This window comes from Anolis carolinensis, chromosome 3, assembly GCF_035594765.1.
Source record: "Anolis carolinensis isolate JA03-04 chromosome 3, rAnoCar3.1.pri, whole genome shotgun sequence".
Lineage (NCBI taxonomy): Eukaryota > Metazoa > Chordata > Lepidosauria > Squamata > Dactyloidae > Anolis > Anolis carolinensis.
In genome coordinates this window covers 130,905,882-130,977,970 of record NC_085843.1, presented here as the reverse complement: position 1 = coordinate 130,977,970, position 72,089 = coordinate 130,905,882, and the positions used below count along the sequence as shown (strand labels likewise).

The following is a 72,089-nucleotide window of genomic DNA, read 5'->3' as shown; positions in this document are numbered from 1 at the left end:
TAATGTTTGTTTGTCAAGATGATAGACTGTTCAAACAACCTGAGTCAGGTTTTGTAACCTTTGGGACTGCACCTTCCTCTCATCCATTATAAATAAATAATGCACATGTTTTCCTCATACCTGTATATGTGCCTTTTGGGGCATGGTAGAGGTTAGTATTTCCTTTCTCCCATCTAGACCACACACACATCTAGACCACACACACACACACACACACACACACACACACGCAGAGAGAGAGAGAGAGAGAGAGAGAGAGAGAGAGAGAGAGAGAGTTGCATAGCTATTCTGTACCTTGTGAGGAAGGGAAATTATTATGTTAAATCAGGAGGTTGTCAGAGGACCATAGTGTACCTCAGTGGTGATAGAATCATTTCACATCTGGAGAATCCAGAAAATATTCCAATGTTGCCTGCTCCCCACAAAACATGAAATGGTCATGTAAAGAATGGAGGTGGGTATCTTCAGAAGTTATATAGTAACTCCCAGAAGAGATATATAGTTCAGTCTAGTATAGATCCATGTTTAGACACTATACTATATTATGCACTATACTATGTTGAGCCATAAAAGATGTGTACGGAATCTAGTTGATTTTTTTTTTAGTACTGGTGACAGTAGAGCAGTATTGTACCTTTGAAGATAGGTTTCAGCATCTTGAATCCTGGGATGAATTCAACTGACATGGAAACCTGCAGCCACCACTGCAAATAGCCCATCCGTAGCCTGCTAGCATTTTCCATACACACATGCACACTGGGACAATGCATTTAAAATCCTCGTGCCTGTACATACAATCCATAAGACTAGAACAACATTCTTAATATCGTTGTAGGCTGGGTCAAAGGAGAATGTCTACCTACACAGGGATATGTTTGCATGGGAATCTGTCAGGGAAAATGCATCTGTGACTAACTGAGATTTTTATTGCATATATGTTTCAAATGAAGAGCATGCTCCTCATATCAAATCACCATACATGTATGATTTACTGCTTACCCCCAAGTTTCTAGTATTTTGATATCTATCCTTCTCTGTCCGTTTTTTAAATCATTTGTCATGTTCCTCTGAAAATATGTTCCTATTTGATTGATGTCAAAATGGATAGCTTTTTTCATAGTTAATCACAAGCTAATAACCTGACATACTATCTGACACTGAGGTAGCCATGTGCGGGTTTGGAGGTCTTTGCATCTGAAGTGGCAATTTTGATTTGATTATACGTGTCCATGTATTTGATCTTGAATTTAGGGCCTAAGGAAAATTACTGTTTGACAGTACAAAGGATAAGTTGATTTGACCAAACAAATGCCGTTTATCAAACTGTCCCAGGAGTAAACAATGTATTACTGCCTCCCACAGTCCAGAACAAAGATATCAGATTTTGCAGAAGGACAGAACTATGGTCAAATGCTTAAAAATAACTATAGAGATATAGATTTTTTTTCTGGTGATCATATACATTTTTTTTAAAGTAATTGGAGCTTCTTTTTTTGAAATAAATGTGGCTTAGGGGATGGCAACAACTTCAAATGGAGATATGCCTACTAAGTGGGTTTTTTGGATGCTTTCCAGCCACCCAGAATGCCTTCATTCCCACTGTGATTTTCAAACTGATTCCTAAGCAATGAAGAAGCATTGGATAGTTAGTTCGAGTTAACTTTAATGAGAACTGAGTGCACAAGTGCCTTAGGCAGCCTCACAAACCTCCCACTTTCTATCTACATCTGACATCCAGCGAACCTTAATCTGAGTAAAGAAAATATATTCTGTCTTGCTGCTGGTAACAATTTCTTCCATGTTTATCACTTTAGTATTCAACTTCTGCAACCTGGCATGTTCAGGTTTGCATCTTGAGAAAGAAATGTTCATCTGATAAAGTATCATAATGTCATAGCTGGTTTGTATTCAGGACTCATCATCATTTCTTCAGAAGAAAGGAGAAACCGGAGAGATTCATATATTCCTCTCAAAGAAATGATTAACACTGCTGAACACAGTTGGTCTAGGATCAGGGATTGGATTCCAAAAAAATTAACTAATTTTGTGTGAGTGAATACGCATTTGTATTGAACAGAACTAACACTGTCCTGAAGTGTTAACACTAACACTATTTACAATTTTGTAAGGAAAATACATTGATTTTGACTTATCTTTAACTATTTAGAGAGTATTTATTTAGGTATTTAGATATTTACTTCTCTTTGAACCTGTCATTTCAGCACAGATATTCTATTGACTATAAACTGAAGGGTTTTTTTTTAAAAAAAGCAAAACATCAACTAAAACATAATAGAACATCATTATAATAGCCAACATTCAAATCTCTTTTCCCAGTTGAGCAGTCAATTTTCCCAATTGAGCAGTGTCAACGGTCTTTTTAAATGACCTCATGACGTGAGAAAAAACCCAACCTAGGACACTGCAAAGACATGGCAAGAGTGGAGCTCGCTGGAGCCCACCATATGACACAGGGCTAATTCTGGTGAAGCGATGTTTGATGGTTTCCCCAGCTGCCTCACAGATTCCCCCGCTGTGCCCCAACTTATGGACCTCCATGTGATGAGGTCATTTGTATACTGGAGGAAGGACAACAGAGAGTCAGTCAAACATGTCTTCAATGGGCCAACCTACAGCCAACCACTGACAGAACCATCATTTTTCTATTATATGTATGTATGCTGATGTTTTTATGTTAAGCCACTTTAAGAGAATCAAAGTGGGATATAAACTTCTCCTTCTCCTTCTTCTCCTTCTTCTCGGTTGTATTATGTACCTATAATCTGAAATGTAGACAACTGAAATGGGGCAACTTTTGGGAAATTTATTTATTTATTTACAGTATTTATATTCTGCCCTTCACACCCCAAAGGGCACTCAGGGTGAATCACATTGCACACATATAAGGCAAACATTCAATGCCATAACAGAGACAGAGACAGACGCAGGCACGGGCTGGCCTCGAACTCATGACCTCTTGGTCAGAGTGATTTGTTGCAGCTGGCTGCTAACCAGCCTGTGCCACCGCACTGGTCCTGATCACCTACTGCACTGCCTCAGTCAGTGAACACTGGGGGCTCTTCTAGACAGCACTAAATCATGGGTTTTAAACAGGGGCAAAAAAATCCCAGGACTTCAGAAGAGATCCACATACAGACCTGTTAGTCCTGGGATTTCTGTCTCCATTGTCCAGACTTGCTGCTTTGTTCTGAGATTTAGAGGCTTCCAAGATGGCTGCCATGGGACTTCTACCATAAACCTTGGCAGTTTTTTTTTTTAAAAAAACCCTGGGAGATGCAGATATGTGGATATGCAGAAATTTGGATATGCGAATCACTGCAAAAGTTCAGTTCTTTGTCCTGGCCAGAGAAACTGTGCCCTCAGATATTTCATGAAGTATCTGCCACACAAACAGACCTAATGGAATAGGGTCACTTTTGCCCAAGTCAGCAGTACACAATGAAACAGGAACATGCACTTTCAAGCCAGGAAGAGAAATTTGTCATCTGTTCAGACAGATTTGGTTGTGTACTTGTGGCATTGAACAACAAGGTGCTGTTCCTAGGTTATACATGGCTTTTCCTATTAGCCACCTGCATGACTTTGGCTCTCAGTATTTATATTCCTCTCCAGCACGTTCATGTCCTAGGAGCCAGCAGTAAGTCTTTTCCATTTACTAAACTTTACACATGTTGTCAGCATACACCCAGTGAGGAACCAACATGTATAAGCCGGCAACATCATCCTGTTGTTTCTTGGCACAAGTACACCACGAAACCTATCTGCACAGATGGCCATACAACAAGGTCTAAGTAATTATCATAATTATGGCATTCTGTTCCTGGTTAGAAAATGTCTGTTCCTGTTTCATTGTGTACTACTTACTGTGAAGGTACTTATTGCACCCCATTTCATTTTTCTGCCACAAACTTCATTAAACAAGTGAAGGACAAAGTTCCTCTTCCCAGGACAAAGTTTTGCCTTCTACTCAAGTGTCACTTTCTTTCTAGGAACTGACCAATTGGGAACAAACATCTAAAACCCAGGAACAAGCCCAGATAAAAAATTCTGAGATTTCCATTTGCAGGGACATACAGACATGCCAAGACCTGGCTATTCAGCTAAAAACCTTAATATTCCTGCACCTAGAAATCTCAGGGTTTTTTTTGCCTTTTGTAGTGATTTCTTCCAGGTTTACAGGGAACAGTGTCTGGCCACCCTCCTGATTGCTGCAGGAGCTCCTGGAATAAAGGTACTGTCTGGACAGGCCCCTGGAAAAGACTTATTCAGTACAATGAGAGTTGTGTTGTCGAAGGCTTTCATGTCCAGGATCACAGGGTTGTTATATGTCTTTCGGGCTGTGTGGCCATGTTCCAGAAGTATTCTTTCCTGACGTTTCGCCCACATCTATGGCAGGCATCCTCAGAGGTTGTGAGGTATGAATAAACTAAGTAAGGAAAGGAAAGAATATATATCTGTGTAGAGTCCAGGGTGTGACAAATGACTCTTGCCACACTCTGGACTCTACACAGATATATATTCTTTCCTTTCCTTACTTAGTTTATCCATACCTCACAACCTCTGAGGATGCCTGCCATAGATGTGGGCGAAACGTCAGGAGAGAATACTTCTGGAACATGGCCACATAGCCCGAAAGACATACAACAACACAATGAGAGTTATTCACACTAATATTCATATAGAATGTAGAACTCTACCAGACCATCTATCCCACTCCACATAATCCAGAATAGCTTCCTGGCACAATTACAGATGTTTGAAGAAAACCTCCAGAAACATAACTATGGCAAATGTAACAGGATAAGTAACCACATGTGCCCATTCACACAAGTGGTTTCTTGGCTAACTAGTATATATGTGGGGAAGATTGCTCTAATATTATATTACTCCTAGTCTGACCAAATAATTTTACTCATTCTCTTTAACAATGAAATACAATATATGTTTATATAAAATGCATTTCATTTTATTTGAACTTACTCAATATAAATGTGTGTAAGAATGTAGCTCAGAAATAATCTTTACTCAGAAATAATCTGCATTAAATTGAATGAAATTTGCTGTTATGTAAGATTAGTCTTACAATCCTAAGAGTAAGCAGCCCTATTGAAGGTCTATGGGATCTCTTCCAAACTCTGTCACACTCTTGATGGTTGGATAGAAGTAGGACTATGCCACTGTTTGTTGACCTCCACCACTATGTCTTTTCTTCTCTTACTCATCCTGTTTTGCCCCAGAAACAGCCTTACAACAAGGGTTAAAGCAACTAAAGAAAGTTTTACTTCAGTAAAATGATATTAATGTTACAGCAGCAAGGAAGCAAAGGTAAATCCCAAAAACAATGCAAAAAGTCTTACATCAGACATGAAACAAGAATCTTCAGCAAAACGTATTTGTGAGGCACTTTGCAGACGCTGGGGCTGCAAGCAAGGAATCCGGAGCACAGAAGCATGAAGTAGGATAGTTGCTGCCAGCATTGACCATTTGTTTACTGCTGATTTATAGCCCCCAGCTCCCAGCACAGATGTTCCTAGGGTGAGGTCTGATTGCTCAGCATCCTTGCAGCAGTTCTAGCTGACTTTCTCCTTTCTTCTTTTGCCCTTTGGCATTCCTGAAATGTAGGAACCGGTAGTGTGTTTTCCTCACCCTCTTCTTCCTCCTCAACACTTGCCCCCAAATCCCCAACTCCTATATTTTCAGCCTCTTGTTCTACTTCCTCCTCTTCAGAAGAGTACACAACACTCATCTCCCTTTCCTTTCTTTCTTTATTAGAAATAAAATGTCTCCCTCAGCAAGCAGTGGATCTCATTTCATTCATTCTTGATGCTGGTTGGCATCATCTAAGGCAGCTATTCTCTTCCAGAGCAGGAGCCTGGCTGTAGGCAAGGAACATTGGGTCTCCAGGGCATTTATGCTGTCTCTCACCCTGACCATAACCTCAACCTTGCCAGACTTCACTCCAGCCAAACCGTGTTGTTCTTCCTTCCAATCCAGTAGACGTAGTTGTGTGGAAGCATTTCATAGTGGCTCAGAAAGTTGGAAGAGAACCCTAGTGTTAGTGTCTCTCTACCACAGTATTTGAGCCCCAGTGAAACATCAGAAGATTAAGTTCAATCTATGGCCCAAGACACATATCTTCAGAGTACAAGACTGCAGTTTACAGCTTGCATTTAGTTACTGTATTATTAAGGTAATTCAAAGCTTTCTGCACTAAATATTGCACAGTTTCAGAGTTAGCACAGAGAAGGTGCCATATATATATATATATATATATATATATATATATATATATATATATATATATAAAATTGCAGGAGTCCTGGTGCAAAAGAACATGCAACTGGTTGGGGAAGATGTCATGCTAGCGACAGCATAGACCTTTGAATAGTGGTTGGCAACTGCTTGATACAGAACAGCACTGGCAGAGATTTTTCGCTCTGTTAGCATGAAGCTGGATTTAGGCCAAAGTGTCTTGTTTCTAAATACCACTGCTTCAGCATGTTCGTGTTTTAAATTCTGCTCTGTTGTGTAGACTTGGGAATGGCTTATAGTCTTTTCAAAATACCTTAGCAACAGACAGTATCAATTCTAACAGGTTCTACCAGAAGTAAAGAGGCTAGAGGTTTGAGGTGGTGTTTGCACCCCATTGTGCATTCATTTAGTTTGATTTTAGCATGGATTCCCAGACTGAAGTGCTATTGCTATCTATATCCACTGTGCAAATGAAATCAAGTCCTATCATACAGATCTTGCTTTCTCGTTAAGATCTGCCATTTGCTTCTGCTTCTAAGCAGAGAAACATCATTTTATTTGTTTGTGTTCCTGCTACACCTTGTAGATATTTTTCAAAGCTAAATTAATTGGCTGGAATCCTATATGAGAGTTTGCAATTTGGACATTTACAATGACTTAGCTAAATTTCCAATATGATGCTTCCAGTAAATTACAACTGTATTTACCATGGTGTACTGCCTGAAAAACCCCAATATGCAAAGTTCCCCATGTCATTTTGATATTCATTATGTAATGGACCCATGACAATGCTGGTTCCATTTATGCAGTGGTCCCAAACCTTTAGTTAGATTACTGCTCCTCCTGGGAATACTGACATTATCAGACATCAGTGGCATAGCTACCTAGCATAAAGCTAGCCATTAGGTTTGGCTTGAATCTATGTATCTGTGAATAGTTGTCTGTCTGCCTCATTTATTTCAGAGTGCTCAGCATTTTGAAAGTAATCAATATTGTCATTATTAGCAAGTCCTTGTGAAATTCATACAAATCCAAATGGCAATTCACATCACTATCTTAATGAAATGATTGAATTCCTATCTCTGTGTTCTTGCCATGTCTCTCTACCTCTTGATTCTAGGAAGGTAGAATCTCTATTCCAGTGTTTCCCAGGAAAAGAAAAGAACTACAATTTCTAAGATCCATACAGCACAAATTATAACAAATAATGGGTCCAACAAGTTTTGGACTCTGCCCAGTAAGTCATTCCTTCAGCTATTGGTTGAGCTGTTCTATGTCCAGTGATGTTCACTGAATTTTCTAACAGCTTTAGAAAGGTCAGCCAATAGTACAGCTGTGATGGGGAAATGAATGAATGTGTAGGGACAGTACCAGCTCCCTTTTGGAGGAAGGAACTACCGGAGGCCAAAACAAGAGGCGTTTGAAAATATGTCTAAGAGTGACATTGACAGATGAGAATAAGAGTGAAATGCAAAAAAAAAAAAAAAAAGGGGGGGGGGAGTAGAAAGAAAAGGAAGAGTGGGAGATTCTTTATCTGGGAAATCAGAAGCCTGGAAATTGACAAAAAGGGGTGCTAGAAAAAAAATGGTAAGTGGAGGTGGGAAAGGAGCAGAGTGGGACACTTGATTTAAAATCTGCCATAGAGGGCATTTGGAAAAAAGAAAGGGGTGTGAGAAGAGAGGCAGTGAAAATGAGAGTGAAGTGTTAAATATGGTCACAAATGTCTTTGAGCAATTGATTTTGGCGAAGTACAGTCAGTGAAAATAAACTGAAGTGATGAGTTCGGAGGGAGAGGTGTTTCATACTTCACATTTTTCCTTTTTGTTTGTTTTGTTTTTAGTATGTGGTCACACATCTCTAGTGAAGGTATTAATAGAAGGATTTACTAAAGATATATGGATAGAGAGTAGCTTTAGAACCAAGAGAAACTAATGAGGAATGTTTTATTTCTCTCCCTCCCCAATCTTTCCCCAAAGCGAAAGTCGCTTCTGGGAAAAGGGAAGATGAAAACTGGCCAAAGGCAAGCTCTAGCTGTCAAACAGGAGCTGAGGCCAATTTCATGCATCTGTGCAATCCATGAAAATTTGAATTTTACAGTGCACTACTCTGTAGCAGAGATAACAGGGAAAGGTTTTAGACTAGGAAAAGGCAGAAAGAGAAAAGCATTAGAAACTGTGGTCATCTCTTTCTGCATTATCTTTTCCTCATGTTTGTATTGCGGCCTTTACACAGCAAGGCCCCAATCCTCTTCTAGTAATGCTTGGTTATTCATGAGATGCAATTGAGTGAGGCCCAGATGAACACACTAGAACACATCTAATCCAGAAAAAAAAACAGTGATATAAGTTGCCTAAGGAGTCCTCCCTTGTTGGATGGGTAGAGGCCAACTCAATAGGTCTAAGAAAAAAAAAAAGACTGACAAATTAGCTTACATTTTTTGCTTCAGTCCTTTATGATCAGAAGCCAATTTCTGGCCAGTTCTTGGCACACAACCCTCCCAAATGTATAGTTTTTCACAAATCAGAAAGAATTTGGCAGAAGAGGATTCTGTAAATTGTAGCCAGCAGCAGCTTGTGGATTTCACATCAGCCGGTTGGTGCATCTGTCCCAGGTATTTGCCTTGTGAAGGACCCATTTGGGATATTGAGGTGGAGGGATGATTCAGCACCTTGAGTAGCATCTTTAAAATCTGTATTCAAACCCAGAGTGGATTCACTTCTCACATGGAAGATTACCTTTTCCTCACCCCCATGTCAAATCATGCTTGGAGGATGCAGAGAGCGAATGGAAACCAAGTGTTTATATTTTCAAATTCTTTATGTCTTTGTTCTTCCTTTTCTTTGTACTTTGAAAATCTTTTCAGTGTTCTGGCACCTTCTATAGTATACCATCATCTCCAATCTTTCTATTACCTTTCAGGAGAATACATTTCTTCATAAAGCATTCAATTTTTTTCCCATTAAAACCAAAATGAAGCCAGGGACAGAAATCCACACTCACCTCATTCTAGAAAGGGAGGACAACAAAATCACAAATGTTTCTTCCTTGCACAGTGAGATGGAAAGATTTTTCGTACATCTTCAAATAAGCATTCACATCTGCATGGACATTTTGTTTACATAAGCTGTACAAGCTATTTTTACACAAACTGCTTATTTCTGCTGTCTCATTGCATAGAGGATTTTTTAAAGTAGAGATTTTGCTTTCCTGTTGTTGATCCAGCCTTCTGTGCACTTACTGTGTGCATGGACATTTTGCCCCACAACTGGTAAGAGATTAGTTGTGTGCAGACACATCTTACACAAACCGTGTAGATCTTGTTGGGGAGAAACACTTGTCATTTAGCTCTCACTATGAAAACAATTTTTATAGTTATTTGATTTTTCAAGATGATGTCTCAATACATTATCAGGGCAATTTCTTTAATATTCTTCACCTCTCTAATACTTGCTTAGTGACTGACATTACACTCTTAAAAAACCATTACACCTAAGAATTCTTCATACTTCAAGTCTCTACCACCTTTTGTTTCTTTCCATTCTTCTTCTTATTGTCTGTATATAGTGTGGGTGCAGACATCTGTCAGTTTCACTTTCTCCTACATTCACTCCTGCCCCCTCATCTCAAACTCTTTGTCTTATGAAGAAAGTTTGGGGAAAAAATTAAAGCCCAAATAAGATTCTTGCTAATCTTCACTGGCCAAATTTAATAAGCAAAATTATGCCCAGTACAGAGAGCCTGGTGCTTTATCTACATACTATGTCATTGGGTAAAGAAGAAGTCTTCCTAGGAAGTGTGGAAGTTGCACCACTACAAATATCTAATTCTAGCACTTCTAAAAGTATGGCAAGTAAATGTGTGAGAGGTATTACTGTGGTCCCTTCTACACTGCCATATAAAATCCATGTTATCTGCTTTGAACTGGATTATATGGCAGTGTAGAAAAAGATAACCCAGTTTAAATCAGATAATGTGAATTTTCTGCTTTGATAACCCGAATTATCTGGCAGTGTAGAGGGAGCCTATGTTAGTCCTCTTTGTATTTTCATCACTCTCCACAGGTATGGAACCAAACAGCGCCTGTGTTTGCATTAGTTCAACATAAAATGTTAATGTTGACTTTTTTGGTATACAATTTAAATTCAACACACAACATTTCATAGCAGACTGGAAATGTTACTGGGCAGTCATTCGAATATATCCCTATTACACATATAGAATGCTACTTTTCCCATAATCTACGTGTTTGTTAGCAGAAATACTAGCAGAAAATGGACATGCATCTTTATTAATTATGATGGCTACTTTTGGCTACATCTTTTGGTTGTGCATACCACATATCACAATATTTAGACTATGGAATACATGTCACTGACCTTTTCTACTCATAAGAAGAGGAAAAAAGAATGACAATTGGGAGTCATAACCACCACTAGAATAATCTTTAGTAGATGTTTGATTTAACTGAGGGGTGGTGAACATATCCTTAAAATATAGTTGGAATATGGTTCTCATCATGTCTGTGAGCTATCTGGGGCTGACAAAAGTTGTAGTTTAGGTGCATGTGGAGAAGCACAGGTTCCCCAAACCAAATTCATCTATCTGTCTTATTATAGACAGCTTTCAGTAAAACTTGAACTGATGGATTGTAGAATGTTATCTCTGAAGGGCTTAGGAGAAAGTTTATTGAAAAAATGAGTCATCATGGGAATGTGATGCAGAAGGCTGATATTACCTTCAATATGATGATTGAACATATTTTCTGTTCAGGATTGGTTTCATGATTATGACTACATCATATCAGAGGGATTCTATACACAAAATAAGTTTTTTGGCACAGAATATTAAGCAGGGCACATTGAGAAAAAGCTATTCAGTGTGTCATCAGTGTTATAAGCATTAGGAAGTAAGAGAAGCTGAAGTGAATTCAGCTCCCTTTTGTGTCTACCTTTATGTGAACTGTGTGGGTGTCACACAACACAGTTTTATGAAATCTGCTTAAAAATTCAATATTTGCTCCTTTAAGCTGTTTCTAATACACGGTCTATACCCACAAAAGGTGATTACTAGTCCAGGAAAATGCAGTGCTCTCATCCTTAATATGGCAATCTCATTTCTCAAGAGTAAAAGGCCATTCACCCTTTGTCTCTTCTGCTGTTTAGCTGTTCCAGACCATCTTTGTTGTTTATGTATCACAGTGAAGGGTTTCACTCTCCCTCCATTCTTCAGTTAAAAATCAGTGCAAAAGATTCTTTTCTTCTCACCTTGATCACTCTCATTCATTTAACTGCATTCATAGTCCAACTAACTTAAAAGGATTAGGGAAACTTTTTATCTCTAGTATTCCTTAAAGAAGTGTAGTGAAAGTTTTTAGTAAGACATATGTCAATGAATTTTTTTACAACATTGAAGTTGCTGCCTGGTTCAAAAGAAATAAAAGATAGGCTTTGGTGGAAGGTATGACTAGAAGGAAGCATGACATTTCTGCCAAGCAAATACAATTTTCATTCCAATTCATTAGCACTGGTTGTTTGTTTACCGATCCTATTGACACCCCTATATCAGAATATTTCTAACTCTGCAGTGTTGCATTTCTAAGGCTGGCTCTATGAGCACTGCACTGGCTAATCACAGTGTTTGCTCAGAACAGCAAAAATATACATGCACCTGCTACACCAACCATTGTGTGCTAATGCTATTGTCACCTAATGTCACCACTGCCAAAGCAAGAGCCAGCTCATAGTGTTTGCCCAGAAGCAGCAAACCTTATTTGTATGTCATTTGAAAGCCTGTTTTAGGAATGACAGAGTTAGGTGTGCTATCTCCTCTAAGCATAGAACAAATACCGTATAGTTATACTGAAATTGCGTGATCACCTAAAGTGGTTGGCATTGCTCTTGCAGCAATCTACTACTTCAGACTGCCCAATATGCCAACAGACAAAGCAAAACTTGAACACAGTATGACAGATAAAATTTAGGACAGTATGCCAAATAAAATAAGACCTTTTCTTCTATGTGCTAACTGTCCAAGAGCTGCATGTTCTTGTTTTTATTTGCCTCACTGACGAAAGGGTGAACTGTACATCCTCCTTTGTTGCAAAAGTGTGAACTATATAATGCGGTATTTAAATTTTAAACACAGTTTTCTTTCATAGTAGTTGAAAGCACATTTTAGCTCACATATTGCATTATTATTATTATTATTATGTTTATTTATATTTCTCTACACAAGGAGACTCAAAGTGGCTTATATTAAAAGCATTTCTATAAAATTTAAAATCTACAAAAATACAAACTTTAAAACAAAATTAGATATCAATGGTAAATGGTAAAAAATCAAAGTTAAAATCTATAAAAACATATCCAAAGCTAAAAACTACAGCACCCCCTGACTTGATCTTTAAAACCTTCTTCTTTAAAAGCCTGCCTGAATAAGATTTTAGCCTGCTACTGGAAGGACAGCAGGGCGGGAGTCATTCTGGCTTCCCTGTGCAGGGAGTTCCAGAGTTGAAAGACAGAAATTGAAAAGACTCTCTTTCTTGTTTCCACCAGTCAAGCTTGAGATGGAAGTGGGATGGAGAGAAGGGCCTATCCTGAAGATCTCAGGGCCCAGGCAAGCTTGTACAGATGTGGTTAGCCAAATAGGCTGGACCAGAGCCATCTAGGGCTTTAAAGGTAATAACCACCAACACTTTGAATTGTGCCTGGAAACAAACTGGCAGCGAGTGGGGCCACTGCAACAGGGATGTGGTCCATTCCCTGAAGCCAGCCTCAGTTAGCAAGCTAGCTGCAGCTCTTTGGACCAGCTGAAGTTTCCAAACACTCTTCAAAGGCAACTCCACATAGAGCACATTACAGTAATCCAGAAGGGATCTAACTATTGCTAACAGTCAATTTAATTTTCTAAGTAACTAGTAACTAACTTAGCTCACTGAGTTCTTAGCATTGAGACATCTTTCACAGAAATGGAAGGATTGTCAGGGGAAAATCCCAAATTTTTCAAAATTTTATTTTTGTGGTGTAACATGGAATAAACATCGGGGGGGGGGGTAGAATATGCATGCATTTGAATGGAATATCTTGGAACAGGACATGTCTGGAAACCTTCAGGAACATTTCAGACTCAAATATGTTGCAGTAGGACGAACTTGTCAATTTATACTATGCTGACAAAAATGCAGAGAGGCAGCTTGGTAGCTTGCATGGATAAACAGGGACTTGAACCACAAGCCTTGTCATCTTATAGAGGGCTCCATTTTGGAGACTGGGCTGTTTTGGCTGTATTTTCTCATGCCCAGCACTGTCATATTATTTTAATAGACCAGACAGGACATGAACATTACCAAGAGGGCCTTATGTGACTTCACAGCAGTGTGCACATCTACAAAAACTTGGGAAGAAATGGAAATTGAATTTCCATACCTAGCAAAAGCAAAATGAATATGCTTTGTTGGTAAAGAAAAGCACAGGAACAATAGAGACAGGCATGGTTGACAGTGAAATAAAATGCAGACCCATTTTATACATAATACATTGAGGATATTTACATAGATTCTCATCCCAGTGTAGATACAGTCAATGTGACCTTGCATGCTGCATACATTCCACACACATTAGCAAAGACTGCTGAGGTTTAATTTGTCCTCTGTGTTATCTTTGTCTTACTTTTGAGGCCTCCCTCTGCTTTGATGTGCGCACACTGAATTTTCTACGGTAGTGATGAATTACTGTATGTTGCAGTGATTTATCAGGGGGTTCAATTTCCCAGAAAGCTGCTCTTTGAATTGATTTTGAAGTCACCTCACACATTGACCGGATGACCCCAGGTGTGTGGAGAAGTGATTATACGCACACATAGAGTAGATTAAATTTTTCAGGTTTCGGTAAAGGCTGCATTTCTACACATGCTTAAGTAGGAGGAAGTCCAGTAAGGCTTGTTTCAGAGTATGTATGCATATAATCTGTAATATGTGAAATGCCTTTAGTTCAACTGACTTTGCAATTTTCTTGTTTATTAAAATCATCTTTTCCATTTCAGAAGGTTCCTGCAAAAATCTTTAAATATCCTCTACAATATCTCCTTATCTTCTGTGCTTTGGTGTAAATGGATTAAAGATTAAAGTTTCAGTTGTGTGCACACTTGAGCAGAAAAAACTCAATAGGGCTTATTTTAAAGCAAGACTAATAAAATCATGTTGCACAGTTGGAAATATGAGTGGCTAACCTCCCCCTTGATCCCCAGTGCAGCTATATTGGCCTCAAATGATCTAGCCAGGTTAAGAATGATTAAGAACTGAATTTCATTCTTATAAACTTGTTTGGCCAGGATCCTACTGGGGCAAATGATCCAGGAAATTCATTGTTTGTTAATGCTTTGACAATATATTTGTTTGTGCAAATGTGAGAGTGACAGCAATAGACACAGCTGGTGCTGAGCCTTCTATTCCATGAACACCTGATTTGAGAAAGCAATTTCAAAGCAAATGCTACTTTCTCCTCTTTCTTGCTTTAGCTTTTAGAACAGTTGTCTCTAAACTGCTACCTTTACTATAATTACGAAAGCAAAGCAATAGAATCTTAGTTATTACTTAACTTCAGGTCTTGTGATTGGGAACTTCCAGTATATGTACAATTATTATTTATTCTATTTACAGTATTTATATTTTGCCCTTCTCACCCCAAAGGGGACTCAGGGAGGATCCCAATGTACATATACATGGCAAACATTCAATGCCATTAGACATACGACATACAGGCAGAGACACAGTGGCTATTTAACATTTTCCAGCTTCTGGCTTTATGAGGGTATGCTCGATTCCAACCACAGGGGGAGCTGCTGCTTTATCATCCACTATGACACTGAGTCCTTGATGGAGTACTTCCTCACTCTTCCACATGCACGCTGCTGGACATTTTTATGGTGACGTAAATTAGTTAACTTAGCTTCCCTGCATAAGGGGTCCCTAAATTTTCCTACTTGACAGATGCAACTGCCTTTTCAGGTTGCTTAGGTAAACAATGAACTAGGTTATTTAATGGTTGGATGCTCAATCCGACCCGGGCTGGTTTCAAACTCATGACCTCTCAGTCAGTAGTGATTTATTGCAGCTGACTACTAACCAGCTGCACCACAATGTGATCTCTTGTATCCATGGAGGATACATTCCATGACAGACAAACAGACACACACACACACACACACACACACACACACATACACCATGGATATCTGAAACCATAGATAATAGCAAATTCTATATTTTGACTATACTTTGACTGGAAACATATGATAAAATCACATTGAAGGGATTATACAGATCCAGAAACATTTCCGGAGGGAGAAATACTTTTTGGAATGTTGATAAGTTAAACTGTGGATATTGAATCCATGGATAAGGGACCCATACTTTAACCAAAATTTAGATAATAATCAGAATTCCAATTCTGGTTTGGGAGGTGTGTAATATTATCTTGGTAATAAAGGCTTTCCACTACTATCTGTGGCAAACCACTTCTTCCAGAATCAGAGGACCCTTACACGGATGCATTAACAAAATTTTATTTTTACACATAGATGGTGTTTCTCTGGATGCCATCCATTACATGGAAGTAATATCTATGTAATATAGATACAGATTTATATGTAGGGAAAGAGCCTTGATGCGAATCTGGAGCAAGATGAAAAAGCCAGGTGGATTCTAATAAAAAAACTGTGAAAATGTGACTACTAAAATATCCCAAGATGGTGTAACCACACTGGGTGCTATTCCAAGCAGTTCAGCCTGTCACTATGCTCCCTGATCCTTATGATCACACTTGCTGACTTCCACCTATCATTCATGATATCATTATTTGGCAGAGATATTACTGTTCCAAGCGAGTGAGCAAACCAGCCAAGCAATCAGCCACTATGTTCTTCCCTCTCCTCCAGGGCTTGGAAAGTTATTTTATGAAGAATGAAAACTGTCCCAAACTGAACAATAGTAGCATGATCTCTGAATCCCGGAGTATCACCTTGCCACTGCTCAGTTAATGGATGATTTCTTCAAGAAAAGATGGACAATCTTCTAAGAAGTAGATCCAAGCTCTCAGTTACAAAAAGAGCTGTTGTTAGATTTGACAGCCATGTCACACAGAGATACTTCTCCCTCTACCCTTCCTGATGGAAAACAGCAAGTTGTTTTTTCAGAGGCCAACAGCTACCCCGATTGGACCTGGACCTAAATAGAAAAGGAAAAGGACCAACAAAGGAAGGTGAGAAAGGGAAGACCAATAACATTAGTGTGAGTGAAGGGAAGCTAGAAAATTTAACTGACAACTTCCATTCTTCTTTTGTTTTTGTTTTTTTTTTTGTTTTTTAAAGCCAAAGGTTTTTTGCACATCAACAGTGATATGCATATTAATTAAGTGAGGAGTTCATTTCCCCAGTAATCTGTTGGAACAAAAACAATAAACTTTTGTTTGGGTCAAGTGGACTGCATCTATAAAAGCTTATAGCAACAACAACAAAAGGATGCTCATTAAGATGCCCCAATCAACATTTAAAATTATCCTCTTTCCTTTGAAGAATATGAAGCTGATCAAATTTCAGCAGAGATCAATAACAGCATTTGTAATTCTACTGTGCATCCAGTTGTGAAAGCCTAAAGACAACTGTCATTTAATAACCCAGCTTTCCTGAGACTGTCCTGTTCAAATTAAGGATCAATATGCTTCTAAAGATGAAGTTAGTTTTCTAAAATTGCATTAAAGAATTAGGAACCAAGGAAGCTACCATATGCTATACCAGTCAAACTAGTCCACCTAGCTCAGTATTGGCTACACAAACTGGTAATGGCTGTCTGATGTTTCAGACCGGGATCTATCCTCACCTGAGCTTTCCAGGAGAAGCCAGGTATTGAGCCTGTGAACCACAATGATGTGAAACTCTCGTTTCCCATTTTTCAATCTGGGGGTGTCAGAGGGGTCGCCAGAGATCATCAGAAAACACATATTTCTGATGGTCTTAGGAACCCTTTAGCAGAGAAGGCTGAAGATCTCTCCACCTGTTCTTCTCTTCCTTTCTGGAAACAGGTGGAGAATCCTCCCACAAAAAAGCCCTCTTCCTGCTGTGATTGTCTGGCCCCTCAGCTGGCCCCTCAGCCAAGGAAAGGGCTGTTTCTGAAACTCCAAGTGGGAAGGGGAGAGCAGGCATTCTCAGTACATGACAGCATAGTGCACGCATGCGTGGGAGAGGTAGAGTGTGCAAGGCTGGAAAGTGGCTCATGCCAGCCAGTCCCTTCAAGGCAAAGGAGAAAGTGCCCCATGAGATGTGAGATTGAGAGTGGCCCAGCACATCAGGAGGAGCAGCAGCAGCAGAAGCAGTTCAGGTAATTTGTAATGCAATTTATTAGAAAAGGGTCAGCCTTTCCTTTTGTTTTTAAATTAATGCCCCCATTAGAAAATGCATTAAGATGTGGGTGAACTACAACTCCCAGAATCGTGGGTCAACCATAGCCAAATCCCACCAGTATTCACAGTCGGCCATGTTGGGTCTGGGTGCCAAGTTTGGTCCAGATTTATCATCAACTGGTTTCAGTGCTCTGTTGATGTAGGTGAACTACAACTCCCATATGCCAAGGTCAATCACCCCCAAACCCACCAGTATTCAAAGTTGGTCATATTGGGTATTTGTGCCAAGTTTGGTCCAGATCCATCAGTTGGGTGCACACTGCTCTGTTGATGTGAGTGAATTATAACTCCCAACCTCTAAGGTCAGTCCACTCGAAACTCCACCAGGATTCAAAGTTTGGCATGTTGGGTATGTGTGGCAAGTTTATTAGTTCACTCACATCTTAATGCATTTTCTAATGGGAGCATTAATTTAAAAACAAAAGGAAAGGCTGACCTGAAGCACTGAAACCAGTTGATGATAAATCTGGACCAAACTTGGCACCCAGACCCAACATGGCCAACTGTGAATACTGGTGGGATCTGGCTAGGGTTGACCCATGATTCTGGGAGTTGTTCCATCACCAGTTTGGTACAGGGTACTCTCCAACTGTTGGTGAACTACAACTCCAAGAATTCAAAAACAGCCCCCCAACCCCACCAATATTCAATGTTGGCCATGTAGGTAGTGTGCCAAGTTTGGTGCAGATCCATTGTGGACTGGGTTCAGAGTGCTCTTTGATTATAGGTTAATTATAAATCCCAGCATCTACAACTCCCAAATGACAAAATCAACCCCCCACCCCCCACCCCCAAACCCACCAATATTTAAATTTTGGCATATCAGGTATTTGTGCAAAATTTGGTCTAGCTCCATCGTTGTTTGAGTTCACAATTCTTTCCGGATGTAGGTGAACTACATCTCCCATAAATCACTTTCAGTTTCTTCCAAATCCCTTCAGTATTTTCTGTTGGTCATGGGGATTCTGTGTGGGAAGTTTGACCCAATTCTAATGTAGGTGGGGTTCAAGGGGCTCTTTGATTATAGGTGAACTATAAATCCCAGGAACTACAACTCCCAAATGTCAAGTTCTGTTTTCCCCACTCCCACCAGTGATCACATTTGGACATATTGAGTATTTGTGACAAGTTTGGTCCAGATCCATAATTGTTTGCATCCACAGTGCTCTCTGGATTTAGGTGAACTACAACCCCAAAACTCAATGCCCACCAAACCCAGAATTTTCTATTGGTCATGGGTGTTCTGTGTGCCAACTTTGGTTCAGTTCCATCATTAGTGAAGTTCAGAATGCTCTTTGACTGTAAAGGTAAAGGTTTACCCTGACATTAAGTCTAGTTGTGTCTGACTCTGGGAGTTGGTGCTCCTCTCCATTTCTAAGCCAAACATCCGGCATTGTCCAAAGACACCTCCAAGGTCATGTGGCCAGAATGATTGCATGGAGCACCATTACCTTCCCATCAGTGGTACCTGTTGATCTACTCACATTTGAATGTTTCTATACTGCTAGAGTGGCAGAAGCTGGGCCTAACAGCAGGAGCTCACACCACTTCCTGGATTTTAACTGCCAACTTTTCAGTCAGCAAGTTCAGGAGCTCATAAGTTTAACCTACTGTGCCACTAGGGGGCCCTCTTTGATTGTAGGTGAACTATATATCCCAGCAACTACAACTTCCAAATGACAAAATCATTCCCTCCCCCAACCCCACCAGTATTCAAATTTGGGCATATTCGGTATTTGCGCCAAATTTAGTCCAGTGAATGCAAATACATCCTGCATATCAGATATTTACATTACGATTCATGACAGTAACAAAATGATAGTTATGAAGTAGCAATGAACATAATTTTATGGTTGGGGATCACCACAACATGAGGAACTGTATTAAGGGGTCATAGCATTAGGAAGGTTGAGAACCACTGCTCTAGTTGCTGCAGGAAATGCCTCTGGCCTCCTTCCAGTTACTCTTTCTGGAGTGCCTAAAGCATCCCAACTTTTATCTAGATAAAGCTGACAGAAACTTAATTCTGTACTGCTCTGAGGAGCACATGAGCATTGTTTTGAAGTAAAAAAAATAAAATGACAGAAAATCCATTTCAGATTATTGTTAAGGCAAACAACCCTCCCCCCAAAAAGGAACAATAGAATATTGCTGTTATAATGAATGTTGTGATGTGTTTCTTTTCAGTCCCCTGTGACAGCACCACTATCACACTGCTCCAGAGGTTTCATAATGAGGAACAAAATGAATTACTTGTTGAAGAAATGTTTCCAGCTGTTCATTTTCATGACAAACCCATTTACTTTCAGAGCAAGAGTGTATACATGGAGGGATGGAGAAATCTGTCTAGTTTTGAGGTGTGCTAGTCTCAAATGTATTGAGGCATAAATCTTTTTCTTTCCATCCCTGGGATTTGGACCTATGTGAGGGATTGGAATATTATTAAACAATTGCATCTGAGAGGGATATGTGTTGATCCATGCAGCCACACTGGACAGTGGCTTGTCCTAGGCAAGGTGGCATCTCTGGTATGGGATTATTTAGTGGTTAGTGGGATAGGAGTGAACACCTGAGCAGTTCTGGGTTAAAGTTTTGATTAGAGGATAAACCTCCTTCCTGTTGCATCCTAGTAAATGCACACTCAGTGGAAGCCTCATAGAACAGCCCCTATCTTCTACTCTCCTCAATTCAAAACTAATTCCAGATACTGGTCAGTTACACCCTCACTTTCTGCCAGGCACTAAATGTCTCTGCAGGCATCTAATGCTATATTGCATATATTGTGTTCCTCTCAAGTTTAGGGATGCTACACTAGGAGGTATATTTATTATATCACCTGCCATTGTGGTGCTATATTTATGTATGCTAGCATAACCTCCGATTTTGTCAGCAAAACACACCATGAGTCTGATCTTTGTATGCAATTTTACCCAAAATATTCAGCTGGTAACCTGCATATTACTCCAGATAGTGGGAATTATTTCAACTTGCTCAAAAATGCAGACCAGATTTTAAAAAATCATCAATTCCAATGTGCATGTACTGTATACAATGTGTCCTAAGAAGATCAACAAGATGATCAAAGGTTTGGAAACAAAGACTGTTGAAGAATAATGTAGGGAGCTGGGTATGTTTAGCTTGGAGAAGAGATTCCTGGGAGGTGACATAACATATATTTCCAAATATCTGAAAGAATGTCATGTAAAAGTTAGAGTCGGCTTGTTTTATTTTGCTCCAGAAAGCAGAACACAAACCAATGGATTCAAATTATGAGAAAGGCAACTGAAATTAAACATCAGGCATAATTTGTTTACGATAAGAGTTGCTCAACTGTGAAACAGACTTCACATTGAGGCCAGTGGGCCCCCTGCCTTTGCAAATCTTTGAGCAGAAATTGAATTGGCATATTTTAGGACTGCTTTAATTATATATTCCTATATAGCAGGAGATTTGATGATATGGCCCTTTTAACAGTAATACTGGATGATTCTGCAACAGTGTGCAGCCCCATAGAAGTTGTTGAACTGTTTAATCCAGACACTGTCCAACGTTGCCAAAATTATGAAATGTGTTGGAGGTTTCAGTCCAAACAGACTGCTGAAAAAAAAATACCAATTAATTCCTGCTGGTTTGCAGCAGAGGTAAGTGAAAAGAACAGCTCTGGGGCTGCATAATGCCCAAAAGAATGTTTTTGAAATCCTTGTCACCCCCAAAATCCCTAGACTAACTTTTTTTCTTTGAGAGAGAGAGAGCGAGCGAGAGAGAGAGGGAGGGAAGGAGGGAAAGAGATAATTGCTACTCTTGGGTGCCTCAAAGTCCAACAATTTGCCTTTCAGATAATTTATAAGACTTCCCTATACTATTTAACATCAAAGAATATACATTTTTTAAAAGTCAGAGGTGAACTCTGAAACACTTGGGGGATTGTTTTAATTTAATTTAATTTAATTATATATACATACAAAGAGGGGGAGAGGGGGAGAGAGAGAATTGTCTGAATATTTCTTGACTTAAAAAACTCTATGAAATTGATGGGCTCATCATTAGTCAACAGGTGACTTGAAGGCGTATAAACTCATAGTTCATGTGGCATCTGGAAACTTCCATTGTCTAAAAGAGGCTCACAAACCTGTAGTCATCCATTCACATCTAAATAGTCTATCTATCCAGAGAGAGAACCTTTGCATAATATTTGAACCAATATGCTTCATGTTGTGATTTACCTGCTCCCCACAACCACCATGTTCAGATCAAATCCAAAGGATGAGATTGTTTCAGGCAGATTCTGACAAGACTGACAAAGCCTACTGATCACATGCATATGCTTTGCATTTATTAGAGTAATTAAGAACATTGTATGGGTTTTTAAAAAAAATGATTAAAGGACGTTTATTCTCCCTCTCCAACAACACCATCCATGGGTTCTAACCCACATTTCCCTAATCTGATAACAATCAGGTAATCATTCCACTCTGTATGTATCTTCCTCATCTCTTAACAAAGAGAATGTGTACAAGAATGGTTTGGAATAGGCCTGATAACAAGGAACATTTCATTGATCTCTTTATGAAGGCAAATGTTTAATCTCGGCCCTCATGGAGTGGGGCAGATGAGGGGGTGGATGGAACGTCTTTATTTGTTTATGGAATAAATTTTTGAAAACCTGACATCTACTTCGCAGCATTAAATTGTTTTATTTTATGGTGCCTAATGTCTTTTAAGAAAAGACAAGAGGGGGGAAGACAGGAAAACCAGTGCAGGGTTATTTGGGAGATTCTTCTATAGCTGAGCTGAGCAGTCACAAAACATTTCTCAGCATTCTGGCACCTGCATGAGGCCGTGACTTATGAATATGCTAATGAGACTGCAACCAGAACTGGCACCGGTTCAGCCCTTGCACACAATTAGTGTGCGAGCTACCAGCAGCGCAATGAGATCTAATGTACGGAGTCATATTTAGAGTGATTCCTTTCATTTCAAGGCTATCCTTTTTCTTATTATTTTTCTTTTTAAGGGGCGAAGGAACCACCCAAGGATATTATCCATGTATAAAAAAGCAAACCAGATGTTCACCTAAATATAAACCATGAAGTTGTTTTATATCAACATAACTGCCTCTTTAAGCTCTCTTGGCTTTAACACATGAAAACATCATCACCCCATTCAAAGGGAAAGCATTCCTCATTCTAAATATGTTTATTTGAGAGATGGTGGTTGTTCCGCACACAGAGATTTATAACTTGCCAGCTTCAACTTCATGCAACAGGTCCTGTGTATGAAATGAACTCATTCAGATGTAAGGCTCCAACTCCAATTTCTGTATTATTTTGTTTTGTGTATTAACTGTTGTAGGTGGGATTGTATTCTCTGACCCATCTGTACTATTGTTCCACCACATTGAATCAGTGCTCTGAATATATGGATCAGTGTGCAGCCTTGAATAATCTCAGGCAGGGCCGGCCCAAGGTAATTTTCAAGTGTAAGCGAACAGAATTTTGGCGCCCCCCCAAAACAATCGGATATCGAATTGTTGGCAGTTGTGAGGCTACCCTGAGTCCTCTTCAGGGTGAGAAGGGCGGGACACAAGTATGGGAAATAAATAAATAAATAAATAAAATCAGGACAGTAAAAAAGAACACTCAAAAACAGGGGAATTCCAGACATGAAACAATCAGGGCCAGCTAACACCACCCAACAAAGATTCCCTCAGGCAGGAAGCAGCCAGGTTTTGAATATGTGAGGGACATTCAATGCTAATCAAGGTGGCCAACTGCAACATTCACACTTGCCTCAAAGAGTTCTTTATCCCACCCTGGACATCATTCCACAGATATATAAACCCCACTTGCCTAATTTCCAACAGACCTCACAACCTCTGAGGATGCCTGCCATAGATGTGGGTGAAATGTCAGGAGAGAATGCTTCTGGAGCATGGCCAGACAGCCCAGAAAACGCACAGCAACTCAATAATGATAATGATAATGATAATTTTATTTCTTACCCGCTCAAGACGGTTGACAACATTGCTAGAACACATAATAATTTAAAAACCCTCCGTAAAATATACATATGGAAACATATTTCCATAAAATACACAAAACAAAAAGGAACCCCGGTAGCGAAGTGTGTTAAAGCACTGAGCTGCTGAACTTGCAGACCGAAAGGTCCCAGGTTCAAATCCCGGGAGCGAAATGAGCGCCCGCTGTTAGCTCCAGCTTTTGCCAACCTAGTAGTTCGAAAACATGCCAATGTGAGTAGATCAATAGGTACCACTTCCGGCGGGAAGGTAACGGTGCTCCATGCAGTCATGCTGGCCACATGACCTTGGAGGTGTCTACGGACAACACTGGCTCTTTGGCTTAGAAATGGAGATGAGCACCAACCCCCAGAGTCAGACATGACTGGACTTAACGTCAGGGGAAACCTTTACCTTTACCTTACACAAAACAAAAATTAGACATAGAGTGGAAGTTTAAACAATATCATGAAAAGGGCGAGAAATCTGCCCCTCTCCATATGGTATGAATCAGGGGTCCCCAAACTAAGGCCCGGGGGCCGGATGCGGCCCATCGAAGCCATTTATCCAGCCCCACGGCACAAGGGCAGAAGGGGGTTGGGCTAAGTAACCCAAGGGGTCTCTTCTTCTCTTACAACCATTATTATTATTATTATTATTATTATTATTATTATTATTATTATTATTGAGGCTGGGTGGCCATCTATCAGGGATGCTTTGCTTGTGCTTTTGGTGCACAGAGGCAGAAGGTAGTTGGACTAAATGGCCCAAGGGGTCTCTTCCAATCCTATTATTATTATTATTATTATTATTATTATTATTATTATTATTATTATTATTATTGAGGCTGGGTGGCCATCTATCAGGGATGCTTTGCTTGTGCTTTTGGTGCACACAGGCAGAAGGGGGTTGAACTAAATGGCCCAAGGGGTCTCTTCCAATCCTATTATTATTATTATTATTATTATTATTATTATTATTATTATTATTATTATTATTATTATTGAGGCTGGGTGGCCATCTATCAGGGATGCTTTGCTTGTGCTTTTGGTGCACACAGGCAGAAGGGGGTTGGACTAAATGGCCCAAGGGGTCTCTTCCAAACCTCTTTCTTCTTCTTCTTCTTCTTCTTCTTCTTCACATTGATGCTGGGTGATCATCTGTCAGGGGTGCTTTGCTTGTGCTTTCGATGCACAAAGCAGAAGGGGATTGGTGACTCTGGGGGTTGGTGCTCATCTCAATTTCTAAGCCAATGGCCCAAAGGGTGTCTTCCAACCCTCTTTTTTATTGTTATTATTATTTATTTATATATTTATTTATTATTGCTCAGTGGCCAACTATAGTCTGGCCCTCCAACGGTCCGAAGGATCGTGAACTGGCCCCCTGTTTAAAAAGTTTGGGGACCCCTGGTATGAATAAAGAAATCCACTGGACTTAACTGGCACTTGTATCTTTATTTCTCCATTGGAAGAAGTGAGGCACCGTGGAATTAACATAGTTTGGCTCCACTTTTACTGCCACGGCTCAATGCTATGGAATCCTGGGAGTTATAGTTCGGTGAGGCATCTAAACTATTTGGCAGAGAAGGTTTAAAGACCTTATAAAACTACAATTCCCAGGGTTTCATAGCATTGAGCCATGGCAATGAAATTGGAGTCACACTGCATTAATTCCAAAGTGCAGCTGCCCTTTGGTGAGATATATGCATCCCTCTGAAGTACACCACTACAATATACACTACAATATACTCTTAGGCCCTTTCTGTATTGCCATATAAAATGCAGGTTATCTGCTTTGAACTGGATTATATGGCAGTGTAGACTCAGATAACCCAGTTCAAGGCAGATAATGTGGATTATCTGCGTTGATAATCTGAATTATATGGTTATGTAGAAGAACCCATACCCTGCCATATAAGATCCAGACTATCTGCTTTGAACTGGATTATATGGCTGTGTAGATGCATATAATCCGGTTCAGTGCATATGACCTGGATTATCTGCCTTCATAATCTCAATTATATGGTTATGTAGAAGAACCCATACCCTGCCATATAAAATCCAGACTATCTGCTCTGAACTGGATTATATGGCTGTGTGGATGCATGTAATCCGGTTCAGTGCATATGACCTGGATTATCTGCCTTCATAATCTCAATTATATGGTTATGTAGAAGAACCCATACCCTGCCATATAAAATCCAGACTATCTGCTCTGAACTGGATTATATGGCTGTGTGGATGCATATAATCTGGTTCAAAGCAGAAAATGTGGATTATCTGCCTTGATAATCTGTCTTCTATGGCTGTGAAGAAGGGGCCTTAGGAAACTATAAATCCTAGGAGTAGGCCCACATGTCCCAGCTTCTGGAACATGGCCAGGCAGCTGAAAAACCTGCAGCAACCCAGCCTCAGGCCCCTCCATTTCCCCCTCAGTTGCCAAGTTGGCCCAGGCCTGCCCTGGAGACATGCCTGGCGAAATGCTGGGAAGAGGGACGGGTTCCTACCTGCCCCGTCTTCATGGCTGAGAGGGTCCCCAAGGAGGTGCATGGCAGGGGCACAGGCCTGCTCGACCTGCCAGAGCTCCTTCCAGCCACGGAGGGCTGCCGGGCGTTGCGAGAGGAATCCAGGAAGGGTGCAGGTGGAGCAGCAGGCCCAGAGGCCTGGCCTCAGGTCTTGTTCAGGGGCAAGAGGGCTGCAAGGGCGAGAGGGCCGAGTGCGAGAGAGGCGTGAGTGGGCCGAGTGCGAGAGGGGCGTGAGTGGGCCGAGTGCGAGAGAGGCGTGAGTGGGCCGAGTGCGAGAGGGGCGTGAGTGGGCCGAGTGCGAGAGAGGCGTGAGTGGGCCGAGTGCGAGAGAGGCGTGAGTGGGCCGAGTGCGAGAGGGGCGTGAGTGGGCCGAGTGCGAGAGAGGCGTGAGTGGGCCGAGTGCGAGAGGGGCATGAGTGGGCCGAGTGCAAGAGGGGTGTGAGTGGGCCGAGTTCGAGAGAGGCGCGAGTGGGCCGAGTGAGAGAGAGGTGCGAGTGGGCCGAGTGCGAGAGAGGCGTGAGTGGGCCGAGTGCGAGAGGGGCGTGAGTGGGCCGAGTGCGAGAGAGGCGTGAGTGGGCCGAGTGCGAGAGGGGCATGAGTGGGCCGAGTGCAAGAGGAGTGTGAGTGGGCCGAGTGCGAGAGAGGCGCGAGTGGGCCGAGAGAGAGAGAGGTGCGAGTGGGCCGAGTGCGAGAGAGGCGTGAGTGGGCCGAGTGCGAGAGGGGCGTGAGTGGGCCGAGTGAGAGAGATGTGTGAGTGGGCCGAGTGCGAGAGGGGCGCGAGTGGGCCGAGTGAGAGAGATGCGTGAGTGGGCCGAGTGAGAGAGAGGCGTGAGTGAGCCGAGTGAGAGAGAGGTGCGAGTGGGCCGAGTGCGAGAGAGGCGTGAGTGGGCCGAGTGCGAGAGGGGCGTGAGTGGGCCGAGTGCGAGAGAGGCGTGAGTGGGCCGAGTGCGAGAGGGGCATGAGTGGGCCGAGTACGAGAGGGGTGTGAGTGGGCCGAGTGCGAGAGAGGCGCGAGTGGGCCGAGTGAGAGAGAGGTGCGAGTGGGCCGAGTGCGAGAGAGGCGCGAGTGGGCCGAGTGCGAGAGAGGCGTGAGTGGGCCGAGTGAGAGAGATGCGTGAGTGGGCCGAGTGCGAGAGGGGCGCGAGTGGGCCGAGTGAGAGAGATGCGTGAGTGGGCCGAGTGCGAGAGAGGCGTGAGTGGGCCGAGTGCGAGAGGGCCGCGAGTGGGCCGAGTGCGAGAGATGCGCGAGTGGGCCGAGGAGTGCGAGAGGGAGCCTCAACAGCGCCCCCCTTGACGTGCGCCCGAAGCGGCCGCTTAAACGACCTCCATTGTTGGACCGGCCCTGATCTCAGGTGAGGTATCTTTCAACATAATCAGTTTGCAGGAACAGGCAAATGTTTATTGATGCCAGAGGCAGAGTGATACATGGTGCTCCCTATGCACCCAGGCCACCCACACAAAGGCAGACATTTTTACTTAGGACAAGAGGCAGAAAATCCCACAAGCACTTTTCCTCCAACTTGGGCAGTTAACATACAATTTAGTTTAGAACACTATGCTGCCCTTTCATGTCACCCCAAATAAGTTGCCTATGAAAGCTACTTCCCATGACGTAATAGCAGACTGAGTCCTGAGTTTACATAAAACATTACCAGTCATCAAGGTCTCACCCATAGATGAATATTCATCACTCAATGATAGTAACATCAGACTGTGTGACCTGAATGTATGTGTCAAACATTACTGATCCACAACTCTAAAGATAAGGGATTCAGCATTTTTTCACACAGTTGCATCATGAGGACCATGGAGCGATCCAACCAAGTATACCTTAAAGCCTTTCATAAGAACCCATTAATTTTTCTTTTTAAAATTAAAAATAGGGATATTCCTGAAGCAGTCTGATATCCACTGTTACAATTCAGAAAGACCCTAGAGAAGACTGTTCACCAAAACTCAGGTAAGAGGGCATTTTTCAGAGAAATAACTAATTTTCAATGACAGCACTGAAGCAGCTGAAGAAGATCTAAAATTTGGAAGCAAGAAAATGATTACAGGACAGTTACCACCTGGATGTTTTAACAGCTGGGCTTTACGGAAGAGTGGTAAGAAGGAAGGCATTGCTGAAACAAACCCGTATCACTGACTATCTGGAGATTACACAAGAAATGCAGGTTACACAGTAAATTTATGGGGAATTCTTCTCTTGTCTTATGAAGCAGAAGTTTAACTATTTTCGCTCTTTCCACCAAATACAGCAGTCAGCATTCTGTTAGGGATGTATGCAAACATAACCTTTTAATGTGTGCCGATGTACTTTTTCAGGTATTGTGGAGGTGCCTTGTTGCCTCTTCAGCATTCAAAGCTCCCATTTGCTGAAAAGTCTCTGAAGGCACCCCACACAACAATTCCATGCTTTGCAGTGAGCAGCAGGATCAGAGAATCTGGCTGGGTCCTATATCTAGGCCAAGCATAATTGCAGCAGTGCCAAGACCTTTGAAGAACTGCTGGATTTTAACTACTGATGTCATCATTTCACATCTGGCTTTGGGGATGGAAGCAGGTGCTTCTCCAATCCTACCTGCTAACCAGGAAACACCAATGGGAGAGTTTTCAATAAGTCACCAGTTTTGTTGTTATTATATTATTCATTTATTTAATATTCCACTTTTTTCCAGCACAGCAGTCAAAGTGTTGCATAACCATTTTAAAGTATGACTAAAAATGTTTAATGCAAAAGTTAAAAAACATTGGAACAATTTTTATATATCAACCCAGATACAAGTTAAAAGCAAATTTAAGCCACATTCACAAGATAATAGTATAGAAACAACACATCTATATATATATAAATTAGGCTTGAGCAAATTTTTTGTTAGTTCGTTAAATTCGTTTAAAATTCGTTTCATAATTACTTTTGAATTGATATTGAACCATCTGCTCACTGCCTTACAAATATTACGAATTTGAATAATAAAAGTACCTTTTTGTTTGTTTGTTTCTGATGTCTTCGGATGTAGCTGTAGCCCCTCTGAGAGGAGAAGCCATGTTGGCATGCCTCTCAGCCAATCAGAGCGGAAGAGGGAGGGAGGGAGAGGCATGGCCATCGATCTGCTAGCATTTTAAAAATGCCATTGAGACGCGCCCCCCCCCCCACCGGCTCAGTAGAAGCCTTCCGCATTGCTCTCTCTTCCCTTCTCTCTCTCCCCTCCCTGCTTCTCTCTCTCTCTCTCTGAGAAAGAGAGAGAGAGAGAGAGAGAGAGAGAGAGAGAAGCAGGGAGGGAGGGAAGAGAAGAGAGAAGAGACATGCCTGCCTGCGCTTGGCCTTCTCCTCTGGAGCCGCGTGTTTGGTTTTGCTTCTTTCCAGACTTTCCAGCCACTGGCTTAAAGGGGAATACCAGAGCCAGGCAAGCCTTCCTAAACGGAATCCTTAGAGCCAGAGGATATCCCTTTAAGAGATATCTCCACTGAGGAGATCTCCCGGAAAGGATTATGGCACCAGCTCAATTGCAACAGATTCAGTGCCATGTAATCATGTGAGCTGTAGTTTTACAAAGTCCCTAGCCTTCCCTGCAGAAGAGAGCCAGTACCATGCCAAACTACAACTCCCAGTTTTCTGTCAAATTGTTTTGGATTTCAACTCCTACAATTCCTAACTCCAGACATGGGCAAAATTTGCCCTTGCCTGGTATAGAAGCGTTCTATTCTTCTTCTCCAGACATGCCAACAGTATTAAGTGATAAAATCTTGGGCATTTTTTCCTTTAATGCTAAAAGTTCATAGGTTGTTCAGCAACAGCCTACTGGCTGGGTTGCTATGAGTTTTCCGGGCTCTATGGCCATGTGCCAGAAGCATTCTCTCCTGACGTTTCACCCACATCTGTGGCAGACATACTCAGAGGTTTTGACGTCTGTGCGAAGCTAGGCAAGTGGGGTTTATATATCTGTGGAAGGTCCAGGGTGGGAGAAAGAACTCTTGTCTGTGGGAGGCAAGTGTGAATGTTGCAATTGGTCACCTTGATTAGCATTGAATAGCCTTGCAGCTTCAAAGCCTGGCTGCTTCCTACCTGGGGGAATACTTTGTTGGGAGGTATTAGCTGGCCCTGATTGTTTCCTGTCTGGAATTCCCATTTTCTGGGTGTTGTTCTTTTACTGTCCTGATTTTAGCTTTTCTGTAGCTAAAATTGCATATAAAATTGATTCTATAGGGAGGATAAATGATTGGATTTCAACTCCTACAGCTTAGCTTTCTCTGCCAATAATGGTACCATACCAAACTAAAGCTCCCAAGATTCTGTAGCAGTGAGCCATCTTGGATATTGTAAGGGATTTATTATTATTATTATTATTATTATTATTATTATTATTATTATTATTATTATTAGACCTTGCTCCCAGGAAGGTGCCTTCGCTGTGGCTCCCAACTTATCTATCTACCTTTCCACATATTCTCCACATTGTGTGTATGTATATTATATATACATGAGCCCCGATGGCGAAGTGTGTTAAAGCACTGAGCTGCTGAACTTGCAGACCGAAAGGTCCCAGGTTCAAATCCCGGGAGCAGAGTGAGTGCCCGCTGTTAGCTCCAGCTTCTGCCAACCTAGCAGCTTGAAAACATGCCAATGTGAGTAGATCAATAGGTACCGCTCTGGCGGGAAGGTAATGGCACTCCATGTAGTCATGCCGGCCACATGACCTTGGAGGTGTCTATGGACAACACTGGCTCTTGGGCTTAGAAATGGAGATGAGCACCAACCCCCAGAGTCAGACATGACTGAACTTAACGTCAAGGGATACCTTTACCTTTACCTATACACACACACACACACACACACATGCAGGGACTATATATATATATATATATATATATATATATATATATATACACACACAGTATATATCACACACACCAATTTAACAAAGTTTCAGCCACAAAAACAAAGTTTCTGAAGTAGAACAATGACTTTCACAGTAAAGACAACCCAATTTAACAGGAAATAAGACTTTCAAACCAGGAACAGATTTCTGCAATTATTAAAAAATGGTTTATTATAAAAGCTATGAAAATTTGCCAAAAATCAGAGGATAAGGGAAACGTTCCAAATTTTGGTGAGCTATCAGTGTTAAATGTGTTCTACCACTGTACCAAGTTTGAAGAAGATCACTCAAAAAATGAGGGCGGGAGAGTCCTGTAAAATCTCCCCTCGAGCTGTTTTTTTTTGGCCACTGCGCATGCGCGTCCGCCATTAACGAATTACTTTTGAAACTAATGAATTTTTGTTAATTGCGATTTTTTGGGGGGGCAAAATTCGGAAATGACATCAGAAACGAAACGCTGGCGCCCCCTACTTTTGAAACGAGTTTAGAATCAAATTTTTCATGGATCGCTCAAGCCTAATATAAATGTAATGTGCCATTTTACTATGGAGTAAACAACAAAACCACTGAACCAAATCACACCCAATTTGGCTTCAAAAGACATAGTCATCCAGTCTATGTCTTTCAAACAAAACAAAAAAACCCTAGAAAAATAAAGCCTAAATTAGCGGGTGAGAAAGAGCTGTTTCCCCCCTTTAGAAATGGCTCAGAACTGTAGGCCCCGCCCCCTTTAGGCCCCACCCACTTCGTATCCTAGCAATTCCCTCAGCCAAAATGGCGCCCAGGGCACAGGCAGAGTACACTTTTGCCTCATCCACACTGTCTATAAAATACAGATTATCTGATTTGAACGGGATTATATGGCAATGTACACTCAAGTCCCTCCCACAAAGCTATATAACCCAGAATGCCAAGGCACATAATCCACAGTATCTGCTTTGAACTGGATTATCTTGAGTCCACACTGCCATATAACCCAGTTCAGTGTGGATTTTATACAGCTGTGTGGAAGGGGCCTCATATAATCCAGTTCTGAGCAGATAATAGAAGATTATAAATATAATATAACATAATAATTGTGGTGGTATAATAATACAGAACAATATAATCTCTAAAATCAGGACAGTAAACAAAGAGCAACACTCTGAAAACACGGAAATTCCAGACAGGAAGCAATCAAGGCCAGCTAACACCTCCCAACAAAGGATTCCCCTAGGCAGGAAGTATCCAGGCTTTGAAGCTGCAAGGCCATTAAATGCTAATCAAGGTGACTAATTGCAGCATTCATACTTACCGCACCAAGACTATTAATTATTATTCAACCTGGGCAACCAAGAATTCCACAAGATAGAAAGAGTCAGGCTTGCAAGCAGCAAGACTATTCAGAGTAATTCAAGCTGGCCAAACAATGATTCTCCTACAAAGCAAGTACCCAGGCTTCAAAGCGGTTCTCTGATTGAGGGTGCTACTCTAGCTCACCAAACAAGAATTCCCCTAGCTATAACACAGTCAGGCATTGAAGCTGCAAGGCTATTCAGTGCAATTCAACCAGACCAACAAAGGGTTAACCTTGGTAGAAGGTGGCCAGGCTTTAAAGCAGTGATACCACTCTATACTATTGAAGCTGACCAACCAAAGATTCCCCTAGCTTTGAAGTAGTGAGGCTATTCATTGCAATTCTAGCAGTCCAAAAAACCATTCCCCTGGAACGCAAGTACCCAGCCTTCCAAGCAGCAAGCCTATTCCGTTGCATTCCCGCGCACCAAACAAGGATTCCCAAAAGAAGAAAACAGCCAGGCTTTGAGGCTGCAAGACTATTCACTGCAATTACACCTGACCAACAAATGATTCCCATAAGCCACAGCAACGCATGGCCGGGCACATCTAGTACTCATTAAAAACTCAATCTCTCTATAAATCAAATGCCTCAATAAAAGGTTTTCTCATCCTGATGGAATGACAGCAAGAAGGCGATCAAATGAGATCCACAATTTGTGAGCAGCCACCAAAAAGATTTTCTCCTGTCTCCTCATTAACCATGCCTGTGATAATTGTGAGACTAAAAGACCTACCCCATAGATCTTAAAGCTCAAACAGATTCATATAGTGAGATATTCTTTCAGACAGTCTGAGAGCCCCAACCAATGTGGAGCTTTAAAGACCCTGAGCAGCCCTCTGAATATATGGGCTTGACTGCATTGACCCAAAGCTTGTATTCATTATGAATTGACTTCTAGTAGTCTTTGCTACACACAGCAACTTTCAGTGAATATCAAATTGTTTTTTGTTTTGTTTTTGTTTTTTTAAAAAAAACCCCAAATTTCTTCACACTCGGCAGTCTGGAGATACTCCATAGTTTACTGAAAACTCCAAGTGATTCTGGGATCAGAGCATGGAAAGGGGATGAATCATGTCTACGTGGCCCCACCACTCCTAGCTGGCCATGGAATGCCATCTGAGTACCATGCTGCTATGGGTGCCTCTGAGATGTCATAATCAAGAACCCACATGTGTAATAAGAAAAAGAGGGTTTGGCCATCTAGCAATGGCAGTGGTAACATGGAAATGGTGACAGCCTAGTGGGACAGATCTGGTCTTGGACTGGACAGAAAGAACTCTGCCAGATTCAGCTCCAAGGGCAGGTTTACACTGGCATAGATGTGGCCATATAATTAATTAATTAAACTTTATTTATATCCTGCCCCCTCTCCCCTTAGGGACTCAGGGAGGCTTACAAAAAGAAATATGTTGAAAATATGAACACATACATAAAGGTATTCAGTGGACACAGTCACATTATGCTGGGTGATGTTGGGTTGCAGGCTATGTATGACACAAGATCAGATTAATTGACCAATGATAATTAGGTATTTGAAAGTGCTGAAGTGTTGCTGAAATAAAAAAAAAATTGTGGGGAAAAACTTTTCTGGCAGAAAATAGAAAAGATTTTCAAAGATCCTACATATTCTTTTCAAAATTATTCTTCCATCAAAAATTTGGGACATTCAGATATGAGATGAATAGTGCAGAGAATTATTCTTCCTTGCCCAAGAGAGAAAAAGAGAGAGCATGTATGATGTGAATCTTTCCAGTAGTCTGGGTTGCACAACTTCAGTTTGATGCATGGCAACCAGCATATGCATCATAGGAAAGAATACTTTAAAACAGGGGAAATAAGGCCAATTCTTAATTAGGAGGAAAGAATGAAAGATATTAAGAGGAGGTGGTCCCTTTCTTTCTGTTTCATTTCCTAAAAAGAATAATTGTAAATGATTTTATATTTTAGACCAGGATCTAAATTCTATAACTTACTGTAGATTCATATTTACAGTCTTTTCATGCTTTGACTCCTGTTAATGTGGTGTCATTTAATTAATTTCATGTGACTTGTTTAAATTTTCTAGGTTTAATGGGGCACCATTTAATTTAAATTTAATTTGGCTTGGCTTAATAATAGAAACACTCAGCCAGTAACTGGGACATAATCGTGGACAGACATGTGGGGAGGGAAAGGGCATGAAAACAAGGTTAAGTTGAATGACAAGGTGTTCTCTCTATCAGAGGTTCACATATTCATTTCCAAATGTAACCTCAAACTGATATGGTTGCATAAGCAGAGCAACATAACACAACAGTTAACAATAATGCTGACATTTTGAGGACCATAATATAATCAGGTAATTGATGAAGCAAGAGAAACTACAGAAGTAAGAAATAACACTACATAATTCTTGTCCTCTCCCTTACATTTGGTACATACTTGCAACATGGAAGATATCTTGCCTTTTGATTTATGCTTTTTGCAGTGCCTAAGATGTGAATCAAATCATTATAACAACAAACTGCATATCCTACTTTTTGTAGAATATGGGGGAATTGTTTGGGTGGACTAGAGCTCGGCAGATTTACCAAACAGAATGCTATTTGGGGAATTCTGGAAGTTCTAGTAAAAAACATGTAGAGAGAGCATTCCAGACTTTGTCTAATATTCTTATATGTATGGGCCTCATCACATTGATGAGGTCCCACAGGGCAATTTGTCAGCCTGGGCAGCGGGGCAATCCCAGCACTACACCTTGCCCACAGCAACATCCCCATCACATGTGGGGAAGTGTCATTACACTGCTTCCCCCCATGCTGACCACATTGTTCTCTACGGAACATGGGAAGCGACCCACCACGTTGTCAAGATGCTTCCTCAATGGAACCCCACCAGAAGCTGCCATACATCATGTTATGGTGTTCGGTGGGCTCCGAGGAGGAAGCATTCTGGCAGCATGCTAGGATGCCTTTCACCTCATGTGATAAGGTTGATATGTTAGAGATTTAGAAGCTACGTTCCTGACAATCACTGTCCAAGTGATGGCCACCAATAATCCATTAATCTCCAGATAGCAGAAGTTATCTCCTCCTGTTTCTTTTCAGTGTCCTGTGTTCATATTGGGTTTGTAGAGAAAGAAACCAGTGGATAAATCTGTACAAAGATTCCAAAGCAAGGCATCCCTGATATTAGGTATAGCGAAGCAATAGTCTCAACCTGCCAGTGAAGAACATCATGAAAGTCTATTAATTCTTTAGTTTTTTCCATTCTGTACATATTGTCTATGAGGGAGCAATGTGTGGTTGTGTGATTATCCACTTAACATGTTAGAGTAACCTGACATTTAGTTTTGTGCACCTTGACATGAAGGTGGTAGTGGGGCATTATCTGTTCAACCTATACAAATCCACATAAAAGGTCTCTGCAATTTTATTGCACTTGTGAGAATCAATCTGGTCATTCTTCTTATACTATGCTAATTTTAAGTCACACCTGCTGCACCATCAACTTTCAAAATTGAGTCTTTTCCATATGGCATGGTTTTTGGACATAAAAACATAGTAGATCTGGTTTTTGTACTTGAAATGGAATAGTTCCACATTTAAATATTAGAACAAGGATGGAAGTGGAATTATTATACGTAAAAGGATGGCATGCCTCTGTGTACATGTGGGTGCATATTTTCCCACTTAAAGAATTAAGAATTATGTATTATTTCTGACCTTAATATTATAACATGAATGCCAATGTGATCTGATATATCAAAATGAAGAGCTGGAATCCAGTTTTACTTGTGCTGTTTTATCTGAAGATTCAGACAGAGCCACGAGCTGTCCATTAAAAGAAAGAGAAAAGCCACTTCTTTTAATTGAGACATATGCTTTGCCTATGGCACCTGTAAGCAACACTGCAGAAACTTATAAATGATTGTGGTGCAAACACACAGACGCCATAATCTAAAGGAAAATATGATTTTCATTTTAATAACGTACTTAATTAACAAAGATATCTAAAAGGCATGATAAACGGTGAATGGGTGGGTGTAAGATAAGAAGGAAGGGAATTATAAATACTCACATTTTATATTCTGTCAAAAAAAAGTCTCCTCCTCCACATGTTAATTTATAATTTAATGCATTGCATAAGAAATTAACAAAACCTACTTTTTTTGTTGAAAATCCCACGAGGTTCTATATACATATACTTCAAGCTAAGAGCACCGCAGGTTCAGTACATCATCTTCAGTGTGTGCTATGTGGTGGTACATCTTGATTAAATCATTGCCCTCTTTATTCTTTCAAATCTCAGTGCTGTCTTTAGGATAGTCTTACTCTCGCTCTATAGCATGTCCTAGTGTCATTTCACTGCAATGGGACGCCTCTACTGACCTTCCTTTCTGCAGAGGGGAAAAGCAATAGGAAGATAGTTTTGCCATTTTTGTAGGCTCTAAAGTCTGGGCTTTGAGGCAGAAATGATAGCTCAGAAATACAGTATATTATTTTTCCCATTCAGAGTTCTCAGCTTCAGTGCCTGGCATATCCAGTTTAAACGATGGTGAGAAAGAACTCTCTTTCCCTGGAGTGTTGCTATCACTGAAGGCAGACAATGAAAGGCTAGAAAGACAAATAGTTGACCTCTTATCTAACGGCTTCTTATATTGTTAATCAGCTCTGGTTCCGATTAAACCCTGCTGTTTGCTATGCCAGTGATTGCTAGGTTGGAACTTGTTGAGTAATTAGGTAGGTCATTTCCTAGCAGGATACAAAGACAGATATCAGTATTTCTTTTACAACATGGAGCTGTTTCTTGAACAGGAATGGCAAAGAATCTACTTGAATTCACATTTCTCTATGAAAGCATCTATTTCAGGTGTCCCAAATCTAGTAACATAAACAAATGCATCATGTCTAAGCACTCATCTACACTAGCACCTGAATTTGGGTCCCAGAGTGTTTTTACCTCTCCACTTCCAAACTGCAGCTGTGGCAGAAGCGCTGTCCTAATTCTTCAGTTGTGCCAAACTGGGTGGTCATGCTTACCTTTTGCTTCCTTTCTCACTGTAACAGTGACCATGTAGCTCGAGAGAGCTCCTGGCCATCACCAGGTACTTTTGCCAATGCCTTCTGGCCCAAATTTGAATATGTGGCCTGTGTAGCTACTAGGCTCTCCGATATCCATGTACCTCTGAGCTCTCACAGAAGAAAATGTGGTTGGTTCTTATGGTGAAAAACACATATACAGACAATTAAGTCCCATGAGGAAAAAATGGTCAAATCTAGTTTTGAAATAACTCAGTTGTAGAACGCTCCCCTGATTAAGCTGCATGAATTTAAGTACCAAGAAATACCCCAAAATGGGACCCTAGTTCAAAAACTACTGAAAAGAGAGCCTAACAGACAGCATGAGAACCTGTTTTCTCTCAATTAATGTTCCAGTCCAAGCTCAGAATAATAAGACCTATAAGACCACAATCTTTAGGCCACGCAGATTCAGCCTTTGAAAGATCAGATTCACCAGTATCTCAAGTCCCATCATGTTTAGACCCATAGAAGAGGGCAAGTCCATTCAGAATCATATAAAATTTTGTTGTTTGAATGTCCTTAGGTTGAAAGGTTGTCTCAGCTTCACATTTCAACATAGCAAAACACATACATTCACCCCATGTCCTTCAAATATATGCATTCCCCTATACAACACCAAAAGGTGACAAAACATCAGATAAATATGCTTTCATATCTTATATTGAGGCACAAATGCTGTAGCTATTAGATACAAAGCTAGAGCCATGCTGTTTAGTAACACCATTGCCATCATCATGCTGTCATATCATAACCCAACAACCAAACAGCATTTGCACATGTGGAAATATAAACGTCTTGTGTAATATATGAAGATATAAAAAGCTGCTACTTCAGGTAGCAACTGCTATGGAAGAGGGGAATGATTCATACTCTTTCAGCATCTTGTATTTACACTTTCATTTCAGCATCTCTGCTTTGCTTTTGGCATTACTTGATTCACTTCCAAGGTTACAGGATGACTTGTGGAGCTATAAAGGAAGGGGACAGGATGCAAGTAAAAGGCAGCTATATAGTTCCATCCAGTCCTAAGTGCCTCTACATAAAATCCAAGCCGTGTTTTACTGCCATAGATTTTCCAGGAGAACTAAAGCAGGAGAAATCAATACATTTGGCAAGTGTCTACCCTTTAAGTAAATCAAAGGTTTACTGCTGATTTGCATATTCTTTGCATAGGCATGAGAGAGGACAACTTGCTACAACATCTGAATATTATCTTTTCCTTCTGTAAACTCAGCAATAAAACTGATACAGTGTTCCCTGATCCAGAATTCTGAAATACTCCAAAATCCAAAACTATCTACATGAAAGGGTTGAGAAAGTAACACCTTAGTTTTATAATGGTTCAGTGTGCATCAATTTTGTTTAATGCACAGAATTATTTAAAATGGAGTAAATAAAATTACCTTATAATGTGCATATCAAACATAAATGAATTTCATATTTAAACTTGGGTCTCATCTCTAATACATTTAAATATGTACACATTTGCAAATATAAGTATTTTAAAATCTGGAAAAATCCCAAACATTTCTGGTCTCAAGTGTTTCAAATAAGGGATACTCAACCAGTAACTGCAAAACTGAATTTAGAGATTCAGAAGCCATAACAATTTGAATCTACTGTTGTATGAGCACAGAATATTGTCTTTAAAATACACTCTCAACTTTAAGAATGAGTTAAAGGAACATATATATTTTGATAGTAGAAAATCTAAAGCAAGCAAACAAGCTGAGGTCCAGTTTTCTCAAAAATAAATGAAAAAGTAGCAGCAGTGGACTACTGAATTACATCATTTCACACTGCAGGTAGAGGCTGAAATGACTGGTTGTTCCTTCATTTTTAATGTTCCAGATAGGCTTAGAAAAGTTGTGTCAGATGCTGGATGGATAGAGAAGCAGTAAATCCAGTGAACAAAGTGACAGTGTTGAAGACAGTAACAAACACCTAGGCTGACTGAGTGCATTTTGTGATTAAGATTCAGAGGGAACTGCAGGTGAATTTTACAGAAAACATACAGGAGGATGAATCTAGTAGGGCTAAGGATTGCATCCAGGTTTAGCTTTTGGAAACAGATTTGAGATCCATCCAAATGGAAGTAAAAAAAATCCTTGGAATCATTTTAAAGGTCTTGCCAAGGTTTTGGCACTTGTTCAGAGTACTGAAAATCCAGAGGTTGGGTCTGCCGAAAGAGATATTGTCATCCAGAAGCTTTTATAATCATGATGGGAAAAGGAGCATGCTGTACTATAGTGTTTGACAGCTCCTGTATGCAACCAAGAAACAATCTTAGCAGAGCACTTCTTTTTCATTTGCTATCATATAGGAACACTAGAATCTTTTTATTGTGAAGAAGCCCTCAACATTAGCCCAGTTGGGGCGGGTTGATATCCTTGCTTCCCACCCAGCTTCAAGGTGCATGCAACCATCCTGAAAAGAAGTGACTAGTGCATTGCCACAGAGTTCTGTCCAACATTTTTATTAATGACTTTGGCCCCTTCCACACAGCTGAATTAAATCCCACATTATCTGCTTTAACCTGGAATATATGGCAATAACCCATTTAAAAGCAGATATTGTGGGATTTTCTGCCCTGATATTTTGGGTTATATAACTGTGTAGAAGAGCCCCTGGATAAAGGTTTAGAGGACATGCTTATCAAGTTTGCAAATGACTTCCTGACCATAAGAGTTGTTCAACAGTGGAACACACTGCTTCGGAAGGTGGGAGAGGTTAGAGAAAATCATTTTTAAAAGCAGTCAAAGTTTAAAAAATATATTCCATCTCCTCCCATTAGAAATTTCCCTGCAAGCAATTACTCATTAAAAGCCTGCTTAAACAGAAAAGTCTTTGCCTTCTGACAGAAAGAATGCAGCCCAGCTTCCTATGGAAGGAATCTCAACAGGTGAGAGTAGCCATCAAGAAAGTTTTCTCTAAAGTCCTTGCCAAGCAAACCTGTGATGGCAGTGGGACCACATTAAAGTATTTTGTAAATCGTAGGACTCTAGCAGGCTTTCAAGGAGAAATGTGATCTTGCAAATAGTCTGGACTTAAGAGATAAAGGGAAACCAAACTGCAGGGTGCCATTTTCCCAATAAACACCCCATTAATGTTAATGTTTTTTGCTCTTGCCTAGGTCTATCTATCTGAAATTTGGCAGCATGCATCCCCTGAGAACAGGCAACTAAATTTCCAATATTGTGCAAATCTTCCCCTTAAAAAATACAAAAAGACCCTCTATCTACTTCATTGTTTATATTTTTAGGCTTCTCCGCTCATATGAGGCTGTTGTTTGCAAGATTTAAGCTCAACTGTAAAACAAAACAAAATCAAAATCATTATAGCTTCTTATTAATTTCTTCATGATAGATAATGAGACAGCAATGAACTTTGGAGTTCCTGAACCTAAACTGTCATCTTGGTCTAGCCCTAAATATATCTCCTGGGATTCATCTTCTTGCTCAGAAATTGAGAAAAGGTAGTCCACAGGGCCTTGAGTTATTGCTTCTCTGTCAGTTCCTATTTGATGTATGACCTGCATTGTAAATAGGCTCCAGGGAATACAAGGCTCTGTTGCAAAGAACCCGCTTGGAGGAAAGCTGTATCAGATGGTTTTGACTATAGGGATCCTAGTTTATAGATGCCAAATTTTAGAGAATCAACTCTTTGTCAGAATATGTCAGTATTTGAGATCAAAATCTTTGCAAGTGAATCAAGATCAGAATAATGAGAATTGGGGAGAAGCTTTATTTTTTTCTATTAATGATCTTGTATCACAAAAATAAAAGTCATCTTTCGGTTTGGGAGAAAATATCTTAAACACATTGGAATTTGAAAAGGGAATTTTGAGAGCCCTTCAATTGTAGTTTTACACAATATAAACATAAAAAAACAGTCTGACTATACTGGTAAATATATCTATTACCATATACTGAAAATCACAAAGCCTATCCAATTAAGGAAGAATTCAGTTTTTGTGTCAAACAGATTTGCCCCAAATTAACTGCTCCAGTTTCTCAATGTTTTATTTAGCTTTGTCACCTCAGCCAAATCCCAGATGTTCTATGAAATTCTGTGGGGATACTTTATATCTTCTAGTAATGTGCTGTTTAAATATTTATTCCATGTCACTCCCTCTCTCTCTGTCTTGTTCCACATACATGCTGAATAATGGCTAGAGAAAATAGTTGGGAGAGCTGGGTGTTCATGAGTACTGTACAATTAAACAAAGAAGGCTGGGCCAACTACTATTAGCTTCTGAGCCTCAGAAAGGTCTGTTCTTCATTATTGCACCATCTCTTTGTTTTAGTTGATTGAAACCAAAACTTCATAAAATAATAATAATAATAATAATAATAATAATAATAATAATAATAATAATAATAATAAACTTTATTTATACCCCACCACCATCTCCTATAGGGATTCGGGGCAGATTTAAAAACATACTCAACGGTGCCATACAACACACAAAATCAACAACACATTACATGAAACTAAGCATATAAAAAAAAGTAACCTCTGTTAAATAGAGTCAGTAAAATATGGCTACAGCTATGGCTCAAAGATCCATAAAGAGATTTATCATCCCAACTATAATTCCCTTAAAAATAGATATAAGGTGCTATAATAGGTGATTACTCTGGCATCTATCTTAAATGTTGTCAAAGGCCTGCTGAAAATACCAAGTTTTTAGCTCTTTCCGAAAGTGCTGTAGTGTTGGGGCTTGCCTAAGTTCCCTGGGGAGGGCATTCCAGAGCCGGGGGGGCACCGAGAAGGCCCTCTCCCTTGGCCCTACCAACCACGCTTGAGGCAGAGGTGGAACCAAAAGGAAGGCCTCACTGGCAGATCTTAGAGCCTGTGCTGGTTCATAGGGGGAGATGTGGTCATGAAAATAGGCTGGACCGGAACCATGTAAGGCTTTGTAGGTAATAACCGGCACTTTGAATTGGGACTGGAACCTTTTTGGCAGCCAGTGGCATGCTGCGCTCCCTATAGCTAGCCCCAGTTAGTAAACCAGCTGCAGATCTTTGCACTAATTGCAATTTCCAAGCCGTTTTCAAAGGCAGCCCCACATAGTGTGCATTGCAGTAATCCATTCTAGATGTAACTGAGGCATGGACCACCTTGGCCAAGTCAGTTTTTTGAGGTACGGTTGCAGCTGGTGCATGAGTTTTTACTGTATGAAAGCCCTCCCAGCCACCGCTGACACCCGAGCTTCAAGTGTTAATGCTGAGTCCAGAAGGACCCCAGACTGTGGACATGTGTATAACCCCAATGAGCACAAGTTGCCATCCTATACACCGATTGACCTTGCAACTGACCAGGGGGACCTCTGTCTTGTCAGGATTTATCTTCAACTTATTAGCCCTCATTCAGTCCATTATAGCTGTCAGATATAGCTCCAGGATCCAGGGAGCTTTCTTGGATTTTGGTGGAAAAGATTAGTAAAGTTGAGCGTTATCTGTGTAGAGATGGCACCCAGTTCCAAAATTCTAGATGACCTCACCCAGTTTTATGTAGATATTAAAAAGCACGGGGAATAGAATGGAACCTTGCTGGACCCCATAGGTCATTGGCCTGTAGTTCAAGTATGCGTCCCCCAGCATCACCATCTGGGAATGGTCCTCCAGGAAGGAATGGAGCCAGTGCAAAGCAGTGCCCCCAATACCCATTCCAGAGAGCCTACCCAGTAGGATACCATTTTTCATAGAGAGCCAAGAGAACTAACCTAGACAAACTCCCCCTGTCCAGTTATCTATAAAGGTCATCCACCAAGGTGACCAAAGCTGTCTCTGTTCCATGAGCAGGCTTAAAACCAGACTGCGAGGGCTCAAGATAATCAGACTCGTCCAAGAATTCCTGGAACTGAGAAGCTACCACTCACTCCAGAACCTTGCTTAGAAAAGGAAAATTAGGAATAGGCCTGTAGCTATTGAATACCGAGGAGTCAAGGAAGGGCTTCTCTAGAATTGCTCTTACAATAGCTTTTTAAAAGCTTGGTGGTATATGTCCCTGAAATGAGGCATTGATGATCCTCATAAACCACTTGGCCAATCCCCCATGGCAAGTTTGATGAGAAAGGAAAGGCAAGGGCCTAGAGCACATATGATCACTGCCACAGCTCCAAGAATCTTGCTCACATTATCGGGCTGAATAACTTGAAATGAATCTATCAAAATCAGACCAACAGGTACCTCAGGTAGATCAGTTGGTACCGCCCTAAAATTGGCATCTAGGTTAGAGGGTATCCGAGCAGCTTTATCTTCAAAACAATGGGCAAATTCGCCACATCGAGAAACAGGGTGGAGATTCCCCTGACCACTCGAAACAACTCTGCTGATCTATTAGTAGCAGATGCAATAAAGACAGTTGAAAATGCCTTCTTGGCTGACTTTATTGCTGCAAAGCAGGCCCTAAGTGAGTTTCTAGCCTGTGTTTGGTCGGATTCACCCCGAGTCTTACACCAGATGCACTCTAGTCTCCATCTTGGTTGTTTCATCACCATCAGCTCCCTGGTGAACCAAGGAGACCATTTGGCTCTACTGAGTGAGAAGGGACATTTGGGGGCAATTGTGTCCAACACCCAGAGATCTACCAGGGCTTCGACAGGATTTTCTGACACCATGACAGAAAACTCCCCAAGAAATCTCAGAAATTCTTCTGGATCAATATGTCTTCTGGGATGGATCATCTTAATATGCCCCCCCCCATCCCTGTGGAGGTTAGAGGATGTGGTTAGTCTAAACCTAATCAAGTGATGATTGTTCATGACAATGAAACAATTGAAGGTTCCTCCATATTGACATTTCCAGCCCCATCCACAATAAAGACCAAGTCAAGAGTGTGTCAAGCTACATGAGTGGGTCCAGATATAATTTGCAATAGCCTCATGGTTGTCATGGCGGCCATGAAGTCCTGAGCCACCCCAGAGAGGGTGGATTCAGCATAGATGTTGAAGTCCTCCAGCACTATTAGCAGCTAAGACTCCAACACCAGGCCTGAGACCACCCCCGCTAGCTCAGGTAGGGAGAATGTTGTGCAGCGAGGTGGGCGGTACACAAGCAGAATCCCATATCTGTCCCGTTTACCCACTTTCAGATAGACACACTCAAAATTAGGCAATTGTGAAATGGGGCACCTGATAAGGGAGATGGACTCACAATAGACAACCACAACCCTCCTTCCTGCCCCCCAAGTCTAGCCTGCTGGTGCATCACGAAACCCGGTGGACAAAGCTGGGTGAGGTTAACACCCCTGCCAGCTCATCCAGCCAGGTCTCAGTGATGCAAATCGGGTCTGCATGTTCTTCCAGGATCAAATCTTGGATGGCAGATATTTTTCTATTTATGGACAGCATTTCATTAGATTTGTTGACAGCAAGGTAATTTCTAATGGGAGGGATTTTGATCCTCCTAGGCAAAGATTATCATCAGTGATCACCATCATCACCATCCACACCACCATCAAAGCAACTGAAAATCTACCTCTTACCTCATGTTTGAAACAACTCTTCTAATAATATCTAAGGAGTTATACACAAAAAAAATCCAATCATCTTTCTTATCAAATGGTTCCTTTTTCTGTTCGCTAATTTCCACACTATCTGACTCCTACTACGTGCCTACCTGCAGTAGGAATAATTTCCATTAATAGTTCTACATTTCTTAAAACATATTTTATGTGACAAATGCTATTTTTGGCTCTAAATACTAGTTTCAAATAACTGCATCAACTTTAGTTCATGTTAGATAGCCCTATATATTTAGTTCTACTGCTGAAGACAAAACCTGTATAAGTAATGGCTGAATATATATAGATTCTTTCTGAGTTTTTAATTGATCTATCTTAGAGAGTGATAAATTACTATAAACTGAATTTAACTACCCCTTTGTTGCATTATAATTTTCCCAGATTAACTCATGTCCCCCTTCTCTCCTCTCCAAATTGCATCTAATAAGGGCACGTTTCTGAAATTAGAATTCAAAATGATGTATTTCTAGATACTGGAGAAAAAATGAGGCATATAACATTCACAATCATAACTTCATGAGGGGGAGGACAATATTTCTATGCAATTTCTAAAAGCTGCTTATTTGTTGATGTATCCATAACCAAATGCATCTTAAAATTCTATTCAAACTCATTGGTATCAGCTGGGATTTGTTTCCAGGATTCCTCCTTTTCCCCATAGATAACAAAATACATGGATAAGCATATCCCATTATATATTATGACATAGTAAAATAATGTCCTATATAAAATTCTAAAATCACGGTTTGCTTTTTTGAATTTTTTTTTAACTGAATATCATATTTTCAAGCCATGAATGGTTAAATTTGTGGATGCAGAATCTGTGACTAGTGAGGGTTGACTGTAATAGGTATGGATTCTGGATAAAAGCACTAAATACCCCAGTCCTAAGTTTTAAATACTGTAAACAACATAGTTCATTATTTTATCTTTGGTAAGTTCATCTCTAGTCAGAATCTGTGATAAATCAGGGAAGAGAACATAAACAAGGGAACACTCAAATAACTGAATCTTTAAAATAGCACATGGTTGGACAGGATCATAATAGTATGATAGTACAGCAGAAGATATGTTTTATTCTCTTCATTCTTTAAAACACAAGCAAGAGAAGGAAAATCATTCCACTTGTCTCAGTAGTACATTTGCCTCAGTATGATGGTAGAAATAGTGGTAGGAGGTTCTAATCAATGTCATATTATCCAGAACAAACCTGGCCTCATTTGATTTTGCATGTTAAATGGGGTAATACTTGAATGGGAGAATAACAAGAAATACTAAGGGTCCAGTATTCCCCTAATATAGGAAATGTGGCACCTGACTAGAAAACAGTAATGAGAAAAGGATCTAGACATCTTAGCAGATTACAAGCTGAACATAAGTCAACAGTATGATGTGGCAGCTAAAATGCCAATGTGATTTTAGGCTCCATCAATAGCAGCATAGTGCCTATTTTGCAGGAGGTAATAATCCCACATTATTCTGCTTTGGTCAGATCTCACTTGGAATACAGTGTTTCTGGGCACCAGAATTCAAAATCTGGAATGTATCCAGAGAAGGCCAACCAAGATGATCGATTATCTGGAGGCCAAGCCCTGAGATTAACTCATGTCCCCCTTCTCTCCTCTCCAAATTGCATCTAATAAGGGCACGTTTCTGAAATTAGAATTCAAAATGATGTATTTCTAGATACTGGAGAAAAAATGAGGCATATAACATTCACAATCATAACTTCATGAGGGGGAGGACAATATTTCTATGCAATTTCTAAAAGCTGCTTATTTGTTGATGTATCCATAACCAAATGCATCTTAAAATTCTATTCAAACTCATTGGTATCAGCTGGGATTTGTTTCCAGGATTCCTCCTTTTCCCCATAGATAACAAAATACATGGATAAGCATATCCCATTATATATTATGACATAGTAAAATAATGTCCTATATAAAATTCTAAAATCACGGTTTGCTTTTTTGAATTTTTTTTTAACTGAATATCATATTTTCAAGCCATGAATGGTTAAATTTGTGGATGCAGAATCTGTGACTAGTGAGGGTTGAATGTAATAGGTATGGATTCTGGATAAAAGCACTAAATACCCCAGTCCTAAGTTTTAAATACTGTAAACAACATAGTTCATTATTTTATCTTTGGTAAGTTCATCTCTAGTCAGAATCTGTGATAAATCAGGGAAGAGAACATAAACAAGGGAACACTCAAATAACTGAATCTTTAAAATAGCACATGGTTGGACAGGATCATAATAGTATGATAGTACAGCAGAAGATATGTTTTATTCTCTTCATTCTTTAAAACACAAGCAAGAGAAGGAAAATCATTCCACTTGTCTCAGTAGTACATTTGCCTCAGTATGATGGTAGAAATAGTGGTAGGAGGTTCTAATCAATGTCATATTATCCAGAACAAACCTGGCCTCATTTGATTTTGCATGTTAAATGGGGTAATACTTGAATGGGAGAATAACAAGAAATACTAAGGGTCCAGTATTCCCCTAATATAGGAAATGTGGCACCTGACTAGAAAACAGTAATGAGAAAAGGATCTAGACATCTTAGCAGATTACAAGCTGAACATAAGTCAACAGTATGATGTGGCAGCTAAAATGCCAATGTGATTTTAGGCTCCATCAATAGCAGCATAGTGCCTATTTTGCAGGAGGTAATAATCCCACATTATTCTGCTTTGGTCAGATCTCACTTGGAATACAGTGTTTCTGGGCACCAGAATTCAAAATCTGGAATGTATCCAGAGAAGGCCAACCAAGATGATCGATTATCTGGAGGCCAAGCCCTGAGTCCCCCCGGGTGAGAAGGGCGGGGTATAAATGCTGGAAATAAATAAATAAGCAGCGGCTTAGAGAGCTGGGTTTGTTTAACATGGAGTAAAGATAGCTGACAGAAGACATGATAGCCATTTTTAAATATTTGAAAGGATGTAATAAGGAAGAGGAAGCAAGATTATTTTCTACTACCTTGGAGACAAGTACATGGAGTAATGGATTCAACTTTCAGGAAAAGAGATCCCCTGAACATTAGGAAGAATTTCCTGAGGGTAAGAGGTATTTGGCAATTGGATATGCTGCCTCGGAGCATGATTGAGTCTCCTTCTCAGGAGGTTTTTAATAAGAGGCTGAATGGCCATCTATCGGGGCGCTTTAATTGTATTTTCCTGTATGGCAGGGAGTTGGACTGGAATGCCCTTGTGGTCTCTTCCATCTCTATGATTCTAGGCTTCTTTGATAAGCTGGGAAGGCTTCACAGACATCATCTTTCTCTCTCTGTCTAGCAGGGGGGTGGGGGGGATGATGTCAGAGAAGTAAAAGACACAGGTCTTCCCATGGGTACAGACCTGGTAGCGCCCATGTAAAGATGGGAAGGCCTGGGAAAAAAACCTGGAAAAATTGGGAACAACCTGGTTTTTCCAGGGTTTTTTTTCTTCATTTTTTCCAAAGCCATTTTTTAAGGGAGGAAGTGAAAAGTATGTAGAATATTTTCTTTTCCAATGATTATATATATGTGTGTGTGTGTGTGTGTGAGTGAGACATGGTATTCAAACTATATAACATGAAGACTGAATGAAAAGCTTTTGAGACTTTTTGTTTCTACACACTCACCTCCCCCATTTTTTTTCCATTTTCCTCCCAGGCCTTCCCATCTCTATACTCATGTCTACTCTGAGGTTTGATTTGACCTCTTTCAAATACATAACCTATGTTAATTTTATATCCCCATGTTCCCCTATATTTTTCAGTCAAAGATAAAATCTCATACACACACACACACATATACAAACATATATATATATGACAATGATTAATCGTGTAAATAACGAAATCAGTGACCTATAATCCTATTTTATGTTGCACAATCCCAGATAGTACAGCTATATTTCTAACCACAGCTGCCAGGGGTTCAATGCACAGAGGGATTTTTCATTGAAAGAGGATATCATTTCCTATTTGAATAATAATAAGAAATATTAACACTCTCACTTTGTCATGATCTTAGCCTTGAGTTGACTGTCAATTAAAGAGGAACATTTCTTGATTGCTAGATAACTATTATGAATTACATATTATACTGGGGTCAGTTTTAACCTTCACAAGATAATGAAATTTTATAAAATGCACTTTCCATGATGGAAATTCAATTTGTAATATATAGGTGACTTTCTTGTTGCCCACTACTAGATGCTTATCTTAGAGTGATGGACAGTTTCTTTTGTGCTTTGCATGTTTAAGAAGGCTGTGAAAATTATAAAGCAACAGAAAGGCGGAATTAACCAAAATAAAGTTCTACCAAAACTGGAGATAGATCAGACTTTCAGGGCAAGTCCACATGTTTTGCTCATGTTTTAGGAACTAAGAGCTATGAATCCAAGGGAAATAGCCACACCAAATTTTTCCTTTCCTCCATTACCAGTTGAATTCTGGTATCCATGAAAGCTGAGGAGAGTTCTATGTGGCAGATAAGAACACCGTGAAGTTTGCTCTTGTCCTCCAGAGGTGAAATTCTATATTTCCTGGGGTTGTAGGAATTTGTTCTAGGAATCGCACTTTATTTTTTCCATATGTTTTTTTAAAACTTTTCTTAAAGACAAATTCACACAAAGGAGAACAAAGGAGGTAGTAGAGCTCTGGTTAGCAGATTAGAACTATATAGATGTCTACTATGTCACCGAAGAATAGGAAGGGGATTGAATGGGAAGAGAAACCTTATATTTGTTGTTATAATTACTACAGCTATCTTCATCTCAAGTACTATTATATTATCAGGAATTGCATTTAAAAGGGTTTGGCTTATGCTATTGTTTTTATAGTATACTTTAAGATACAGTTAAGTGGAACTGGAAAACAAAAGCTCATTTCACTGTGTTTTCTCCATGATATATTTTCTGCTCTTTCTTGTTTTCCAAAGCTACTTCACAGATTCTCTGTGGGCTTGTCCATATATTGTAGGCTAAAACCATGTGCTTTCCCACACTTTATATTCAAGGTTTACAGGTACAAGCAATAAATCTTATTTGATTTTATAAGAAATGATGTGGTTGGAAATTGCAATTATATTCTCAATTTCCTATTGTTAAAACATACTTGTAAAGGCATCTATGCATATTTCTGTTGAAAACCATAGTGAAATTCACTTTAAAATGTTCAAAGTACTGTTAAATACACAGCAAAGCAGGATTAAATATAAAATCTATCTCAGCACCTCCCCATATTATGGTAGTCTAAAAGAACTGCACTTTCTTGCTTGCTCTTCTAAAATTAGAATGTTCTTAATAATTATTAAGATAATAGCTTAGACCCTTAATGGTGATGCACTAGTAACATTAAGAGAATCTTGCTGAATCAGACCAGTGATTCATCGAGCTTAGTATCCTGCTTCCCAAAGGAGTCAACCGCTACTGTTTGTGTCCTGTGCCATTAATTTAATTGATGATCCCACCATATTCTGGGTGTTAAACAGAAATAGTAGAATATTCATTTTCTGCTTTCATCCAATCATCTGTAATTTTTATAAATTTTATCCATATCATTTTTTCCCAAACTAAAAAATATTCCAAATATTTTTGAATCTTATCTTCATATGGAAGGAGTCCAAGCTTAATTATTGTATTAGATGGCTTCTTCCATACCTTTTAAGGCTCTGAACTTGGGCCAGGTTTTGCCAAGCACACAAATATATGCAGTGCTATTCAAAATTGCTGATGACAGAAGGTTGACCTGGGTGAATACTTCTACTATCTCTTGATTCAGTGATGTGGGGGACACTACAGAGATGACTCTGAATGCCCTCGTGTCCTTTGAAAAATGAGTAATTGGATTCCTGGCAGTGAGTCTGCTGTTTACCTGGAAGAAGAATAACAATTAGTCATTAGTAAGAGCCTCCTCGCAATAAATAAATCTGAGTTTCCACATTGTGCAGTACAGTACTTGATTTTTGGCTTCCTTATTTCTACACCACCATATTAATGAACTCAGGATTGGCAAGCTACCCCAGAGTCCTTATCTTTCTCCTTTAGGCTGCTACCAAGCAATGTAAGCTGACTTAAATGAGTTCTTGCTTCTCCCATCTTTACTAGTAAAGTACAATTTGCCCTAATATATCCCAGCAAGTTAGTACTTGTCAACACTTACTGATTTAAAATAGTGTTTGGATTTTTTAGTATCATAGTGAGAGGAACTGAGATCTGATTGGAGCATAAATCAGTCCTAGTATTTTGTTCTTGCAAAAGAGTGAAAAATCTTTTTTGCTGACATTTTTAATGTCAAGATATCTTTGGCATCAAGGAGGATAAAATCTAGAAATATGAGTTGCTTCCCTACTGGAATCTTGAAATTTGCCAACCAGAACTAGCATTAGCCCGTGAGGGAAGGCATGTACTTTAGAAGTAAAAAATGTTCTGTCTTGAGAACAAGTACTTATTTCATGTTCCAGAATTGAGTACACTGTTCACAGACAAATCCATCCCAAAGTCTCATCTCAAATGTTACTTATTTTCTCTGTCAAATACAGACAGGTCTCATCCTTTTAGTTGTTGCTTGTGATTGTTAAAGAATAACTACTAAAAAGAACAAAATATACGCATACATAATATAGGGAAATGGAACTGTTTCACAAATCTTTCTCCAACTTCTACTTGCTGCATCCTTTGCTTGCTGCATCCTTTGGCCACATCGGCACTGACCACTTAGATCAATGTAGAGCCTAATCAACTTCATGATTGCCAAACAAGTCATGGAGCTGATCCACGATAACAATGGGCAAGACTGTCTTAATGTAACCTTGCCCCATGTTAGCCAAAGTTAGAGAAAGTCCAGATTCTGACAGACTGTGGCAACTGGTCACAACTGTGCCCCCTGCCATCCTATAGTTCCTGGGCTTGGGTGGCCTGGGGAAATGGAATAGCAGTCACCCCCCCCCCTCGATTTAGTGGTAGTCTCAGTGTGTAACATGGGTCCTACCTTTTGGACATTTCCTGCAGTGATGTCAGCTGGGGCACTGAGCTGCTCTGGGAAGGGAGGAGGAGAGGAGTGGGGAGTCCTTCTCAACCCATCCCCCTCTCTTGGGGCCCCATCATGTGGGCTGATGTCATTGTATGTAACAGCCAACATGTAAAGCCTGTCTAATGGCTAGTTATCATCACAGCATTGAGATCTAGTGTTCATCCAATGGAGCCAAATCATATTCAGTGCCTCTGGGTGGTAGGGACACCCCCTCAGTGCCACATGAGCTGGTGGACTCCTCGTGTGAACCATATCTGGCCTGAATCTATACACAACATGCCAGATTAGCCCTGGAGTATTGGTCAGTATTTCTACCAGATTACCAACCTTTTCTAATTCTTCCTACATAAACATTTGTCTATGTTTTCCATATAGATTTTCCTTAATGCATACATTTTGTTTTTCATTCTTCCCATTTACTTCAATGTGTTTGATTTTTTGTTTGTTTTATGGACTTTAACCATTTATATTCTGAAATGTATACATGGTTTTGCATGTATTCTATTTCTCAAAAATGTATTACAAATCCGTAAATTTCTAAATCAAGGTAAGTCTCACAGCATGCCCAAAGAGGTACAATATGATGACTTTCATTAAACATCTCAGTTCCCATTCCGTTTCCTTCCATTCATCCCTATCAACAATTCTGATCTGTAGATCACCCAAAATTAACTACATTTTTAATAAAAAAGAAACCTATCAGGGTCTATCAGTATATCCTGATACATTTTCTACCAGTTAGTTCAGTGTGTTCCATTCTTAATTCACTTTATACTGACTTTCAGCTTGCTCAGATTGATTGGTTTTAAATTCTAGTAAACCTGGTCAAGACTCTTAGGAAAAACAACACATGTCATACTCTTCCTAGAAGCAAAGCTTCTTTATATAAAAATAAGGAAACCTAAACTTAGTTTGAAGATTTCCATTATGTTTTCCTTCGGAATCTAGAACATATCAACCTGACAAACAGTGTTGTCAATTTAAGACTATGTCCACGGATAATGGATCCATGCCCAGTGAGCTCAGGCTAACAACAAATGGACCAGGACAGAGAGAAAACCACCAGGATGAAGACAAGCCACAGAGCTTTATTCAATCCAGCCAGAAGGGATGCAAGTACAAGCAGATATGCTTTCAATGTTCAAGCATACCATACAGAAGAAAGGATTTTTTTTATACATATGACAATGATTCAAAACTCCTGCTTCCCTCCCTGGTTAGTAGAGAGAAGGGCCAGTCTGGATCTGCACCCTGATTGGCCAAGGGTGCTGTTAATGTCACTGCCTCTACGTGGGGATTCCCTTTTGCGGGGAAATGATAGTTTGGGATTCACCAGCCCGAGAGCCAATCAGCCATTGGGATGTTCCCTAGGAGGGGGCGTCGTTTGTGGATACAATAGTCAGAGAAATGATAATAAGTCCTGGCTTGACTTAACAGTCCAGTTGTGAACTTTAACAAATGTGATGGTTCCAGAAGATAAAAAAGGTGATGATTCTGGCAATCAAGGGTTGGCTTGTAATAAAAGGTTAAACAAAGGTACATATTTTGACCCTTTGTTTCTGCAGTCTGCAATCTCTCAGCCCAAATGAACCATTTGGTGAAACTTTGCATACCCATTGAGTGGATAGTGAGCAGCCAGTGGGATTTGCCCAACTTTCCTGTCTGGGAAATGTCTCAGTGGGGTTACAAAAGGTGAGGACCTCTGGGTTCTACTTTGTTACATTTTGGCAAGAAACATATAAATATTCTATATAGGGATAGATGTGAAGATACAAAGTAGGCAGAAAGTTAGAATAAAAAGTTACACTTTATTAAAGGATTGAAATGATAAAGTCTTTATGAGGAAGCCACTGCCAACAGTCTGTTCCTGATCTCTGCTGCTGCAAATCAGCAAAGGTTCGAAGAAGTAAAACATATATTGTGGAGCTCTTGGCGAACTATAGATCTTTTTTTGGGGGGGGGGGGGTATAGTGCAATCAAATGTCTGCTGGAATAAATCATATAATTTCTAGTATTTCACCTGAGCTAACATTTCAGTAACAGATAGCTGGATGTTATGAGGAAAATAATATTAGCAGTTTGCAAAGTAAACTAAACAAAACAACACAAAAGCAGCCATTAAAAGAACTATCCTCTGCCCACCCCACCCCCACCCCCGCCCCTCACATACTTTCCATTAGCAGGAACTTGATTCTATTTCCTATGTTGCCTTTTCTTTTTAATGCAAATTAAGTCTACTATCAAAGAAAGGGCAGCTGGGTTATTCCAACTATTTGTCTTTTTTTTGCTGATATTTTGATGTTTCTAGCTGTCAAGGTCTGGGGACAAATGGTCTAATGGTATTTTTTGGTTGAAAGCACAACGCGTCTTGCCTTTGTGTGTTTTATACTATATCTTTAAAAATGATCATCTAATCATTTGGATGCTTCTCTTTCATTATTATTTTAACAAGCAGCTTACTTCTTTGGGATTTTAAATGATGACTATCACTTTCTTTCTGGGCTCCATTCAAAATTCTAATTTGGACTTAATTGTATATTTAGATCATCAGCAAATAAAGCATCTTAGAGTGTTCCTATCATCTTAGATGAGGTGGCTGGTTATCAGAGAGTTTTCCCAGTGGTGGCACCACCTTAAAAATAGAAATATTACCAATCTTAACATTCTTTCTTTAGAACCCAGACTGTTTTATTACTTATTTTCCAGGATTTCCAAGGCTCCATCTATACTGACCATTTAATGCACTTAAAAGCTAGCTTCAAACTACAGTGGCCAGACAATAAATTCTCACAAAAGTGCAAAAAACAAAAACTTTAATGCACATCAGTGCTCAGTGGTCTGTGATCACCATCTGGGCCTCAAACTGATTTCAGGATTTCCTATGTAATCGTCTGCACAGTGAAACAATTTTCTTCAATATCGGTTTGAAACTTCATTAAATGATCAGTGTAGATGGGGGGCTAAGCTGTTCTCTTAAACCAATTGATAGTTTAAACTGCTGTTATAATTCTGTGACATTTTCCCTGCTGCTTTTATTTATATATGTATTTATTTACCTTATTTCTACCCTGCCTTTCTCTACACTGAAGGGGACTCAAGGAGGCTTACATATGGCCGTCTTGAGTCTTTTATAAGATTCTGTGGTGTAGAACATAAAAAGAAAGTGGTATTAAGCTGTTTAAAAAGAAGAAAAGAGAAAAGAAAGCTTTCTCATCCAGGGATAGTGGAGGTACCTACTAGTAGATGTTCTTTTACAACATTCAGATATGGTTAAAAAGTTCTTATTGTAGACAAAGTAAACAATAGTAAGATATTTGAGCTGGACATTTCATTAGCTTATGGGATGAAGTCTTCAGAAATGAATTTTTTGGAGCTCTGAGGCTATTGACAATGGGAAACAGCAGTCAAAAAAGAATGGAGGAAGTCCATCATCTATATTCCAGTCGAAACGGCACATCATGGATAGGGAAAAACTTGGACTAAAATGGTCCACTTGGACCCAGATGGAAAAGCTGCCCACTGAAAACCGGATTCAATCCTGCTTGCAACCTTTCTGGAACCTTATACCTTGGCTACTTTTGGAAATAGAGATGAGGAACCCAAGAGCTACATTAAACATGTCCAAGGGCTGAAATGTGGCCAATGCAAATTTATTTTAATTGCAAATGCGCAAGTCACAACACTGTCATTGAATTATAAAGGTGAAGGAACATGCAATGCAAAATATGTTGTCCAGTATCTGCTAACATCCTCTAATCAGTATGTAAACATTCCCTTCCTCTCTTTGCAGTGTCTTTTTTTCTTCTTCATCATCTTCATTACTTGGCTTTCTACTGTCTCTGCAGAATTTACTTCTGCCAAGCTCAGCTTTTTGGCTTGGGAAAAATAACAGGTTGGCTCTTTGCCTTTAAAAAGAAATGTGAGCAAGTCGTGTAGAACTGCAGCTTTTCTTTTTCACATTACAACACAGAAGAAGGGAGAGAGGGACTGAGAAAGAAACAGAGACCTGGGCAGTCCATTTTAGATTTTTTTTAAAGAATGGCATAACTTCTTTACAAGAAAGTATGAGCTCCATCACCTTCAAAGAGTAAGAAAGCAGGATCTGTGGCAGGACTGCAAAAACTATCTTGAATTAATAAGAACATTTACAGTACATTTTGGGCATCACTTCTATTATTGATGTATCTACACTGCAACATCACTGGATGTTTGACACCACTTTTAACTGCCATGGGTCAATGCTATGGGATCTTGGGATCTGTAGTTTAGTGAAGAACCAGCAATCTTTGGCAGAGAGGAGCAAAGATCTTGGAAAATTAAAACTCCAATGTTTCCATATCACCAAACTTTTGCAGTTAAAGTGCAGTCAAACTGCATTGATTTAAGAGTTCAAATTCACTCTGAATCTGGGAAGCCCATGAACCTGGGAAGCACATATCAAACAAAAAAAATTATTTGATATTTAAATTGTGTTTTTATATTGGGATATGATATTTTAACTGATTATGTATTGCAGTCTGATATATTTGTTTGAATGTTATATGTTATATGCCGCTTTGAATCCCAGTCACGGGAGAAAAGCAGGATAGAAATGAATAGATGATGATGATGATGATTATGATGATGATGACGACGACACAATCCTAGAGCCCACATAGGGATCCAGGATGGCTATCCCAACTCCCACAACACAGGGGAAATTCTTAATTCTGGAGTGAGATCTGGACTTTCCCCTATGCATTAAGCAGCTTACTATGGGTTAACTTGCCTGTGTGCATTGTGTAGACAAACAGAGACTAATGTGTTTTTACATTGCATTATATGGTAGTGTAAAATTACCCGATCGCTAAGGTCATCTGGGGAGGCTCTCCTCTCACTTCCACCCCCATCACAAGCATGGTTGGTGGGGATTAGAGAGAGGGCTTTCTCAGTACTGGCCCCCCGACTATGCAACTCTCTCCCCAGGGAGATTAGACTGACACCCACCCTGTCCATTTTCCGTAAAGATCTAAAAATGTGGATGTTCCACTGTGTCTTTAATTAGGTCGTTCCCCAGATAATTTTGGCTCAGCTATGGTCTAAAATCTAATCTTTGCACTTTACTACTGCTCACTACCCAGAGATATAGTGCTCTGCTTTATACTACCCTCCATTCCTAAATTCATCATCTGGCTTCTGCACTTTATCCATCAGCCATGTCTTTGCAACTGACTTGCACTAGTCCTGCCCATCCTCAGAAACTGTTTACTACTCAGGCCATTGGTGGCTGTTTAATGGTATTTTATACTGTATTATATTGTGTTGTTTATTTTGTCTAATTATGATGTTGTTTTATTAGTTTTATTATGCTATATTTTAACTGTGTTGATTGGGCTTTTCCTCATGTGAGCTGCCCCGAGTCCCTCTGGGGAGAAGGTGGCAGGATACAAAAATAAAGTTGTTGTTGTTGTTACTCCAAGAGTGAACGCAGGAGAAAAACAAGGGTGTTGAGAAACAAACAAACAAACAAACAATGGTATTGGCAGAACATCAAAGTTTATAATAGTACTAAGAAATGAAATCCACCCAACCAATACCATAGTAGACCAAGGAGTAGTAAACATGCTTACTGTGTTGGTCCAATATTCTGAATGTCCTTTAAGAAGTGAAAAGTTATGGTAGATGATAACTGGAATGGAATGGCCTGTAGAAGAGAATTGTTAGCTCGAGGGAACATTGAACAGGAGCATAGCACATGGCCACATTTTGATGCAAATACTTCTTCGTGAATTCTGATGATGAAAGCAGCAGTCATCATCTGCTGTCAGCCAATGCATTGTGATGCAGTCCAGCCTTTGCCCTTGAAAGTGAGACATGAGCAACCAGGTGGGCTTTACAGGAGAGAGAATTCTACAACAATTATGCCAATATACCTACAAAAGCTCTTTCCTTTCCTCCACTTGTTAAATATCATAGTAAGGAAAACAAAGGGAAGAATCCCTAAGGCAGATAGCTCAAAGAAACAATTGTTCTTGAACATATTTCCTATCCTGTCATGTATAAGTGTTGTGGTATTAGGGGACCAGTCATTCTCAAAAAATTAGTGTTAGGTCTTTTTTATAGAAGCACTAGCTGTGCCCGGCCATGCGTTGCTGTGGCAAAGTATGGTGGTATGGGAAATAAAGTATTGAGGAATTGGTGGTAGTTAAGGTAAAGGGTAAAGGTTTTCCCCTGACGTTAAGTGCAGTCGTGTCTGAGTCTGGAGGTTGGTGCTCATCTTCATTTCTAAGCCGAAGAGCCGGCGTTGTCCATAGACTCCTCCAAGGTCATGTGGGATGCCTGCATGGAGCGGCGTTACCTTCCCGACGGAGCAGTATCTATTGATGCACTCACATTTGCATGTTTTTGAACCTCTGGGTTGGCAGAAGCTGGGGCTAATAGTGAAGCTCAAACTGGTCCCCCAATTCAAACCTGCAGCCTTTCGGTCCAGAAGTTCAGCAGCTCAGCGAATTTGTTGTATAATATGATGTTTTGGTGCTTAATTTGTATAACGATTACCTAATTTGATGTTTAATCGGCTTTTCCTGAATCCCTTCTTATTATCCAACATATTCACTTATCCTGCCAGCCTGTTTATGTTGGATAAGTGAGACTCTACTGTATATTGATAATCTTATATTATCTGCTTAGAATTGGATTATATGAGGCCCCTTCTTCACAGCTGTATAAAATGCACACTAAATGGATTATATGGTAGTGCGGAGTCAAGATAATCCAGTGCAAAGCAAATAATATAAGATTATAAATGGGTTATATAGCTGTGTGGAAGGGCCTTGAGTCTACACTGCCATATAATCCAGTGCAAATTAGATAATCTGTGGAAGAGGCCTAATAGAGGCCTAAGTCTACCTGTCCCCTCGGCTGAGTTGGTTGCTAGGAGACCAAGTGGGCAGAGATTAGCCCTGTAACTGGCAGCAATTGGATAAAAACAATTATTCCTTCCCCTCTAATTAGGACTTTATTTTTCTTTTCTTTCTGTTGTATCAACCTAGAGGCGTGGATGATGGGTTGTGTTGTCAAATTTGGAGGTTGGGGGGTGTTTAGTTTTGTTGCTTTGCTCGGTGCTGGGATTCCATCACTCATTTTTATATATATAGAATGCTATCATCCCAGTTGTTGGCTGGTGAAAGCTGGTAAATATCTCGTCCCTGATTTTCCTCCCACCCCAAACCTTTTCTTATTCAGTTGAATAGGTAGGATCACAAATAAACATTAGCAAACACAATACAAATATGCCACAACAAATATTATTCTTTCTTAGATTATAATTATAAATTTACTATAATTATATCATCCTTAATGGAAAAAGGAAGTAAATAAAATAGGTGCTTATTTTTGAAGAATATTTCTACAGTGCTTTTCATTTTGAAAATCTCTTGAAAGCATTTACATTTAAAACAAATACATCAGTAATTAAATTAACAAAAACAAGAACAATAAATATGTTCTACCATTGTAGCAAGTTCCACCCCAATAACTGTAAAAATGAGGGAGATACGAGCCCCTCAATTTTCCCCACTTGCGTAATTGCTATAACGAAATCGTAACAAAATTTTGTTACTCTCATTATAGTAATGAAATTTTCACAACGATACTTTAGAATCAAAACGTTGGTGCCCTGTAATTTTGTAATTACTTTTGAACATTTTTTTTCTTTTTCTTTTTTTAAAATAATTTTTATTGAAGTTCATTATTTTACATATATATAAAAAGGGTTAGAAGAGGGGTAGTCAAGGTAGGGTGCAGGAAAGTGAGAAGGGGGGTCAGTGTGTATAGGATGGGTAGAAGGGGGGAAGGATTAAGGGGAAGTATGAAGGAAATAGAGGAATAGAGGGGGGATTATGGGAGGGAGTTTTTAAAAAAGTCAGACTTCCACTTCTCTTTTGAAGAGGGGAGAAGATATGGTTGTGAAGGCGATCTGGCTACGACATCTGTCACCCCATTGATTGCCAGGGTTGATTCGGCTGATCTGGCTGGCTAGGCGGGTGTCCCCTTCCTCCCTCACTGCTCCCTCCCGAAGCTGCGCGCTCAGTGGAAGAGGATAACATCCCAGGTATAGAAGGAGTGTACCGAGGTCTCCAGTCTTCGGTCCCGGGTATACAATAGCTGCGCTTCCCTGCTAGAACCTCCAAACAAGAACCATTTTTTTCATCAATTGCACAGCCCTATTAGCCAATTGTTAGTACACAAATCATTCATTTGGTTTATTCTATTTGGCCTATGTAATAATATTCCACCCCACAGATAGAGTAGAGTGCTCACATAGGATTTATTTCACACACATGGTTAGAAATCTATTCCTGTAGTGCATTATATATCATTTTCCAAATCCTACATGAAAAAACAAAAAGAAAATGTCATCTAATAAAGAGTTTTCACTTGCCTCTTTTGTCTCTCATTCCTCAGTGCAATTAATATTCCCACTGGAGTTAAATGTTATTTTAATGACCAGATCCTTCAGCTGAAGCAAGTGATCAGAGGCTATTCTCTTTAAACCATCTTCACTTTTGTCCAACAGACATGTGGTAGCTTTGCATTTGTTCAAAATATATTCATTTATGCAGTTTTGTTAAAAGTTGGTTGCCATGGTTATATTTCAGGAGACAGAACAAAGTATTTTCCCTTATTTTGTTCAGTAAATATTTTATGATGTTAGTCAAGCATTTTAGGCCATTAACTTAAAACTTGCATACTTAGGACCCTCAGTTACGGAATTTTATCCACTTTTACTTTTTTTTTTTTTTGCTGTACTTCCACTTTAAAAATATGACATCCATGCCCATCAACAAATAGTTATTAATGCAAACAGAGCTTGAAAGTAGCAAATAGCAAATGAGGTTGTTTTTCTCTATTCTGGTACTCAATATAAACTTTGTTCTCTCCACTGAGATTAGGTAGACCTAGTGTGCTATCAAGCAAAAATGCATCTCTTTTTCAAGGAAGATATTTCTAGATTTTGCCATTCCTGAGACATATTGAAAAAGTAATCAATCCCCCACTCCCACCCCAATAGCATCAAAATGGAAAACCAGAGTGGTGTAGTGGTGTGAACATTGAACTTCAACTCTGTAGAAGAGGGTTCAAAACCCTTCTTGGCCATGGAAATCACTGGGTGACCTTGAGCTACTCACATTCTCTCATCCTCAGAGGACGGCAAAGGCGATCCTCCTCTAGAACCCATCTTGCCAACAAAACCCCATCATAGATCATCCATGGGGTGATTATAAGTCAGAAATGGCTTGGAATCAAACAACAACAAGCATAAAGACATCTGAGCAGCTTTTTCAACTATGATGGCAAATTGTGTAACTTCTCAGATAATGGCAGTTTTGCAAAAATTTTAACGCTGCACAGGTTTAAATGTTTACAATGCAAAATGCACAATGTATAATGTGGTGTAACTGTAAATAGTACATAACTTTAAAGTGAAATAGTATAGTATGATATATACAGAACAGAGAAATCACCCAAAGAGAGACATCACTTTAATAGTGTTTTTATTGATTTGCATTTTATTTACATTGCTTGCTGTTTTCTTAAGTGCTCATATGATAATAAACAAAGTAAACTCCCTTTAAAACTCCACACTTTCTCAAACTGTGCTGTTCACAAAACTTTCTTGCAAAGTTGCTGGATTAGTCTGAATGTTAATTTCCTTCCCAAAGATTTTCCTGAAGGGTGGAAATACCACATTTCAACCACAATCAGAAAACCACATTCCCCTAGTTTTGATTTAATGTTACAGATTTTACCACTGTTAGTCCATCAAGTTTCAGAATGTTTCACTTATCCACAGAGTTTTGGGGAAATTCCAAACATTTTATAAACAACATTTAAAAACACTCCAAGAGCTATCTCCTTGAATTTTCGATACAATGACACAAGATATCAGGGGATCATTCCCCCCCCCCCCACAACTTTCAGAAATACTCATACATCTACTGATTTTAGGGATTTTAAAAAAAAATGACATTTTTTTAAAAAAAAGCCACAACAGCTACCTTAATGAATGTCATATTAATCACATAAATTCCATTTAGGGATTTCTTCCCAGACCAGCATAGAGATTTACTTCCTAGAAGTATCAGCCATTCCTCCTCTTTGCAGATTCAACAATTTATTGGAACTCTGGCTGGCTGCTGCTATGGAGGGACAAATCTCCCCCTATCCTGATTGGGGCTTTCTGATGCTGAACAGAATTCTGGGAAAGGTAATTTTTGGCAGGGCCTTTTGAATTCTTTGGCATAGGGCTCCTTGCCTTTCCAAAATTCCAGATTTCTGTGCTTTTTCAGTACCTTTCCCCATGAACTCTGCTTTCTCCCTGCTGTTTCTCTCTCATAATAGCAAGAGTCCACTAATTTAAACAGGAATGCTAGCTTTTTTAGCTTTGCTTTACTTGTTTGTACTGAAAATGAAACTGACTTTGGGAGACTTTCAAGATTTACAAAATTTCAATTCTTCAGTTTTTGGCTCAGGCCAAGCCCACATATGAAATATCACATTGTAAGTAAGTACACATTTAACATGGACTTATGAGGACTAATGATAATTTTTCACAGTCCTATTATGTAGCAGTGATAGGAAACTAACCTGACGTGGTAACACCTTTTACCACTAATTCTATGCCTCACTTTATGTTATACTTCTCCCATATTATTTTCTCTATTGCTGATCACTCACATATCTAGAAAGATATATATCATATTTCTCACATTTATCCCATATATATCACATACATACATATTAGTCTTGTACATGTTTTTGTTTTTATGAATGGGCTCTGGATGGTTTGGCTGGTTCTGTCCTTTCGGCCAGCCTCCACTGTCATTTTTTTCAGCCACAAAAAACATGTGGCTGTTGAAAACAACTGTTTTCTGTTTCTTTTGGTTACACATAGAGCATGGAGGGGCAGCTGCATACCTGCATGAGTTTCCCTATGAACCCTGCGTGTTGAGCCAATCAGAACAGAAGAAAGTAATGATGTGTCTTTTAGCCAAGCTGGGCTTCCATTTTTCTGTTGCAAGCAGGCTTCTGAGAGAGACAGATTGGTGATCTAAATTATCAGTGCTACTTGCAGCACTGCATGGCTTGGCTTGCTTTTTGACTCAAATAGCAATAAATAAGCAGTTTACTTTCAACACTCAAGAAACTGCAACTGATGGTACCCTTCACAAGAGGCAAGTTTCAAATGGAAGGTGGAGGACACATCTTACAATTTCTAAAGCTACCATAAAATGAGGAGGTAATATATATATATATATATATATATATATATATATATATATATTAAAAATGGCTAATGCTCCATCAGGTGGTGTGGCTCCCACTGAAAAAGTGTTTAAAAAGGGTACGTCCCTTAACTCAGCTTTATTAAAAGGTGCTGAGGGCAAACACTCCCAGAAAGGGTGATTTCTTAAGTCAGATGCCTTTAATCCAGGTCTTATTGAATGATATAAGGAGAAAGGATCCCAGAAAGGATGGGAAACTTCCCATCTTTGCATCAGGAAATAAGTGTTGAGCCAGCTTAAAAAGGCTTCCACTCATGTGATGAAGGGGAAGCCAGGACAGTCCAGGCCATTTCTGGCAATGTGAAACCCAGACTGAGGAAAGAAGAAAGAGTGGAGGGAGAAACAGCCTAGTCTTCCTTTAAAACCTGGACTCAACCAGCTTGAGGCTTGAAGGTAGAAATAGCCAGGTCTCCCTTCAAACCTGAATCCAGTCAACTTGAGACATGAAACAGCTTAGGAAAGAAGGGTAAGTGAGTGAAGGGGTCTCATAAGATCCCTATTGCCACCAATGGGTTTGATTTTCCTGGATCAAAAAATGGATTTTTCCTGACCGAATTTGGAAAGCCCTGAAAAAACAGATCTGAGGGGTCCAACAAAATCCAGATACCAAAAACAGAATGGGGTTTGACCAAATTGCACACCCCTAATACATACATACATACATATATGCAACACTCATTCAAATAGATATTTGCCTGACTAAATCAGGTATGACGCATATGCTATTTTATCCAAATGTTGATACATGCCAAATGGCTGTGGAGACTCACCCCTGGGTTGTGGAAGCAATCCTGGGAGTCAGGCACCATAGTCCTAATACCTCATTAGACGCAGGCCTTTCAAAGAGGCCCGGGGATCTAATGAGGTATTTAATATGGAATATACCAAAGAAATCTTGGTTTATTCCAAATTAATTCACTTTTACTGGAGGCATCATTTGGTAAAACTAATACAGGTTGAGTGGCTTGGTTTTGTCTGGATGGGCCCACAGACAGTATATTTAGAAGTGAGGTTGAATAAGATTGCTCAGCAGCCATATATTGTATATAATAACACCATACACTTGTATGAATTGAGCATGAATTGCTGAACTTTATTGAACAAAGAAGATGTGATCCAATCTTCCTCCTGGAGAAACCCATCTTTTAACTCCCCCTGAGCTACAAATCAAAGAACATTTGCAGCAATCCAGAAGGAAGGCAATGCAGAGAAGGCAAAAAACCCGTTTCACCCAGAGCCAATTTGGGGTTAACGGGAAAAAATTCCTTCTCGGCTCCAATTCAGGCAACCGGCTGCAGCCTGCATTGCCAGATTAAAAGATGGGAACACTGAAAAATGATCCATTGTGGAGCCCTCAGTTCCTGTTGCATTCATGGAAGTGTTAATCTCTCCAGGAAACTGCTTTGTCTTGGATATAGGTCTTCAGCTTCATCTGCCAATTAGGTTTCAACTTGTTTGGAGGCCAAAGCAAGGATGGAACTGATCTTCCTTTCTTTTCTTCTTTTTATACATCCTCTCTCCTTCCCTCCTTCCCTTCCTTCCAGTCTTCCTCCAGTGCCTTAATCTTCCAAACTTAGAATGGGGGAGGGTGGATCCCATGCAAACTGATGTTGGTGATTTGCGATGTTGCAAGCTCAGCCCAATGGGGCCAAACTTTAGCCCAATGAGGCTCACCTTGATGGCATGGGATCCCCGATGAAATAAGCTGAAGCCCTACAGTTTGGACTATGATGCCCTGGGGAGACATAGTCTAAAAAGCAGCCTTATCCCAGCTGGGGACATACTTTCCTGCTCTTTGTAGGAAGGCACCAGAAATATTTTCCTGGATGGTTGCAAGTAAGCAAAGGAAGGGATAAATGGCAAAATCCAGAGTACTTACTGTATTCCATATTTTGCTCAAAATTGAAGAAAAATTCTCATCAATCTCTAGATTCTGGTATACAAATTTCTGATTTTCTTTTTCTTCCTGTAAGAAAGAAAATAATGATAATTATTTTTAATGTGAGATTTGTGCCAAGTGAAGATGATACCACTCCCCAATCTGAAATCTTATTTGTGTGAATCTCTCTCTGTGATGCTCAGGAATCAAGTGAGACTGAAGTGAAATATGTCTTTTCTGTCTGACATCCCAGCAAGAAAGTAAATATAAACCCATAAACACAAACTTTTATACATATATGACTATATTATGGCCTCAGGAGGAGTCTATTGTGATGCTGGCACCTTGGTGTATTTGTGTGAGAGAGGTGTTTTGCTTATATTTGAAAACTCCTATGCTGATAATACACTATTGAAGTCTTGTTGAAGAGAGGAAAATGAGATATAAATAAATGCAATTATCCTGATAATTAAAATATATGGCTGTGTTGTGATTTCAGATTATTAGTGTTTGATACACAACCCGATTAGTACAAGCAAACAAGAAAACTGTGCTGGCTGTTGTATTGGATCACATTGTGGACACTTCCAAAGTCTCTAGGACTGTGTGATGTATCAGCGAATAACACATGCAAATACAAGTAGGGTGACCTTTTGCAGCTGACAGATGGTAATTTTGTTAGCTTCGATTGTTTTTAAGTGCCAGCCAAGGTCTTTAGGCACTGCATCCAGTGTGCCAGTCAGCACTGGGACCACATTTACTGACTTGTGCCAGAGTCTTTACAATTGTTGTTGTTATTGTTGTTGTTGTTGTTGTTGTTCTCGTCATCGTCATCATCTTTATATTTACCCCACCTTTTCCCACAGGAATCAAGGAAGCTAACGATGACATGACAAAAGATAATGGATTTTTTTTAAAAAGAAAAATGCCTACACATTTAATGCAAAATGTCTTTTAAAAGTTTTAATATTTAACTGTAGCATTTGGCATTTTATGGACTTTATCACACTGATAAAGCAAAATAAATAAATAAATAAACATCTATATAGATAAATGAGTGATGGCATCACGGCGACCAACAAAACAACAAAACTACAGGCCCCCCAACCTCGAAATTTGACAACACAACCCATCATCCATGCCTCTAGGTTGATACAACAAAAAGAAAAGAAAAATAAAGTCCTAATTAGAGGGAAAGGAATAATTGTTTTTATCCAATTGCTGCCAGTTAGAGGACTAATCTCTGCCCACCTGGTCTCCTAGCAACCCACCCATCCCAGGGGACAGGCAGACTTAGGCCTCAGGCCTCTTCCACAGATTATCTAATTTGCACTGGATTATATGGCAGTGTAGACTCAAGGCCCTTCCACACAGCTATATAACACATTTATAATCTTATATTATCTGCTTTGCACTGGATTATCTTGACTCCACACTACCATATAATCCACTTCAGTGTGCATTTTATACAGCTGTGAAGAAGGGGCCTCATATAATCCAGTTCTAAGCAGATAATATAAAATTATCAATATACAGTAGAGTCTCACTTATCCAACATAAACAGGCCGGCAGGATAAGTGAATATGTTGGATAATAAGAAGGGATTCAGGAAAAGCCGATTAAACATCAAATTAGGTAATTGTTATACAAATTAAGCACAAAAACATCATATTATACAACAAATTTGACAGAAAAAGTAGTTCCATGCGCAGTAATGCTATGTAGTAATTACAGTAGAGTCTCACTTATCCAACACTCGCCTATCCAACGTTCTGGATTATCCAATGCATTTTTGTAGTCAATGTGTTGAATATATCATGATATTTTGGTGCTAAATTCATAAATACAGTAATTACTACACAGCATTACTGCATATTGAACTACGTTTTCTGCCAAATTTGTTGTCTAACATGATGTTTTGGTGCTTCATTTGTAAAATCATAACCTAATTTGATGTTTAATACGCTTTTCCTTAATCCCTCCTTATTAACCAACATATTCACTTATCCAATGTTCTGCCGGCCCGTTTATGTTGGATAAGTGAGACTCGACTGTACTGTATTTACAAATTTAACACTAAAATATCACAATGAATTTAAAACACCGACTACAAAAACATTGATTACAAAAGGCAGACTGCGTTGGATAATCCAGAACATTGTATAAGCGAATGTTGGATAAGTGAGATTCTACTTTAATATGAAATAATTACTGGGATCGAATAATGCAGAACAATATAATCTCTAAAACAAGGACAGTAAATAAAGACCAACAGTCTGAAAGCAGGAAAATTGGAAATTCCACAAAGGAAACAATCAGGGCCAGCTAACACCTCCCAAGAAAGGATTCTTCCAGAAAGGAAGCTGAGAATGCAGTGAAGCACTGTGTATTACCAAAGTCATTATTATTACTATCATTACTATTATTATTATTATTATTATTATTATTATTATTATTATTATTGTGTTGCAGTCAACCGTGAAAATGAATACAATCTGGCTCCACGTAATCAAAAACACTAAAATCAGAATATATAAAAATTAATGTGGTATAATAAAACAGAACAATACAATCTCTAAAATCAGAACACTAATTAAAGAACAACACTCTGAAAACGGGAATTCCACACAGGAAACAATCAGGGTCAGTTAAAACCTCCCAACAAAGTATTCCCATCATCAAAGTCTGGCAAATCCTCTGTTTTCTCAGGGCCACAGGCAGTAGAAGCACATAAAATATCACAAACAACACCACTCTGAAAACAAGGGAATTCCAGACAGGAAACAATCAGGGCCAGCTAACACCTCCCAACAAAAAATTCACTCGGAGGAAACAGCCAGGCTTTAAAGCTGCAAGGCCATTACATCCTAATCATTTTCCCTAATTGCAGCATTCATACTTGCCTCCAACAGACAAAAAAACAACAATCAGAAATATTGTATATTCACAACCTTTAGGAAATAATATCCCCTGATGGCGCAGCGTGTTAAAGCACTGAGCTGCTGAACTTCTGGACTGAAAGGCTGCTGGTTTGAATTGGGGGACCAGAGTGAGCTTCACTGTTAGCCCCAGCTTCTGCCAACCCAGAAGTTCAAAAACATGCAAATGTGAGTGCATCAATAGGTACTGCTCCGGCAGGAAGGTAACGCCGCTCCATGCACTCATCCCACATGACCTTGTAGCAGTCTACGGACAACGCCGGTTCTTTGGCTTAGAAATGGAGATGAGGCACCAACCCCCAGAGTCAGACACAACTGGACCTAATGTCAGGGGAAAACCTTGACCCTTTACCTTAACCACCACCAATTTCTCAATACTTTATTTCCCATACCACCATACTTCGCCACAGCAACGCGTGACCGGGCACAGCTAGTTTACTATATAATTCTATACATTTTTATGCAGTGCAAGTGGTACTAAACTCCATGGAACCTGAACCCAAGTAAATCAAATGCAATAGTAGCCTAAACCTTCAATGGAGACATTTTTTTCCTATCAGGAATGACTTGAGAAACTGCATGTTGCTTCTGGTGACATTAATCCCAAAACATGATATGTTTTACCAAGAATGTAACTGATGACATATTATGCTTGATACTTGGTTGCATACACATAATTTAGTTACATTGTTAGGTATGCATCTGCTAACCTGAATAATACCCATCGATAAAGCATGATAATAGTAGGACAAAAAGCACCTTTTATTGGAATTACCTCACAACATTGGATTTCTTCCAAATTGCATTTGAATTGGCCCTTTTCATTTCAAATCTCCTGGTTTTCAGTCTGAAAAGTAGCCAGAAATTTAGCTGGGAAAAAAAAAGAAATTAAAAAGACTTGGGAAGGTGTTTTGAAATTACTGATCTTAATCTGAAACTATACCAGATATTTAGGATTTCAGTTGCCTCAAATCATGATCATTTTCAACTTTTGGAAGCTGAGGTCCAGAAAATTTGCAGGGCCAAGGTAGAGAAATCTTGTTCAAAATTTGGAACATTACAGATTATTGGGAAGATTATACAGCTGCTCCCAAAGTGATCAAAAGTAAGGCAATACAATTTCTAGGTTCAAGAGTTGATCTAAATATGGTTATTTTCCACAGGCTGGATTGAAAGAAAGAGACTGGTGGAGAAATGAGGAGAGATGTCTTTATGGTGTCTGTAATATTTTCCAGATATTAAATTCTTGGAGGGCATGAAATAACTCCTCTAAAAATAAAGGGGAAGATCTAACTCAGTTTATATTTAGTGTGATTTTTCCTCACAAAGCATAAACAGTTCATTGTTTCTAAGGACTGTGACACACACCAGTTTGCATAAAATATAGAGGTTGTCATCTTGGTGGCTTGTAACAATCCTGTAGCATCATACAGAACTTAGGCTGATGTTCAGAAGGTAGATAACAGCACTCCTGCAATATTATCCATTTCACTTATCATCATGGTACAAGTTGAGTTGAGTTGAGTGGCTCAGGATTATGTCAGATGAATCAATGACATTTCAAGTGGAATCACAGCCCTATAGTGGTCTAATATGACAGCCTCCACTTCTGCAGTCTGGTTTTTTATAGTATCCCTACTGCATGCAGATTGCAAACTGCAGATGACTGAGCTTAGACAACTGAATGGGTCATAAATGGAGACCGCATTTGAGTTATTGTGGTTCTCCAAGCCCCACTGTTTGTTTGCCCTCAAATGCTTCCAATGCTATCTAGGGCTGTGGAGGAAGGGAATTTTTTTTTAAAAAAGAGCTTTTTCCCATGGAAAGTGACCTTGAAATTGACATCCAATCACATCCATGAAGATATGAAGAAATGAGATATGAATATATGACTCACTGACAGACCCCATCTGGACATGAAAAGTGCCTCAAATGTATATTTAAATGTATAATTATGACAGTTTTTAATGTATGATCTTAACTTTATTGTAATTTTTAATTTTAATGGATTTTAAATTTGATGTAAACTGTTTTTTGATGCAGATGTTTGTATTGTAAACTGCCCTGAGTCCCCTGATGGGTGAGAAGGGCGGAGTAGAAGTGATGCAATAAATAAATAAATAAATAAATAAATAAATAAAAGCCATTATGACCATATATTCCAAAGATGGACAGAAATGTGGATTAAGTATCCCCTAATGTTCTGTGGCACATTGGGGAGCATTGAGCGAAAATGAATATTTCAATGGGGATGATCCTCCATAGTCTTCTGAGGCCCAGTGCACTCCATCCTAAATATCAACTGAGCAGATCTTGTAGCAGGGCAAATAAAACAATTTTTTGCAGGAACTTGACATCCCAGTGATTTTCAGGGATGCAGATTTTATTTTTAAGTATTCAGATACTAAAACAAACAGACACAGATATAGAGCAAATCTTAAATTTTACACATAAAGGAAGACCTAGATGAAGAAAAAAACCCAGTAACTTCTGCCTTTAAAGCTAAATTGTCCTTTTACCCCACCCCATCAGTCACATGCTCACACACCAAATCCATACTTGTGGGACATCCAAAGTCCTGCTAACAGAAAATTCAGCTCTTCACATCTCAGTATAACCCAAATGGCAATATCAACAGAATCTGTGAAAACCAAAATTGACAAATAAACATCTACATATCAAAATAGAATTTCATACCATAAGCCTCAGCCTTGTGAGGATTGAGAATACCCAGTAGGATGGAATTCTGATTGTGGATCAGAACAACACAAAACCATATGCAGAAATGGAATGTGCTAAAAAACTTATTCTCACCCTTTAGTCCTCCCAAAAATCCCAGTCAGTTTTACCAATGGTTAGCAATTGTGGGAGCTGAAGTTCAAAATACCTGGAGGAACAAAGGTTGAGAACAACTGAAGATTGATTGATTGGGAAAGCTACCTTTCCCACATTCAAAAAAAATCAATGGAAGGGTACCATGTTCCCTAAAACTCCTCCTGTTCATCACCAGTGATATCATACTGTAACACATAGCCCCAGGTGTTATTGAGTATACAGCTAATATTGATTCCAGGATTCCTGGTGGCTGAACACATGTGCAAAATTACTGTAATGTAAAGTCAAATGAAATCTATACACATTTCTAACTCTATCTGCTACTTTTTTATTTCACATAGCTCCAAAGTCATTCTCATTTTCTAGTCCGATTTGCTTCCTGGCAGGACTGTGAAGTTGTATAATTCATCATGGCCATCTACAAACCAATTGTCAATCACCTAGGGTGAATTCACCACATTTATCATGCACATAATCTGGCATGGCATGGCATGGCATGGCATGGTATGTATCAGTTCCTGACTGAGTTTAGTTCCATTCCTTACTACTATCACCAGTGGAAGGCAGATTAGGAACATGAATTAAGCATGCCTGTACAAAAGTCTATGTCAGACTTTTAATGTCTTAATCTCAGTAAGCTTCTAGACACTAACCAATTTAGCAAAATCCCAATCTAGAACAACTTTATACCAGTTACAAATCTCTGCTTTTATTCAGGCTTTACTGTAAAAGCCATACATTCCTCTTTCTACAAGCTGCCTCAGGTTCATGTGAGGCATCTGACAAAGTTGATGCTGAAACCTTCTGACTGGAATGGAGTCAACAGTTTTTACTCCCACCTCTTAACATGTGTCATGTCTATCACTTTTCCTTACTACTCTTGCTGATGGTGATGAGCCAAGATGCTTCCGAAAAAAACATAGCTGAAATGTTGTCTGTTGTTCTAGAAACTCATTTCATCATTGTTACTTCTCCATTAGTGACACATTTATTGAAGTCATCAT

At 39.7% G+C, this 72,089-nt stretch overlaps 1 long non-coding RNA gene across 1 annotated transcript; it reads right to left on the bottom strand.

Annotated features, from left to right (window-relative positions):
- Positions 1–35,799: 35,799 nt before the first annotated feature.
- On the bottom strand, positions 35,800–58,022 carry LOC134297585 (uncharacterized). Its single transcript, XR_010004382.1, has 3 exons — positions 57,715–58,022; positions 50,734–50,947; positions 35,800–36,863 (listed from the first exon to the last, which is right to left on the bottom strand). It is a non-coding gene; the product is annotated as an uncharacterized LOC134297585 (long non-coding RNA).
- Positions 58,023–72,089: the final 14,067 nt, after the last annotated feature.